This window comes from Helianthus annuus, chromosome 8 (genome assembly GCF_002127325.2).
Source record: "Helianthus annuus cultivar XRQ/B chromosome 8, HanXRQr2.0-SUNRISE, whole genome shotgun sequence".
Lineage (NCBI taxonomy): Eukaryota > Viridiplantae > Streptophyta > Magnoliopsida > Asterales > Asteraceae > Helianthus > Helianthus annuus.
Genome location: NC_035440.2, coordinates 153,139,678 through 153,211,766, shown reverse-complemented (window position 1 = coordinate 153,211,766; position 72,089 = coordinate 153,139,678). Strand labels below are relative to the sequence as shown.

The 72,089-nt window shown below is 40.0% G+C and overlaps 1 pseudogene; it reads right to left on the bottom strand.

Moving 5' to 3' along the window:
• Nucleotides 1–25,835: 25,835 nt before the first annotated feature.
• LOC110870523 lies at nt 25,836–47,068 on the bottom strand (annotated as a pseudogene).
• Between the last annotated feature and the right edge of the window lie 25,021 nt (nt 47,069–72,089).

The window sequence follows — 72,089 nt, the reverse complement described above, 5'->3', positions numbered from 1 at the left end:
AATATCCATTGGAGAAATGAAATGCAAATCCTTACAAGATCTTTCTGTTTTAATAGTTAGATTCTTAGAGGATACTCACAGAACTACTGGTTAGTTTGATCTTTATCATTAATCAAATTTCTCGTTCCCACTTCCTACTTTATCTAAGGAAGCACCCACTAGGGAACGATAAAGTTATGACTTACATGGAAATCCTTGATGGGTTACTCTATGCAAATAGATAACGCCCTAGATTCCCTGCAAGACGATTGTTTAACACAACTATACAGACAGACTCCTTCGAATAAATTTCAGGACGAAATTTCCTAAAGTAGGGGAGACTGTGACATCTGTGCCTCTATGACCATCATATAAATACAAAACCAATGAAATCTTGTGTTTCATTCTTGGGATTTGTATAAATACGTGAGACATTTGCACATGTCAATTCTTGTTCGATTTCAAGCTTTAAATCGCTTTCTGGAAAGTTATACGCAAACTGATGTGTAAACGTAATCAGTTTAACGCGACAAACACTCCAGAATAGTGACATAGGCTTTACATACCTTAAATAACCTTCACACAACTTAGAAATAATTTTTTAAAGGTTTGGTGTGTCGAAAACAAGTTTATTCGACTGTAGGGACTATTTGCGACAAACTGCGAAAGTATGCCGATTCGTATAGTAACGAACATTCCGGAACATGATCATAAGCTAAACATACCATAAATATCCTTTACATAGCTTAGAAATAGGCTTTGAGGTGTTCGGTATGCGAAAATATGCTTATTTGATCAATAGGGACTAAAAGCGTCAAAAAGTGCATAAGTTTGCATTTACGCGCATATCTTATGTTCTGAACATATCCGGACATCTAAAAATTTTTGTAATCATTAAAATATTTTATTTTAGTGATTGGAATGCAAAAATACCATTCGTCATGTAATTTGGATCGTTTTCGCGTCCGTTCGAGTTTTCGTCATAATTAACCGAATAACGCAACCACACGACCAAACGAACCGACATCTGAGATGTTTTCAAGCATATTTTAAGTTCCCTATACTTTAACTTCATTGTAGATCCTTGAAATGGGATTAACGGGGCTTAAAAGCATAAAAAACTGAGTTATATGCATGCAGGGGCCAAAACTGCCAATTCTGCAAAGTTGGTCGCGGGGCGCGAAGGCCCAGACCTATTCCTACGCGAGGCGCGACAGACCTGCAGATCAGAAACATTGAACCTGGCTTCAGCAGCTGATTTCAGTGATTTCTAACATGGTTTTAGCATACCATTAGCTTGTTTTTGTGCTCCCATTGTATTAGAAACAATGTGCCACAAGTGTATGGTTGAGATCAAGCTTTGAATCTTGCAAAAACACATGTAATCATCCTAAGAACTCAAGACTTCCTATAAATACCCACCAAGTTTGCATTTGTTCCTTGATCAAATTGAATTAAATCTGCTCTAAGTTGAAGCTAAGGCTTCATACCTGAGTATTTTAGTTCAGTTCTTCCTAGCTTGGACCCTTTCTAAGCTTCTTTCATGCTTGTTTATGCTTTTCAAGCATGAAAGTCAAATAGTGTTTGACTTTCTGCTTTGACCATGAATTAGTCAAGTCAAAGTTCAATTAAACTTTGCAACATGAGCGTAATCACGATGGTTATAGTCCCTTGTGACTATACCTACTGATTACCACGTTGATTAGTCGAAGTGACGAGTCAAAGTTTCGGTCAAAATGCCGATTATGCGCATTTTGCGACGAAGCTATTTTTTTTGGGTATCAAAACACTTTGTTTTGATTTCAAACCTGTCTTCTAACTTAGTTAAACATGTTTTAACATGTTTAACTCGTCACTTTTAGTCTAGTGTTTGTTTAGGGTTGTAAGTCAAGCGGTCTTGACAATCGCTTAGACTTTCGAACCCGACCTGTTTGGTCGATCGTTCGGATCCGACCAAACATATATTGTGACCATAGTTGTATAGGGAATAACCTTCCGAGGTTATACCTTATGCTCACTTAGTTTAATTAGTTGTATGATAGGTAGTTTATATGCCTTAGGAAAATGACCAAAATGCCCTTTTCATGCATAATTTGTATTTAAGCATATGTAACCTAACTTTTGTCACTTAAACTGATTATGCAACATATTTAAACATGTTAGGGCATATAATACTTGTCAACGGACTAGTTAGGCTTCTCGAACGCGCATTCGCACGAACGACGCTTTAAAGTAGCGTTAACTACCTTAACAAGTCGTAACGAGTCGTAAGCACTTAGGATAGGTTCCGATTTAGAATGTAGGCTTTGTTAAACCATATCACATGAGTTCCAATACTCATTTGGTTTACGAGACCTCCTTCTATCCGATCTCCCGATTTAGGTGTCGATTTATTAACATAGCGATCCGATTACTAGGTGCTACTTGATTTCCTTGGTTTGCTCGATCTTTGTTAGTTCATTTAATCAAGGATACTTTGCACTACAATGTGAGTACATGGTTCCCCTCTTTTACCGCTTTTAATTGTTTTGGGGTGATTCATATATGCTAAATGATTTCGAGTTTTCTAAAACGAATGCTATGGTTTATATTAAACACAACGATTTCAATTATATGAACAAACTTGTTGGGGCGTTGGTCGAAAGACAATTGAATGACATTCATTAACTATTTTTAAGCCGACCAGTAGTACGTGATGGTACCATAGGATATTATGATACCATAGGATCTGACAAATCCTGTTATCGGACTTTCACCATGGTTATGGGGGTATTGTGGGTAACGACAGAACATGATGATTGTTAACTTACCCTTTGGTGGTTTGTTAATACGAGTTGAACGATTAGGACGAGTCACACAGGTTTGAATGTATTCAATGAAACGACCAAAAGTTAGTTTTCACAATTTAAACATGAACCACTGGAACTATTGAACTATGTGAACTATTTGAACTATTTGAACCACTGGAACTATTTGTCACACCCCGACCACGTAAAACAACAAAACATGGCGGAAACGTCGGGGAGTGTTGTAACAGAATCATTGTTTCACAACCATGGATTAAACAAATTTCATTTTATTGAATTAAATGAGTTACAATGTCTTAATAATAAAGAAACATCACAAAAAAATCAACTAGTCTTGCATCGTTTAATGTCACTAAGGCCTCGCCCAATCCTATGTGAGCATGCATCAATATCATCATCAAACATTATCAACTATTGTACCTGAAACACATGTGAAAGTACATCAGCATAAAAATGCCGGCGAGTACATAGGTCTTATGAAAAATAGGATTCATGACCTAGGTTTGAGAAAAATGTTTAACAAAAACTTGTCATGAATCCAGTTTAAGTGTTTGCTTTTATAAAATGTCTGAAAATCGATGATAGATAGGTATATTTAAAAAGAATGATGTAAGTTAAATGAATAACCAAGTAAAAATGAGTTTGTATAAAACAAACTGTTTTGTAAAACAATGTCTTGTGAAAAATATGTTATTTGTGTAAATATGTATAAATCCAAATGAATGATTCAAATAATGCTACGCCATGTAATATAATACAAGCACTTATATATAGGAAGTACCAGCGGCGTATCCACCATGCTTGTATCATATTACACACATCTCGTTACTTAAATCACTTACCCAAATAAACCACCAATGTAAATTGCCCATGTCTAAACCATTGTCAAATGTCAATCAAGTAATGTGTAAACAAAATGTCATGTATGGCAAGTGAAATATGTAATCACCAAACCATAGGTAAGAAAACAATGTACTAAGTATGCGACGGATGGTCATACATAGTATGATACAAAGCATAAAAGGTCTTGTAAAACGATGTACTAAATATGCACACAATGGGCATACTTAGTATGTGATGTAAAATGTACTAAGTATGATGAACATACATAGCATGAAATGTCATGTAAAACGATGTACTAAGTATGCTAAGTAAACATACATAGCAAAAACACAATGAAATCATGTACTCATAGTGTACTAATGAACATAGCAAGTATATGATATAAAAGCATGAAATCATGAAAGTAACAAGTAGGCACATGTGTTTCACCCCAAAATGTTTGGAAAACAGTAAAAGAGGGGACTATGTACTCACTTGAGATTGCTTAGAAGTCCTAGGATAACCACCAAGCAATGCTAGAAGATCACGGAATCAAACGGCACCTATATAGGTATCTACATTAATAAACGGACCTATCGGAGGATCGGGTAGTACGAGGGTTCATAAACCAAATAAGTATGGGAACTTATGTAATATGGTTTAACAAAGCCTATGTACTAAAACGAAACCTATCCTAAGTGCTTTTGACCCTTTATGACCCGCTTGATGGTCGTGGTGACACAGGTGTCACACTATTGAACTATGTGAACTATTTGAACTATTTGAACCACTGGAACTATCTGAACTATGTGAACGATTTGAACTATTTGAACCACTGGAACTATCTGATCTATGTGAACGATTTGAACTATTGAACCATTGGAACTATTTGATCTATGTGAACTATTTGAACTAATGAACCATTGGAGCTATTTGATCTAAGTGAACTATTTGAACTATTTGAACGATTGGAACTATTTGAACTATTGAACGATTGGGTTATGGTAAGTGATTAGGTAACGGGGCGGGTGTAATGTGATAAAAGCATGGTGGATACGCCGCTGGTACTTCCTATATATAAGTGTTTTTAACACATTACATGTCGTTGCGTTATCTAGATCACTTGGACGAATGTTTTCAAAACGAAGTTACACTAGAAGGTTTTCTTAACGATATAAACCATACAATGTTTACTTTCAACAACGATACTACTTGGTTTACAAAGACAAATGTTTTTCAATTAAGATTCATGGCTACAACGGTTTTGGTTTACACATATATCAACTTGTAAAGCTGATAAAAACGTATTGCAATATCGAACTCTTTTATTTCAAGGTACACACTCGTCAACTCTCGTAGTTGGACGAGGTATTGCAACATGTACTAAAAGCCATGAATCTGCCACACTCACAAAACCTATGTACTCGCCGGTATTTTTATGCTGACGTATTTTCACATATGTTTCAGGTACCGTTGTTTGATGATGTTTATGATGCATGCTCACATAGGAATGGACGAGGCCTTAGTGACTCAATAACAATGAAAGACGATTTGTTCGTGTTTTGCTTTTGATTTCAATACAATGTAATAAATTTAATTCAATAAAACGAAACTTCAATCCATGTGTTGTGAAACAATGATTCTGTTACGACACTCCCCGACGTTTCCGCCGCGGTTTGTTGTTTTAACGCGGTCGGGGTGTGACGCAAAAGGTGGCTTTATAACCTCTCCTGAAGTAAGCAAAATGTTTTCAATTAAATTTTGAAATGCTAAACTTCCCATTATTGTAGATCCTTGAGTTTCTTTGGCAAAGTGAAGATTAAAAATACATAATTATTTTCACATTAAAAGAAGCTAAATAGTTTTTTTTTTATAAACTATGAGTTGTACCATCTATCTAACTGTGACTAATGATGTCTTTTAGGTTCTTGAATTTCTTGAGTTGTGTAGATGTCATTATGAGGAGTACTTGGTCATTTATGATGTGAAAGCGGAAATGGGTGAGATGAGGAAGTTTGCTGGTCGGACCTCTTCTTTTTAGTATTGAAGTACTTATAAGATATTACAAGTGGCAATTTTGAACCTTTAACTTATGACTACACTGAGCAAATGATATTCCATGTAACTCAAGGATCAATGGAATGGCATCTGTAGCACCAACCTTCAGACTAATCACCAATGTACATAGGCACCATTATTATAACATAGAAGCTCATTATACGTTTATTTATAGTGGGCTTGGGCTACTCATTTATCTATAATTTTTTATTTCAATATCATTATACGTTTATATTGAAAAATTCATTCATTACAAAGTTTATCTCAATGCCAATAGATATTATATGTTTGTGTTAAGCAACCCGCGAAACTCGCGGGATCTTAAACTAGTAAATAAATAAATAAATAAATAAGAGGAAGGGATAGTGGAGGGTAGTGAACCACACCCGATCTTACCGAAAGGGAGATATTGTGTCACTTTGGTGGATAAGGCAAAGATAGATAAAGCCTAGCCTCCTTGCAGAGCTGTTAGACTCTATCCTGAGCCCATTCGGGTTTTCGTCCCACCGTGTGTTACGCCAGAGAGTTCTGCTCTTGTGGTGGCACAACGACTGTTAAGTGGCAGCCGACGGTATGGTTTCCCGGGGGAACACTGTCACACCCTGACTTTTGCATAAGCGTATGATGTGTGACTTGCTTAATATCATTGAATTCACTTATAAAAAACAACTATATGATTAAAACCATGATGTTCATCCATTAATACGATTCAAAATAATACAAACCAAATTGTTTAGTACCAACCATCAACTTCAAGTTTAACTTACAAACCATTTAAATGAACAAGTTCCATAAAGGACTTTAAACAAAAGATATAGATAAATCAAGGTTTTGATTCATGTATCTTATCAAGGATGACATCATTTCTTGTAAATACTTCTTGAAATCTTTGAAACGCCCGCCAGATCCATATCAGTTTCCTGAAATACATGTAGTTTGAAAACATCAACAAAAGTTGAGCGAGTTCATGTGTTTTGTATGTGTGCACGAATAACCTTGTAAACATTTGTAAGTATGCCTTTGTAAACCGGTAAGAAAGCGTCTATGAACAGATCAATTAATGATTTGCAAGGTCATTAATATGTGTGCAATGGTGCAGGAAGACTTAAACCTAGCGGATTTTGTACCGGTCCACCCGGTTGGAATGACATAGTCACCACCTTCGGCCACTCCCGACCCAGGGGTGGGGCTCGCAACACCCAGATAGATCTGTCACTCATGCCCCTCGGTCCTTATACAAGGATTAATGGTCTTAAGTGTGCGCCTACCCATTCACATGATCTAACAGTTCATTCCTTAGCTAACCATACCATTTGAAAATCTTTGTAACATGTATTTCACCCCCGAAGTTATAAAACTGGAAATAGTTAAAGAAAAGGGGGACATGAACTCACGGTTTTGCGTTCTTCTGACTAGTAACTCAAAGCCTCTATCCACTAGTCGTACGACTACCTACACACGTGTCATGTCTTATTAGACGGTTAAGTCGTGTAACGACTCTTAGTCTTAGGTATTATGACTTATCATTCTTTGAGTTACGTCTTTGATGTACTTTATATAATTCCAAAGTATATAATTATTAGTTAAAATAATAATATTTTAACTTAAATTATATTTATCAATTATTTGGAATATTTGTCAAGACATTATATTTTGATTTATTTCGTTTTGTAATTCCTTCACGAATATTTCCCAAGTATGGGTATAATCATACTTATGTATTTTTAGACTTGTGTATTTTGCCAAGTATTGGCGGCGTATTCCGGTGTCTATTTGTACGTACGAGAATACGTATTTTCTTGTATTTATTAATTATTTTTATACTTAATTTTGTATTTAATTTTCCGGAATATATTTTTAGACAACTAAAAATCACCAAACTTATATTCTCAATATATATATATATATATATTAAGAGAATTTTTATCGGCAAATAATTATAGCTTTACTTGGCAAAAATAATATACTTTCATATAAACCTCAAAAATAATATGTTTTCAAGATTAACTAAGAAAATATTTATATTTCTAATTTTCACCCAAAATAATATGTTCTTAATTTGTTTAAGAAAATATATATTTTTCTTCACCTAAAAATAATATATTTTCTATTTGACAAAAATGATATATTTTTTTTGTAATACTTGTAAAAATCCATATTTTCCGTTTCTTTGGTTTCCAAAATACCGTTTAATACATTTGTCGAAATATGAATTTATTTCCGGAGTATATACCGTTTCCAAAATACCGCTTAATACACAAACTTGTGGTGCTCAAAACTACACACACGACATTTTTTTTGAATTTTTTTTACAAAAGTGTTTATAATACACGCATCTACGTTTATGAAAAAAAATTTGGTCCAACTCGCCCCGGATCAAGTAGTTCTCACAGTTCTTACAACTGGAGGTGGTTCTTATTTTAGCACAATTATATATATATATATATATATATATATATATATATATATATATATATATATATATATAGTCCATAGTCCTTGTCCGGTGTGTCCAATATTCGGGTATAAATTATATATATTTGTTTTTTGGAATTGTGAGTAGTATTTTGTATTCCAAATTTTTGGTATTATTTTGTATTACAACTTTGGTATTTTTTTGTGAGTTATATTATTTTCAATTTCCTAAAATAATATAACTAATACACATAATATACAAGTAGCACACAATTTGTGACATCTAAATATATATTTTCCTAAATATATATTTAGTCATTTTTATTTATCAAAAACCAACCTCCAATATTTGAAATTTTGTAATAAAAATTATGGCAAATTTTTCTATGAAAACAATGATCAAAATTTACTTATAAACACTTGTTTAAAAATATTTTTCTAAGTGTTTAATTTCTACAAAAATTTTGCCATAGTTTCCCCTTAGAAATGGAGGTTTCCATGCTTTAAAAGCATATCATTTTCTTTTCAAATTCATCACCAATCATCAACAATTTAATCAAGACTTACCATGAGCCAAAAATATGCAATTTACACTATGTCATGAACTTGAAAGTTTGAAAAAAATTGTAGTCTTTTAACATGTTGTTTAGTAAGTTTAGTTACCCCTAAAAACATGGTTTATAGTTTATAAAGCTCATTCTTGAAGATTTTAGTTCTTTACAACTTACATGATGATTTTCTATGTCACACCCCAACCACGTAGGACAACAAACTGTGGCGGAAACGTCGGGGAGTGTTGCAACAGAAGCTATTGTTTCACAACCATGGATACAAAATAGTTTCGTTTTACTAATAAAAGTAAACATTACATTGTCTTAACACATAGAACAAACAAGTTTTATATCGTCTATCATAGTTATTATGTCACTAAGGCCTTGTCCAGATCCTACGTGACGCATGCATCCTAGAAATCAATCAAGCATCAACACCTGAAACATATGTAAAAACTTAGTCAGCAAAGAAATGCTGGCGAGTACATAGGTTTTATAAGAGTATCGGAATCATGGCTCGTTTATATGTTGCAGTACTTTATTAGACTACAAGAGTCAAAATACAAACCTTTTTTTTGAAAAGTGTATTGCAACATAATTAACCAACTCAAATCAAGTGGGTTATAGTTTGTAAAATCCCATAGCCATGCTTCTTAACCCAAAAACATTTGTTTTAGAAAACCAACTTGTAAAACATCTTGTAAAAACTTGTTAAAAACTCGTATGGTTTATATCTTTTGGAAAACATCGTTTGTGTGACATCGTTTCAAAATCGTTTACCCAAGTGAACTAAATAACGCCACGGTACGTAATATGATGAAAACACTTATATATAGGAAGTACCAGCGGCGTATCCACCATGCTTTCATCACATTACACCCGTCCCGTTATCTAATCACTAACCAAAAACCAATCGTTTATCCAATTTGTTTAACTTGTTCAAATCGTTTCAAAAATCGTTAACTCGTTTAAAATCGTTTAAATCATCCTCGTTTTAATTTGTGAAAAACTATTTATGGTCGTCTCGCTAACAATATTCAAACCTTCATGACTCGATCACCTCGCTTCTCGCTTCTCGAATTAACAAACCACCAAAGGGTAAGTTAACAAACATCAGATTCAGTCGCTACCCACAACCCCCACACATAACCATGGGTGTAGTAAAGTAACGGGATTTGTCAGATCCTATGGTACCATAACCTAATACTGGTCGGTTGGGCCAAAATTAATGAATGTCATTTGTTATGTAACTACAACCATCAAGTTTTGTTCACATTATTGAAATCGTTATTAGTTTAGTAAAAATTGTTTTAGTCGTTTTTGAAATCATCGTTTAAACCTTGAAAACATTTCGTACATATGAATCACCCCAAAACATTTAAAAACAGTAAAATAAGGGAACTATGTACTCACATGAAGTGCTAAGTATCCTCAATCAATAGAACTTCCAACAATCTCAAGCAAATCAAAGGAATCAAGTAGCACCTAGTAATCGAACCACTAGTCAAACAACAGACGCCTAAATCGGACGATCGGATAGAATGAAGTCTCATAAACCAAATGAGTGTTGGAACTCATGTGATATGGTTTAACAAAGCTTACATCCTAAATTGAAACCTAACCTAAGTGCTTTCGACCCATCGCGACCCATTAAAGTAGCTTACGCTACTTTAACGCGTCATGCGCGCAAAAGCGCGTTCGAGACGTCTAACTAGTCCTATGACAAGTGTTATATGCCAAAACATGTTTAAATATGTTACATAATCAGTTACGTGACAAAAGTTTAGGTTACATATGCTTAATTACCAATTATTTATGAAAAGGGCATTTTGGTAATTTACCAAAGGCATATAAACTACCTATCATGCGACTAATCAAACCTAAGTGACCATAAGGTATAACCTCGGAAGGTTATTCCCTACGCTACTATGGTCACTAAACATGTTTGGTCGCATCCTATTGATCGACCAAACGGGTCGTGTTCGAAAGTCTAAGCGGGTGTTTAGTCCGCTTGACTTACGACTCTACACAAGCACTAATCTAAAAAGTGACGAGCTAAACATGCTAGAACATGTTTAGTTAAGTTACAAAACAGGTTTTGATATCAAAACAAACGGTTTTGATATCCTAGAGTAGTTTTGTAACAAAATACGCGAGAAAACGCATTTTGGCCGAAACTATGACTCGTCACTAAGCCTAGATAACGTGGTAATCGTGATTACGCTCATGTTATGAAGTTCAAATGAACTTCGCGTTGACCATAAACTGGTCAAAGCAGAAAGTCAAATGCAGTTTGACTTTAACGATAAAAACGAATGAAAAGAACGAAAGAATACTTACAGAAGGTCCCCGCAAGCTCTTGATCCGATTTACTCTCAGGTATGAAGCATAAACTTCAACTTAGAGAGCCAAAATTAGATTCAAGTGTGCTTTGGGAGGAAGTGAGGGTGGGTATTTATAGGAATTCAAGAACCGTTAAGATCGTTCATCGAAAACTGAGCTTTGATCTGGACCTTACATGTGTGCCTATGGTTTTCTAAAACCATGGGAGCCCATAATATGAGTCATAATGGACTAGGTTCATTGAATACCAGCCCATGGTTGGGTTAAAACCATCAACACTTCAAAATGGACTAGGTTCATTGAATCTGGTCAGAAATTTCAAAAATGGTCCCTGCACTTGTAAAACTTGATTTTTTTTGCACTTTTAAGCCCCGTTAACCCCATTTCAAGGCTCTAAAATAAATTTAAAGTATAGGGAACTTAAAATATGCTCAAAAACATCTCGGATGTCAGTTCTTTTGGTTGTACGGTTGCGTTGTTCGGTTAATTACGATGGAAATCGTAATGAACGCAAAAACGATCCAAATTACGCGACGAATGGAATTTTATCATGCCAATCACTAAAATAAAATATTTTAATTATTACATAAATTTTTGGATATCCGGATATATTCAGAACGTAAGATATGCGCGAAAATGCAAACTTGTGCACTTTTTGACACTTTTAGTCCCTATTGATCAATAAAGTTTATTTTAGCATACCGAACCCCTCAAAGCCCATTTCTAAGCTATGTAAAGGTTATTTAGGGTACGTTTAACTTATGATCAAGTTCCGGGATGTTCGTTACTATACAAATCGGTATAGTTTCGCAGTTTGGCACAAATAGTCCATGCGATCGAACAAACTTGATTTCAACACACCAAACCATCCAAAACTTATTTCTAAGTTATGTGGAGGTTATTTAAGGTATGTTAAGCCTATGTCACTATTCCGGAGTGTTTGTTGCATTAAACTGGTTATAGTTACGCATCAGTGCGCGTATAACCTTCCAGAAAGCGATTTAAAGCTTGAAATTGGAATTGAATCAAATTGTAAAATCACCAAACATAAATACACATATAATAACACCAAAGCATATTGTTTTATTGATAATCAACATTGTTTTACATTGTATAACGATTATTAGAACACAGTTGTCACATTCTAAAAATGATTCTTCTTGTATTCTTCTTGTTAACAACACTTTTCTAACTTTGTTTTAACACTTAAAACATGTTTACTTCCTTTAAAAACCGTTATCATGTTAATCTTGTAATAAACTTTGTTTACTTGAAAATATTATCTTTGAAATCATTCATTTTCAAGACATATAACATGTACAAATAATCATCATGCTCCAAAACAACTTCATTTTCAAGTTCATGATTCACATAAAGGGTGATCATTACTAATTTCACAAGATTCATCCTCACACTTGCTAGATCATGTGTTTAATCATAATCTAGCAAGCTTCTTATGATGATCAACATCATAATCACAAGAAATCAACAAATAAGTATCACACATACACTAAAACAACTTAGATTTTTATGTTATTAAGCTTTATGTTAGTGATCATCTTCATGTTTCTTTGAGATTCTTAAGTTTAACATATTACATAATCTTTTAACCACCAAAATGAGAAGTAAAATCAAGTTGTGAGGAGCTTACTACTAGCTCTATGGCTAGGGAAGAATCAAAGATGAAGATGATGATGTAGGAGGTGGATAAAAGCTCTTGGTGATGGTCCTTCAATCTACAAAGCCTTCAAGCTTCTTAACTATGCTTCTTGCACCTCTAGATCACCTTGGATTGTATGAGAATGATTGAAAAATGGAAGTGTTGTGTGTGTGTGTGTTGTAGCCATGAGCAAGGAGAGGAGGAAGAGAAGGAGGTGAAGATGTGAAGGTGATGAAATGAGTATGATGATGATCTTGTGGTTATTTAAAAAGACTCTCCAACAAACAAATGTCTAATGGTTATTATGTTTCAAAAGTTATAAACAAATCTAATAAACAATTGAAGGAAAATCAAGGTGGTGGCCCACCTTGTGACCGTCAACATTAGGGGGGGGGGTATTGGTTGTGATTCAATGGTAAGTTAAGGATTTTAGTTAGATTGTAAGTATGTTAGTTAGTGTTATATGTGTTATGGTATTTTAGGATGTGTTATGATGTTCGGTGACCATAACTAGCTTCATAACACTAAAACAATGCTTCTAGTGAAAACTTGGTGTTTCGGGTAGTGTCCGGTTGTTCGGTTGGTTACCGGTTCGTTAAGGTGCTAAATTGCGCAATTTAGTGTGTTTTATGTTCCCTTTTATGACAGTTTTGATTCCCGACTCTTAGGAAGGTATTCTGGACCATTAAACCATAATTTTGCATTATATTTTGTAGTTGAAATGCTGATTTTTTGCTGAAATATGCTGAATTCTGCAGTTTTTGTGAGTTTTAGGCACTTTCCGGCACTTAAACTATCACTAGGAAGGCAGTTTTATGATCCTTACTTCCCTACATACTATTCTAGTGCAACTCTTGGTTTCGGGCTCATTCTGTGTCTTAACATCATGTCTGTCTGAGTATTGAACTCCCGTCAGTACTTCTAGTTTGTCTGATAACTGTGCTAACTTTGTTATGTGCACTAAGTGAACCATATTGTGTTGCATGCAATAATGATAAGGAATCATGCAATCATGTAATGCACTTGTATGTATGTGACACTAATCAGAAAATCATTCATGTCATTAATCCAAATCAGGCACAGTCATTAAGATACAAACTACTGTTTAATTATTGTACGGATACACGGAAAATTAACTGTTGTCACAAACGCCTAAGCCAAACTCTAAAACCAGCGTGGGCCCGGTTAAGACAACATAGTCTGGCCAGAATGAGGCAACAGGGCTCTCCAATTTGGGGAGTGCGATAGCCTAATACAAGAAAGTCGTTGTTCCAAAAAAAAAGTAAATGCACTACTGATGCTTGTTTAGTAAGGGGTCACACAGATGTGGATACGGTATGAGTGAACAAAACCTTTTGGTACCGAGAATTTATCCCATGTGACAAGTTGGTACCGAGTTAGGAACCATTCTTTGTGTAGTGGTATAGAATAGTTCTGGGAAAAGGGTGTTGAAATCACCGACATCCCGACTTCAACCCATTATTCACATCCGAATCACCTCTTGCCACTCAAGCGCATTATTGCAACTTAGGGGGTTCTTATATGATTCACCCAGTTATACGGTGATAACTGTCATGAAACAATAATAACTCACATTTTTCAAGTGTTACATTGCATTAAATTAAAGAATAACTAGAAGATTGACCCGCGCGCTTTGCGCCGCGACCAACGAAATTGACATGTTGTTGATCAGATTCACATTTACAATGTGTTAAGATGTTTTTGTCGGTTAAGTCTGTATTACTGTCTTATACAAATAAGTAATTCACCAAATAATCTCAATACAATTAATGGTATCATAATTACTACGTTACATGACTTATATCCATATAAATAACCAATCGTATTAAGCTCCCTGCGTTGCGGCGGGGGTGTAAAACCGTGACAAATAGCACCAATGTCACACTATAGCCGACGAGCACCAACATTGAAGTTGCAGCGTCTTAACGTGGAAAAATTAGACCGACATATAAAAATAGAAAATAATAACTAACTCGATTTAGGACTCGCACGTCGTGACGAACTTATTAAACAGGAAAAAAATAGACGACGTAAACACACTGAACCACACACGTACATTGCCCCACGTTAACTCGCAAAATTTAGAACGAAATGTATAACAAAACGTAAAATCGTTGAACCACACACACATTGTGCTGTGTTAAGTCGCAAAATTTATATCTAAATGTAAAACAAAATTTTTTGCAAAATATGAAAAACATAGGGGATCAAAGTTGAAAGTAAAAAGGTAGTGAGGTTGAATTGAAAAAACTAAAAACTTTTGGGTTAAAACTACAAAATCAAGTAGTTTTGGGTTTAAAGTGAAACATCAATTTAAAAAAAAAAAAAACCCAAAACATGGGGTACAACACCACTAAGCATCATGTACAACACAACTATGCATAAAAACCCATTAAGCATTATGTACAAACCCACTATGCACAAACATCTTTCAAATTAATAGTATATAAATAATAACTAGTTTTTTTACCCACGCGATGCGGCGGGAAACTTATCACTTAGGTTGGTGAGTTTAGAGCTATGTACGGGGCAGTTCGTTTTTGAGCCATAACCAAAACCAAATTCGCGATGCAATGGAAAACACAACACTTGTTAGAGCATGTTTGAGTATAAAATGGAGAGTGGAGAGAGGAGTTGACTTTAAATAAGATGATTGGCTAGGTGGAGAGTTTGTCATTCCCCATATGGGGAGTACCCCTTCCACCCTAAGATTCTTAAACCACAACCCGTCCAAACTCTTTTGTGCTTATAGTCACCCAAATGAGCAACACATCAATAGAATCTTTATGTACATAGCTCTATAAATTCTTATGACCCACTTGATCAAAATTCAAACAAATTTAAAGAAATGAAAAGCTTCCGGTGTAAGTTATTGGATAAACTTATTCTTGTTGCCTATAGGATCTTTTTTATAAACTTTTGAAGATATTTCTCAAATATTAAAAAAAAAAAGAAAACCAAAAACAATAAACCTGAAGCATCTTAAATTAGTAAGGCTTTTAACTTTAAAATTTTCAGCCCCTTATTCCTTAAATTCCCAATAAATAGTAATATAAACAACTGATGAAACACTGCTTAACACGTAGGCTAACCAGCTGGGTAGTCTCGTATGAGGGGTTCAATCTATTTCTCCACTCGCCGATAACTGGAATCCTGCAAAACAGAACACCAGTGACTCGCCACAAGGAGGAGAATAGGGGGGTTCTCCTTGTGACCACCATCTGGCGTGAGAATAAGTACTGCTTTGAGGATAAATAGTGTGTGTTGTAGGTGAAATGTAAGGAGAGCCGAATGTTCTACCTGAATGAGGAAGGGTCCTATTTATAGCCGAAGGATGAAGGAGGGAGGCGAGGCCTTGCCAGCTGCCACCGGGCGCCAGCTGTCCGACCAAGGGGAATATCCTCTTGGTCTCCTCTGCTGCACTCAGAGTAGTGGCTGATGTGGCACGCCATTATTTGTCCAGGTAGGAGAGCCGTACCAGCAGCTGTCGGCCTGTCCTAGGATCGTGCTACAGGTCCATATGGCGTCCGATCATTGGTGACACGTGTTGTCCTTTTTGTCTGGAGGAGCATCTTTGATGCCACCTTGATATCTTCCAGAAGCTTCTAGAAGCTTCTGGAAACGCTTGCTGATGTAGGCGCGATGTTGGATAAAAATTGGGGTGTGGTCCATGCCACGTGTATATGGAATTGGGACGATACCTCTTTAAGTCCCCCCAGTCCAGTGTGCCTTCTAATTGAGTTTATCGTCTAGGAGGGATTCTGGACTCATAAAGGTAGTGGTTTTGTTGTTTGATTTTGTTTGAATTTTGCATCTTGAACCATAATGGCGCAAGGCGCATGAAGGTAACTCTGCAAAGTTGAACCAAAATGGCGCTAGGCGCATGAAGGTAACTTTGCAAAGTTGAGCCAAAATGGCGCATGGCGCATGGAGGTAACTTTGCAAAGTTGAGCCAAAATGGCGCATGGCTCATGAAGGTAACTTTCCAAAAGTTGAGCCAAAATGGCGCATGGTGGTAACTTTGCAAGGTTGAGCCGAAATGGCGCATGGAGGTAACTTTGCAAAGTTCGGCCAAATGGCGCATGGCGCATGAAGGTAACTTTCCAAAACTTGAGCCAAAAAGGCGCATAGCGCATGACGCATGGAGGTAACTTTGCAAAGTTGAGCCAAAATGGCGCATGGTGCGTGAGGGTGACTTTGCAAAGTTGAGCCAAAATGGGGCATGGCGCGTGATGGTAACTTCACTTTTTTGGAGGTTTCTTCTAAGGGAAGTTTCTTTGTGGAGATTGGGACAACTGATGTGACTGACGTTCCGTCTGAGGTGGCTGTCTTGTCGGAGACGTGAACAGTTGCTTTTTCAGAAGTGTCAGGCAAATTTTCGCCGTTTGTCAGGCGCGTGGCGGCCACGCGCCTTGAAAGGACGGCGTTTATTTCTCTCTCTTCTGACGTGTCGACATCTGACTGGCCGACTCCCCGTCTTCCTGACGATCCACTACCCATCGCATTAAATGCGATGGGTATAAATATGAGGCAGTTATCGCCATATCAATAGTTTTCCTCTTCATTTTCAAAATTTGAACTCCGTTTCTCTCTGAAATCTTCTCTAAATCTTCTTCTTTTTTCATCTATCTATTAACATGACTCCTGCTCCAAAATCCACCACTGCTACTAAGAAGAGGAAGTACAAGCCGAAGAATCTTCCAGGGCCAGACCAGGTTGTTATAATTTGGAGAGAGGAGGAACTTCATAATCTGATTCAAAATTTTGGGTTATCTTCGGATTGGGGAATCCAGTTTCCGACACCCAACTCTACCGCCCTTGACGCTCCACTTGGGTACATGACTTTGTACGCTGATTTTTTCCGGGAAGGGAACTTCCGTCTCCCAATGTCAAAGTTTATTGGGGAGGTATTGACTGGCTACGATTTGCACATCTCTCAGATAAATGCTCTGGGGTTGCCTCGCCTCACGCATTTTGAGTTCATTTGTCGGGTTAATCATGTGGAGTCGTCGTTTGAGAAGTTCAACACTTTCTACTTTGTGACCTACACTGGTGGTTTCTATTCTTTTAGTTCACGTACCACTAGAGTTAACCCTTGTAGCCGGGATCCACCAAAGAGTCTACATGAGTGGAAACAAAAATTTTTCTACATTTGTCGTGGGGTCATTCCCATCGATATGCACTATAGGGTGAGAGTGAAGGCGTTCTCCGTGTGAATGTTTCGGTGGACTTTACTGAGCAAGATTGGTATACCACCTTAACTCGAAAAGTGACTCCCATTATTCAACTGTAAGAGAGGGCCTTGGTGGCGGCCGGGATGAGTATGCTATGGGCCCCTCAAAACCCTAGGGGCTTTCCGGTTTATGTGTGGCAACCGCGGAAAATCCACAGTCATCCTGATCTAACACCTTGCTGATTTGGATTACTTATCAAATTTCGGGATGAAATTTCTTTCAAGTTGGGGATGATGTGACAACCCGAGATTTCAAGGTCTTTCCTCTATGCATCCCTTGTTTCACAATCCTGTTTTTATAATTTGTTTTATATGGTGTCATGTGTAGTTTATTTGAATGATTAAAGTATTCTGATGCTTGGTTGTTAAATGTGTAATGTTTAATGTTTAATGTGTAATGGAAACCCAAGATGACGAAGAAGGTTCTCCGTCACAACTCTTCGCCACAACCTTTGTTGGACGAAGAATGATTCTTCGTCACCATCAATCTCGACGAAGAAGGTTCTTCGTCAAGCAGGTCCTTCGCCAAAAAAAAGGTCTCTCGGCCCGTAGCCCAGAATGGGCCCAACTGTTATTGTGTTTGTTTAAGACTTGCGTAACCTATGAAACATAATCAAACCCTAATCACTCTTCTGCTCCCATTCGAACATGGCGACGACGGCGGCAATCCTCTCACTCTCGAAGACCTTCTTGACTTTCATCTTATTCCATTCGGTTAGTTAATCGTTACCTTTGATGAATTGATAAACGTGGTTGTGTTGATATATGATGATTAAGTTTGGTCTTATCCTTGCTTGATGATAATGCTTAGGATCATATGTTAGAGAAACTAATGATGAACAAACTCGTGATAACTAACTGTTAGAAGGGAATTACGTGATGATGTTTGATCATGATCTAGGACTGTTTTATGTGAACCTTTGATAGTTTGCGGATATAAACAAGTTGTTACTGTTTTGATTCTACATAAGAAATTAGGGTTGCATGTTAAAGTCGTAATCATTGTGTTAATGATTCTGTCAGGATGTTTTAGATGATGAATGATCAGATTAATTGTTGTTTATGAAGTTGATTTCATGGATGAATGTAACTGTTATTAAAAGATGTTGATTGATCCGATAAGCATGCCAATAATTTGTTAACTGTTACAAGATTAAGGGAATGGTAACTGTCTAATAGGGCAGCGACGAAGGACTCCCCAAAGGATGCACTTCGACGAAGAACTTGGTTCTTCGTTTACCGGTTTTTGACGAACCATTAAGGTTCTTCGTCACCTTCATTCTCGACGAAGAATCATTCTTCACCGTGAGGATTCTTCGCCATGAAGAACAAGTGGACGGAACAGTGAAACAATTTGTGTTTATGAATTCGATATGTTGCAAGATAATAGTATTGACTAGGAATGAGAAATCTGAATTGATTTGTGTAAGTAGCAAACTCACGTGGTAATGTGATTATGCGTCATGCACATGGGATGTGGACTTGTATGCGATTGAATAATTGCTATGTGAGATGGTGATCCTTGTGGCTAATGTAAACTGTGAAAATACGTGACTTAGTTGATTATGAAACTGATTCATTGGGATCTGGAATGGGTAACTTAGTATACCGAGCAAATCTAAGGTGAGTTCACTGCTCTTTTTCAAGCATACGTCCCGGGGAGGGACATCTAGTAGGTATTCCGGGGAGGAATACTGGGTTAATGGGTTTAACTGGAATGTTAAACTTGGGGTGTTGGTTAATACACTCATATCTATCACTTAAGTCCCATCATATACCGAATTAGTTGCCGGGGAGGCAACGGGGTTATTAGTTGATAGTGCTATCAGGTTTAGCACCCTCACACCGTACCGGGGAGGACGAGCATGAACTAATTACCTTAACCACTCGACTAATGTTTGATAGAGCATTGGGGAAGGGCAAATAATCTGGAGCCATCTTGCGGTAATCGAGTTATTAACAACATTGTATTTCTGAAAAGCTTTAAACTTATACTTGGTAACTAAACGGGATAGCAAACTTTGAACTCACCAACGTCGTCTGACACACTTGTTTGCATGCTTGCAGGTCGTTAGATTCATGGACATGGAACTTGCTATCTGGGAGTGCTGGAGTGGTCACGGGTCGAGTCTCTTGGATACAACATGTTCATTGGTTTCATACATTAGTTTTTGAAACATTTGAATGACGATTTACATTATGCTTCTGCTGAACCTATTGGTTTTAAGTCATGATTTGAAATTACATTATGCAATAAATGGAACTTTTATTTAATATTTTTTTATAGTTCAATGTGATTGGTGGCTGGATCCTGGTACACCACATGTCCTGCGGTGTTTTCGCATGTGGTATTTTGGGGGTGTTACAGTTTGGTATCAGAGCCACTGGTTATAGTGAACTAGGTTTTAAAACGCTTTTATAAAACCAGACTAACCGAACAGTTCAGAAATCGACCATGACACTCAGCTCCAGATTGCAAGGTTCGTCTCTCATTTACTTATTGCACAGCATATCTTGTGTACACTTATGTATGACATTGCATGTGAATGCACACTTAGCACTACAATATGAATTCATGTGTTACTTGCCTACGTTATGTGATTGATAGTGTGACACTTCCTTAAAACTTCATGATCCATGTTGTGGTGTCTTCTGTCTTGTTACTCGAATTTGAGGAACCTTTTAGCAGGAGTTGAAAGGAGCTGAGATAAACATGAAAATCGCATTGTTATTATGGGTGCACACATAATAAAAATGTGGGGTGCATGTGAGTCCCAGTGAGGCTTAACGAGTGTGAAAAGGGTTCTACTCTGTTGTCTGACGTACGGGTAGAACTCAGTAATCTGTAGACTTCAAAACGATGCTTGACTCCTACTCAATTTCGACCCTTAATCTTTTCCCTTTTTCTTATATAGAATCATGAGTGGACGTGGTGGACGTAACGGGGAACGTGGTGTTGACCGCGACAGTGGACGTGGCAACATTGTTATGTCTCGGGACGAATTAACCGAACTGATCAATACTCGTGTGGCTGAAGCTTTAGCAGCTCAGCAAGCTGGTACGATATGTGCCAAATACTCTTTATCCTTGTGTTGCGAACTCGACTCTTACTTGTATGTTATATTTTCTTTCGTCCTTAGGTCAACAAGTGAAGCAGAATAAGAACAATCCGCCTGTATGCACGTTTAAGTCGTTCATGGATTGTAAGCCACAGACATTCAGTGGGACTGAAGGGGCAGTAGGACTACTTCGTTGATTTGAGAAAGCAGAGTCGGTTTTTGCTATGTGTAACTGTCCTATGGGGGACAGAGTAAAGTATGCTACAGGCACGCTGGAGGACGGTGCCTTGACTTGGTGGAATGCCCAAGTCCAAATGTTGGGTATGAAATGGCAAATGCGACTACTTGGGTCGACTTCAAGGAGTTAATGCGAGAGGAGTACTGTCCTCGTGACGAGATTCAGAAACTCGAGAACGAGTACTATAATCTAAAGATGGTGGGGTCTTAGATCGAGGCTTATACAAAACGGTCCCATGAGCTAGCAAACATGTGCCCTAACCTATCCCGACCACCACCCCGAAGAATTGAATTGTACATTAAAGGCTTAGCACCGCAAGTTAAGGGTTTGGTCACTGCTGCAAATCTTAACAACTTGCCTCAGATCATTCGTTTAGCACACAAGATTATAGACCAAGAGGTCGAGCGTGGTTCGCTACCGCCTCGTGTTTCTGCTACTCCAACTGCTACTACTACTCCTGCTAGTGATAACAAGCGCAAGTGGAATGATACGGACAAGGTGTCCAACTCGAGCCAGACAACAGCAACAATCGTAGTTTCAGTCAGTCCTCCTCTGTTAACCAAGGTCAGAGCAGCAATCCGAACCAAGGCTCCTATGCGGGAAGGCAGCCAAAGTGCAACAAGTGTAACTATCATCATCGTGGACCTTGTGTCCGAGCTTGCCATGGGTGTGATAAGGTGGGCCATATGGCAAAGGATTGCAGAGCTCCGTTCCCGAAGCAATAGCAGCAGCAGACTCAGCAGCAACAACAACATCATCAGCAACAGCAAAGGCAGCAGCCCCATCAGAACTAAGGTAATAGGAAAGGATGTTTCCAGTGTAGGGATGAGGGTCACATTAAACGGGATTGCCCTCAGCTAAATCAAAATGCCAATGATAACAAAAACCGTTAGAACAACAATAACAATGCTGGGAATAACAATAACGGCAACAACGGGGACAATGGAGTTCGCGGAAGGGTATTTACCATTGGCGCGGGGAAAGCTAGGAATGATGGCAATGTGGTGACCGGTACGTTTTCTGTGAACAACTTATTTGCTTCTGTTTTATTCGACTCTGGTGCCGACTGGAGTTATGTGTCTTTGGGGTTCAGTCGTCAGTTAGGGTTGACTCCTACACCTTTTGTAAACAAACACGTAGTAGAATTAGCTGATGGCAAATCAATTGAAGCTTCACATGTTCTTTTCGGGTGTAAACTCGTTCTCATGGGTCAAGTATTTGACATTGACCTACTCCCCATTACTCTTGGAAGCTTCGATGTAGTCATTGGTATGGACTGGTTGTCTAATCATCAAGCAGAAATTCTCTATAAGGAGAAAATTGTACGTATTCCTCTCCCCGGTGGAGAATCTCTGTCAGTTCAAGGTCATCGTAGTGGTGCGATGGTTGGCATTATCTCAGCCATGAAAGCCCAGAAGTGTCTACAAAAGGGCTACCCTGCTATTTTAGCACTTGTTACTGATACTCAGCCTGAAGAAGGGAAGATCGAAGACCTGCCAGTTGTTCGTGAGTTTTCTGATGTCTTTCCTGAAGAACTCCCTGGTTTACCTCCACACCGTCAGGTGGAATTTCAAATTGATCTCACACGGGGAGCGGCTCCGATTGCCCGTGCTCCTTATCGTCTTGCACCAGGATAGTTGCAGGAACTGTCTAATCAACTCCAAGAACTATTGGATAGAGGTTTTATCCGACCCAGTTCTTCGCCTTGGGGAGCCCCAGTTCTGTTTAAGAAGAAGAAAGACGGGTCCTTTCGTATGTGCATAAATTATCGAGAACTTAACAAAGTGTCAGTCAAGAACCGTTATCCTTTGCCACGCATCGACGATCTGGTTGACCAGTTGCAAGGGTCAAGTTTTTACTTGAAGATCGATTTAAGATCGGGCTATCATCAGATGAGAGTCCGAGAGGAGGATGTTCCTAAAACGGCTTTTCGAACGTGGTATGGCCATTATGAGTTTCTGGTTATGCCATTCGGGTTAACTAATGCACCAGCGGTTTTCATGGACCTCATGAACCGCGTGTGCAAACCATATCTCGACGATTTCGTCATCGTGTTTATCGATGACATTCTGATCTATTCAAAGAGCAAGGAGGATCACGAGCGACACTTGGGTCTTATCTTAGAACTTCTGAGGAAGGTACAACTTTACGTGAAATTCTCTAAGTGTGACTTCTGGATTCGAGAAGTACACTTCCTTGGCCACATTGTTAATGAAACGGGGATACACGTAGATCCTGCTAAGATTGATGCTATCAGAAATTGGGCGGCACCGAAGAATCCTTCGGAGGTGTGACAATTTCTTGGTCTCGCTGGGTACTATCGCAGATTTATTAAAGACTTCTCAAAGATCGCTCAACCTCTCACCGCACTAACATAGAAAGGCGTTGTATACTCATGGGGAATGAAACAAGAAGATGCTTTCCAGTTGTTGAAACAAAAACTCTGCAGTGCACCAATCTTGTCCTTGCCCGAGGGTACCGAAGACTTCATAGTGTACTGTGATGCTTCCATTCAGGGTCTCGGTTGCGTGCTGATGCAACATAAGAAGGTGATAGCTTACGCTTCTCGACAGTTAAAGGTTCATGAGAAGAATTACACGACTCACGACCTAGAGTTGGGGGCTGTAATTTTTGCATTAAAAATCTGGAGGCATTACCTGTACGGTACCAAATGCACTATTTATACCGACCACAGGAGTCTCCAGCACATATTCGACCAAAAAGAGTTAAACATGCGACAGCGTCGCTGGGTGGAACTCTTAAATGATTACGATTGTGACATCAAGTGTCATCCAGGCAAAGCTAATGTTGTAGCTGATGCCCTTAGTCGAAAGGAGGCAAAACCTAAGCGTGTACGAGCCTTACAGCTCAGTATTCACTCAAACCTCCCTGACCAGATTCGTTCGGTTCAAACTGAAGCACTGAAAGAGGAAAACATTAAAGCTGAGTATATGCGAGGCTTGGAGAAGAAACTGGTTGAAAGATCTGACGGTATTCGTTATTTTATGGAACGGATATGGGTTCCTTTGTATGGAAACCTTAGAGAGATTGTGATGGACGAAGCACACAAATCCCGCTACTCTGTTCACCCAGGTTCTGATAAGATGTATTAGGATCTAAAAGTTTTGTATTGGTGGCCGAAGATGAAAGCCCACATCGCGACGTATGTAAGCAAATGTTTGACTTGCGCGAAAGTTAAGGTGGAATATCAAAAACCTTCTGGTTTACTTCAGCAACTAGAGATACCCATGTGGAAGTGGGAACAGATTGCCATGGATTTTGTCACTGGTCTACCTAGAACTCAACATGGGAATGATACCATTTGGGTGATCGTCGACCGTCTTACGAAATCACCGCATTTCCTAGCAATCAAGGAAATGGATAAGTTCTCACAACTTGCTGTTGTCTATCTAAAGGAGGTGGTTTCTAGGCACGGGGTGCCAACCTCTATTATTTCTGATCGCGACCCGCGTTTCATTTTAGATTTGTGGCAGTCGATGCACAAATCATTCGGCTCACGTCTCGACATGAGTACTGCTTATCACCCACAGACGGATGGTCAAAGTGAACGAACCATCCAGACACTTGAAGACATGTTGCGAGCATGCGTGATCGATTTTGGCAAGGTTGGGATAAACACTTGCCTTTGATAGAGTTTTCTTATAACAACATCTACCATTCCAGCATCCAGGCAGCCCCGTTCGAAGCATTGTACGGACGGAAATGCCGTTCTCCTCTCTGTTGGGCTGAGGTGGGTGACAGCCAGATCACAGGTCCGGAACTTGTACTTGAAACTTCAGAGAAGATTGTCCAGATCAGAAATCGTATGGCGGCAGCGCGCGACCATCAGAAAAGCTACGCCAAGAAAGAACTTGCTGATGAGAGGGAAACATTTAACAATGAGAAGAAGGGCTTATTATGGAGGGTTGCTGATGCTGAAGACAAACTTGCAAAGGAAAAGCAATTCAATGCGGATAGGCAGAAAGAGTGGGAAACCGCTTGTGAGCAAACTAACAGGGAGATGAAGGCTGCCCGTGATGAGATAGTTAAATTGAAGGGAGAGAAGACAAAGTTGAGTGATGAACACGAACAGGCTGTTGCCTTGTATCAGAAGAGGGAGAATGATTACATCCAACGTATTGCAAAGTTGGAGAAGATTGTTTCTGACAGAACTGCGAAGAGCAAAGTCTCCGAGATTCTGGCAGAGGAGGATAACGCTGATTGCAAGTGGTTACTTGCGCCCGGCTTTCCCTTGGTATGTTTCCTTGTTGCTTTTGTTTTTTCTGTATGTATGTCCTTATGTCGTGCATCCTTTTTTCTTGCTTTTGTAGATTGTCGATCGAATAGTCAAATCTGATGAATTTGCAAACTATATGTTTGAGCTTGGAGGTGCTGCTTACAATAGCGGACGGAAGGAGGGACGTGATTAAGAAATCTAAATCAATAAAACCTTGCATCATTATGTATCGGTAATTCATTTTTGGTCTTGACACGCTGTATCATGTAATATAATGTAACGCGATTAAGAAACAACATACAGTTTATTCAAAACAACTTTAACCAATAAAAAGCTCAAATCTTTTTTCAGGTTACATCATTGGTGGTTCTAATCTAGCTTCAAAGAAATGTCTTTTTAAATTTCCAAGTGTTTAATGACGAACAGGAAAAACCTTAATATCATCCAAGACAGGACCACAAAAGTGACCATAGTCATTAAGATTTGTATGGTAAAAAGCACTATAGAATGTAAGTCTTGTTCTGTTTGAAATGGCTTAAAACTCAAAGCTTGCTATTTTAAACCCGCCTTTCCCGATAGACTCATATTTAACTTTCAAGTTTCCTTTGCTACGAAAGCCTCCACCATCATCAATGCATGACACCCGTTCTTGGTGTCACCAATGGTGAATGATAGTTTGTACAGTTTGTTTGGGATGGTGCGAATGATTTGCACGATAGCGGTTCTCTACCGCCAACCAACTCGATGGCAGCCAGGCCCTTGGGTACTTGAAAGTGCTTTGAGTCTATGTATTTTGCTGGTTTCAGTGACTCGATTATCCACCCAGGGAGCAGTGAAACTATGCTGTGTATTTTGGGAAGGAGGAGGAACCATGTTGAGAAGTTTTTGAACACGTGAGGCCCGATCTCAAATCCATAATTTTTCACCAAATTTCCTGCATTTTTCATATCATAGGTGATCAAATTACTTATTAATGGGACGGTCTGAGGCTTTTTGTTGTGTTTTATCTCAAAACGGGTAAAAAATATGTAGCTGAAAACGAAACAGGCCAAATGGGTTGGCTATTTTTAATGCATACAACCTCTTAAACGAACAGATTACCTTTGGTATATCTTAGCGGAACCATTTCTTTGATTGCAATGGCATCCAAAAGAGGTACAAGTCGGATCCTCTTGAACACCAGGATTATGAAAAACGACCTTCACTCTCCTATAAGTAGCCTTGAATGCAAAAGCATACGTATCTCCGCCATCAGTGCTATAATGGGAAGGAGTTTGAAACTGCGTCCACTGCTAGATCTAAACTCCGATCTTCATCCATATGGCGCCACCAGACATGGTTGTGTTGTGGCAGACCAACGCGATACCTCAGCTAACATTGCACCACCAAAATGTCTAGACACATATTTAACTGGCATAAAAGAGAGAAACATTTATAGTCAAAATTAATTGCTAAATTGTCACATTTGATGACGTATCAATATTTAGGCTGGAGGGTGTGGTTGGAGCCCCCTAGGGGCTTTATCAGGTCACGTCAGCGCCACCTAGGATCCACCTCAGCCATGGAGCCCCTTTTAATTTGCAAGGTGTGGATGGAGCCCCCTATTAAACAAAATTAAAAAAAAAAAAGATTTTATTTGTTTAAATCAAGTGGGCCCCACCTGATAAAGCCATTCTCCCTCGTTACCATGATGGAGCCCCTCCTATAGCGCCCCCCTTTAAATCCGAGGGTGTGGAGGTATAGCGCCCCGGGGCGCTATAGATGATGAGTTGGCGGGGGTGGCGCCCCCACACCCTCCGGCCTTATGATAACTTCATTAAAGCGTGTATAGAAGTAAAGTAAATTTGAGAATTTAGTTACCTGAAAAAGAACAAGCACTCTTTAACCACATCATTTAGTCTCTTGTGTTTATGCCTTGATCTTTCCTTCAACTATTTCTGTTGGGATTGAACCCTATTAGAGGAACAGATAATGAGAGCCAAAACCGGTTCACAACAGTCGATTCATCATAAGCAGCAGTTTGCATTAGACTTTCCCCTTGAAAGTGGTTATAACATCTGATGGCCCTCATCCACTGTTCGTATACTACAAATGCTGTCCATTAAGTACTACTTATGCACAACAACTGATGAAGACAAAAGTGTTGATCCTTAATCTACTGCCTCAAGTCAAGTGCTGCTAAAGACTAAAGCCCTGCTTGGAATGAAGCAGTGGAATAAAGAAACAGTTGTTTACTTTGTCTATTGTAATAGTGTCAGTGTTTAGCTAAGCAGTAGTTATATGTAACAGTGGATAAGGTTGTTAGGTTGTTAGATGTCACTTTCATGGTGACGTCAGCTGAGATGCTTCAGTGGTTTGGTTTGCCTATAAATGTAACAGTACCCTGTACTGTTACATTTGATTGACTGAGTGAGTTCTTCTCCTCCAATCCTTTCATCTAATCAACCATGGAGCATCAGGCTGATGGGGAGTTTAGTTTGTAAGCATGCTTTGTAATCTTTTGATTTGATCTGTAATCTTTTGACTAATGGAAAGCATGTGTTTATCAAAACTATTTTTCTCGTTGATTGTGTTTACAAAGTTTGTGTTCATTTCCGCTGCATAAATCATTGAATCATGTTCATTCATTATTCATCTATTATAAACAAACACAACCATGAGAGCCTCAGATCCTAACAATTGGTATCAGAGCCTGGACAGACAAATTCGATCTAACAATCAATTTGACATAACAGTTCAGCTCAAAATTCATTGATACTAAGGTTGATTATATTTAGTTGAAAAACAGAGTAACGAGTAATCATGTTCAAAATGACTATTCACGTGCTCTGTAAAACAACCAAGATGTCATAAGACACACAAACTTCACATAACATGTGATGTTATGCATAAATCACCTATGGTTTTCAGATCTGAAAATATATCTGATAACCATGGTATAATTATCTACAAAATTGATTTCAATTGTTGTTATGAAGCTTGTGATGTACCAACATGATTGCAGCTAAGGTATTTACCTCATGTCAACAAAAATCTATGTTTGGATGAAAACATTAGTGTTTTTGTTTACATAAAAAGAGGGAAATTAAAACTTTAGCCATTTAGATCTTATGTATTGAAAAACAGGTTAAGAATCCTCTAAAAGGACCAAAATCAATTTTGTTAAGAATACATTAAGAAAATCAGTAGTCCAAATATCCAGATCATGAGTAATGTGAAATTTGGCATGAGCATGCGCAGAAATGACCAAATCTCTCAAAACATTGCTATAAAATGATTTTGGAGTTGAATATTCTTTCCTTGGAACCTTCCAATAAATGTTTCAAAACTTATATATGGAAAGTGGAAAAGGGAAAAGAAGATAAAATCACAAAGACTCAAAAGTGTGTTTATCTCAAAACTTTTGAAATCGAAAGAAAAGGGTATAAATGTAAAACACTTAAGAGTCCAAAATTGGGTGAACAATGGTCATCTAGCAACTGTGTGCATTCATTGATTCAGGGAAGTTCAGATAACAATAGTATCACCAGTGATTAAACTTAAAAGAGGACTAGACAAGTTTTTCAGAATCATCACATGGTAACAAAGCCTATAACAGGACTTTTGAAACTTATGTGTACATGTTTCCTCTTTCTTTTTGCAATCAGCTCACAATGAAATGGTCTCAAACAATGGTTATTACAATGTATCTCAAATCACTGACCATTTTCATAAAACTTGAGTATGATATGATCATGAGTGTAATTGGAAAATATACCAGATTCTTTTTGATGCTGTTTTCAGAATAACCTTTAATTATTTTTCTTGAAAAGGTTTTTCTCGAATAAAACAGGATATATTATTCGTTATTTTTCTTTAGAATAATATATGTTGAACTTTTACTTGTTTTTGATAGTAAAAGTTTCATTTTCCTGTCAAGATATAGAACCCTTATTTTTCTTGGGTGATATTATCCTTGGAAAATAGATCAAAAGGAAATGGTGAAAGTGTCAAGGTCACATCAAACTCAAGTTTGCTTTAACACAGATAAATGGTTGATTGCTAAAAGACCTTAAAATACTTGGATACTCATGTTCTAATTTAAATATTATGACACAAAATGAGTAGCCATAGTAAAAAGGTTTTCATCATCTGGGATACTAAACTACTGTCAGGAATCTATAAAACATCAAAACTTGTAATAGACATGTGGCAAAACCATAAATGAAAATTCCTGTAAAACTGCTGACATATTAAACTTGACAATTGTCACACCCTGGCTTTGCGGAAGCGTGGTTAATTTGGTGTGACTTCTTAATACCATAGCTTAATCATAACAAGCTATATGAATTAAAATATGCAAGATCATCCATTGAAAATAAAATAGTAAAACATTGTCTTAACGGGTTAACACCCAACAACCATAACTTGTCTAAACATTACAAAGGCAAACTTAACATAAACATGATTCAAGGACTGTGACTTGTCCAGGAAAGAGTCACAAGCCTCGAACCCTGGATGACCTCGGGCCTAATGCAGCGGAAAACAAGCCATACCGCGCCAGATCGTTAATTTCCTGAAATACATGTAAGTTGAAAAATCAACAATAATGTTGAGCGAGTTCATGCGAAAGTGAGTAAATAAACCTTTATCTTTATCAAAAACCTGGTATGTAGCAAATAAGGAAAAAGAAAAGAGATCACCAATGGTTTGCAAGGCCATTGATATGTGTGAAGTGCAAGTAGGGATGACTCAAACCTAGCGGATTTATGCGTCGGGCACTAAGTCACCCCGAGGTCCGTTATGCTGGACCTGGGGCTGGGCTCGCTACACCCAGATAGATCTACCGCTCCTGTCCCTCGGTCCTACTACGAGGATTAATGGCCTCAAGTTGTGCCTACCCACTCACATGATCTGAGTAACAAACCTCCTTACGCTAACCATACCATGTATAAACATATTCATAATCATTGTAGCATGTATTTCACCCCCGCAGTTTATAAAACTGAAAACAGTTAAGAGAAAAGGGGGACATGAACTCACAGTGAGTGCGTCACAATACCAAGTAATCCAAATATCCAACTGCTGCGCAACGACCTACATGTGCTAATTCTATTAGGCGGATGGCCGTGCCTTAGCTTTATAGTTTAATTTTTCGGGAAACGGTTAGACAACCGTTCCGTGTATATACTTGGTAGAAAATCTCCTTCCCAAGGATGGGGGATTTAATACATGTGCATTTATAACATTAAGTCTCACTTAATATATTTTATTTCTCATTCCAAAATATAATTATTTTTCTCAAAAATAATATATTTTCTATTTATATAATACTTTCCAAAATAATACGTTGACAATATCCGCATTTGTGAATATTTCCGTATAAAGCGTAAGTTACGTTTTGGCGATTAAGCGGTAATAGTAATTACCGTTGTAACTTATATGTTTGTCGTATAAGCGTTTGTATTATTTTGGGTTCAACAAAGTTAGTAAATATTATTTTTTACTCTAAAAATAATATTTATACATTTTCACAAAATAATCATAAACAGTGTTGTGAAAAATATATTTATCGAATAAATATTTATCACGTTTATTTTTGTGAAAACCCCACCTCCGAATATTTGTAAATAAAGTCATGGCGAAATATATTTGAAAATATGTCAAAAGTAGTCTAACACTTGTAAATAATTCAAGTGTTAGATTTTAGAAAATTTCGCCAGAGTTTCCCCTGTAACTGGAGGTAGCCACGCTTTCAAGCGTATCATTTTCTTTTACAAAATCATTCCAACAATTCTTCAAATCAACCAAATCAATTTCCGATACTTCAAACTAGTTTCAACACATTAAACTCGTAGACTAGTATGTAAAATCACAATATTACATGAACTTGTAGTTTTTCTAAAACTATTGTGTAGATCTCGTTATATTTAGTGGATCTATATATATAATAGTTTAGTCTTGTAAAAACCCCGTTTTTAGAACAAATCATCCTTTACAACTTCCCGACAATTTTTATAAAAATTGTTATTTTGTCGGATCTTTTGTTTCACAAGTGTTCATACACTTGTAGTTTATAAAAATCACCTTTGTAAACATATTATCCAACTTATACAAAAACATGATTTTCTCGACACTTGGTTCTACGAATGTACCACTTGTACATACTTAGATCGGCTCGTTTTAAATACTATTTTTCATGTCAAAACACTTTTACACAAGTTCATGCTTCCCGTGTGGTGGAGTTTCACCTTTTAACCCTTGTACGAAAGAAACAAGTGTATGTCAAGATTCGGGATCTTAACAAAGTCGGGTTAAACGATGATAAGAGCCACCACATCGTAGATCGGGTCTCTACAATCAACATATTCAAATACTACGACATTTACACAAGACGTGACCTTTTATCCAACGATTTTCATGTTTTAGTAGACTTTTTAGATTCAAAAGGTGGGTTACCGACTTTTAACCGTTAAAAATACTTTTAACCACTTTAGATACGTTCAAGAACAAGTTTTAAATGTTATACCTCTAGCTCGGGGCTAGGGAAGATCTTTGGCGAAAACGGCGTGGATAAAAGCAAGTGAGCGAGGTCCTTCAACTTCCGTTTGCTTCCGGCTTCCTTATGCGTGATCCCCGACACTAGTATATGCTTGGAATGGCAAGACACGAACTCGAAAATGGATGGGTGACCCTAGGGGGGGTTCGGCCGAGATGTAGGGAGAGAGCAAGAGAAAGAGTGTTGGTGAAATGTGTGTGTGTGTGTGTGTTAAGTGGGGGTATTTATAAAGAAAATCTAGTGCTATCGTCCAACGGTTCCATATCGTCTAGATATCCACGAAATCAAATTAAATAATAAAAAGCTTGTACCCTCTAGTTCCAAAGGGACCAAACCGGCCCAAAGGGGGTGGGGTCACCCGGTTGGATCTTGATCGTCCAGTTAGTGTTCAGTTTGGTTAAGTCGGTTAACTTTAGGGATTAACCCCGTTAGTTGTTTAATGCGTTATAAAGCGGGTGTTAGGGTAATCAGGGACCCTAACTAGCTCAGAAAAATACCAATAATATTTCTGGCAATATTTTTATGTTCCGGGTATAGTCCGGTTGTTCGGTCGGATAGTAATCCGTTAAAGTGCTTAAGTAATCCTTTAAGCGTTGTAAATAATATTTTTAGCGACACAATTTATTCTGCAAGGTGTCAGGAATAATTCCTCATGTTTTGGCACTTTATTAATTAGCTAGAAGCTAGTATGTAGATAAAAGTGCTGTGTTTTGTGCTTAGAATACGTTTTAGGCACATCCAATCTCTATATCTTATTCCTAGAGACGCAATTATACAACCCTTGTATCCTACACACACTACGGGTGTAGTAAAATATTTCTGGCTCATTCAGGCCTTTAGAGGCAGTGTCTGCCTGATGCTGGCTATATCAGCATGTCAAATAGGTTATCCGTTCAAATGCTACTGTGCTTTTGTGCATCATGTTTGTCACTAATGTTCAGTAAATAAATAATGTAGTGACGGAAAAATCAAAGTATGATGCAGATATGTACAAGTATCAAAAATCAAGTAGCAGTTTATCATAAATCTCAGTTAAGCACAGTAATTAGGCAACAATTAATAGTTAATTAAGTCGTACGGATACCTGGTTTAGTGAGGGTTGTCACATTCTCCCCCCGTTAAATAAATTTCGTCCCGAAATTTTAAATTCTGCTTGTAGAAGCAGGATTCTCAGAAAATAAGTGGGGGTATTTCTCTTTCATTCGGTCTTCACGCTCCCAGGTGAACTCAGGACCATGTCTAGCATTCCAGCGAACTTTGACGAGCTTGACACTGCTCCGGCGGGTCTTGTTCACTTTCCAATCCGTGACCTCAACAGGTTCTTCAACGAAGTGGAGCGTGTCATCAATATGAATTTCGTCGGTAGGAATGGCAACATTAACTTGAGTTGGACTTCTCTTCAGATTGGATACATGAAATGTATCGTGAACATTATTCAGTTCGGCAGGTAGATCCAACTTGTATGCTACGGTCCCAATTCTTTCCAAAACTTTGAAAGGACCAATGTAGCGTGGATTCAACTTCCCACGTTTCCCAAAGCGTGCCACACCCTTCCAGGGTGATACCTTCAACAAAACCATATCCCCAACCTCAAACTCCTGAGGTTTCCTTTTCAGATCTGCGTAGGTCTTCTGACGGTCACGAGCCGCACTAATGCGATCTCGGATTTGCGCGATCTTATCTGTAGTTTCCTGAACTACATCGGGACCTACCAATTATCTATCGCCTGCGTCAGACCAGCAGAGCGGCGACCTGCACTTGCGCCCATATAACGCTTCAAATGGCGCGGCACCGATACTGGTGTGGTAGCTGTTGTTGTATGAAAATTCAACCAGGGGTAAATGCTTATCCCAGCTACCGCCTAAATCCATCACACATGCTCTCAGCATGTCCTCCAACGTCTGAATCGTCCGCTCACTTTGACCGTCGGTCTGCGGGTGAAAAGCAGTGCTCATATTCAGTTTTGAGCCAAAAGCTTCCTGGAAGGATTGCCATATCCTCGATACGAACCTCCCATCTCTATCAGAAATAATCGAGAGAGGTACTCCATGGCGTGTAACAATCTCTCTCATATAGATTTTAGCCAATTTGCTTGTATTATCCTTCTCGCGGATAGGTAAGAAGTGTGCTGACTTCGTTAAGCGATCCACTATCACCCAGATAGTGTCATGGCCTTTTGGCGTTCTTGGCAACTTCGTAATAAAATCCATGGAGATTTCTTCCCACTTCCACTGGGGAATTTTCGGTTGCTGCAGAAGTCCCGAAGGCTTCTGGTATTCCGCCTTAATTTTGGCGCAAGTTAAACATTTGCTCACGTAAATAGCAACATCGCCTTTCATCCTAGGCCACCAGTAATAATCTTTAAGATCCTGGTACATCTTATCCGCTCCAGGGTGGATAGAGTACCGCGACTTGTGAGCTTCATCAAAGATAATCTCTCTTAAACCACCAAACAGAGGAACCCAAATCCTTTTCTCAAAACACAACGTTCCTTCCCTATTTGGCACCAAAATCTTCTCCATCCCACGGAGATATTCTTCCTCAAGGTTTCCCTCCTTGAGAGCTTCCTTCTGTGCTGCACGAACGCGCGAGGAAAGGTCGGTTTGAATTATCATCTCCATAGCCCTAACCCTTATGGGCTTGATTCTCTCTTTACGACTTAGGGCATCAGCGACCACATTCGCCTTCCCTGGATGATACTTGATCTCGCAGTCGTAATCGTTCAACAACTCGACCCATCGTCTTTGCCTCATATTCAACTCCTTCTGGTTGAATATATGCTGGAGGCTCTTGTGATCTGTGAAAATCGTACACTTTGTACCGTAAAGGTAGTGTCTCCAGATCTTCAAGGCAAAAACCACTGCGCCTAGCTCCAAATCATGAGTGGTATAGTTCTTTTCGTGCACCTTCAGTTGGCGTGATGCGTAGGCGATAACCTTTTGTCGTTGCATCAACACACAACCCAATCCTTGACGCGATGCGTCACAGTATACCACAAAATCGTCGGTACCTTCCGGTAGAGCTAAGATCGGCGCGTTACAAAGCTTATCCTTCAATATCTGAAACGCTTCATCCTGTTTGATTCCCCAATCAAACCTCTTATCCTTCTGTGTGAGGAGCGTTAACGGTTGAGCGATCTTTGAAAAGTTCTCGATGAACCTTCGATAATAGCCAGCCAAACCCAAGAATTGTCGAATCTCAGTTGGCGTCTTTGGCGTTTCCCAATCTTTGATCGCCTCGATTTTGGTTGGATCCACGTGGATTCCATCTCCATTCACCACGTGCCCAAGGAATTGCACCTCACGTAGCCAAAACTCACACTTAGAGAACTTGGCGTACAATTGTTCCTTCTTTAGTAGCTCCAGAATGGCTCTAAGATGCTGCTCGTGCTCAGCCTTCGTCTTTGAATAAATCAAGATGTCGTCGATGAATACAATCACGAACTTATCCAAGTATGGCTTACAAACTCGGTTCATCAAATCCATGAACACTGCAGGTGCGTTTGTCAAACCAAACGGCATAACCAGAAACTCGTAGTGCCCATATCGAGTTCTGAAAGCTGTCTTCGGGATACTCTCCTCCTGTATCCGTAGCTGATGGTATCCAGATCGAAGATCGATCTTTGAATAGAAGCTTGAACCTTGAAGCTGGTCGAACAGATCATCGATTCTTGGCAGGGGATACCTATTCTTGATCGTCAGCTTGTTCAACTTTCTGTAGTCAATGCACATCCGAAAACTACCGTCCTTCTTCTTTACAAACAAAACTGGAGCTCCCCAAGGCGAGAAGCTTGGTCGGATAAAACCCTTGTCTAACAACTCTTGAAGTTGTGTCGACAGTTCTTGCATCTCAGATGGAGCAAGTCTGTAGGGTGCCTTAGCCACAGGCGCGGCGCCTGGAACTAAGTCGATGCGAAACTCCACTTGCCTTTGAGGTGGCAAGCCAGGCAAGTCTTCTGGAAAGACTTCTGGGTATTCCCTCACGACAGGGATGTCTTCGATCTTTGGCTCAGCAGCCTTCTTATCCACAATGTGTGCTAGAAAAGCAACACATCCTTTCTTCAAACACTTCCTTGCTTTCAGGCAGCTAATCATCCTTAACGGCGTCTCACGCTTCTCCCCATGAACAACAATGGTCTCACCATCATCGGTCGGGATACGAACAATCTTCTCGTGACAAACTATCTCTGCCTTGTTACTCGATAACCAATCCATCCCTACTACCACATCGAAGCTTCCCAACTGGACTGGTAGTAGATCGAGAGCAAACTCACGCTCTCCCAGTTCGATTACGCAACCTCGAATCACTTCGTTAGCTTCTACTAACTTCCCATTCGCTAATTCGATCGAGTATGGAATATCTAACTTACTAGCGGCTAAACCAAGCATGTTTCTAAATTCTAGTGATACGAAGCTATAATCGGCACCAGTATCAAACAAAACGGATGCATAGCGTTGGTTTACAGGGAACGTACCAGTGACAACATTGGGATCCTGGCGCGCTTCCCTAGCTTCCATGTTAAACACTCTTCCGCGTGCCTGGTTTAATTCTGGGCAATTCCTCTTGAAATGCCCTTGATCTCCACAATTAAAACATCCGGGCCTCTGCCCATTTCCACCATTGTTTCCAGCTTGATGGTTTCCCTGGTTCCGATTCATGGCGCCTGCTTGGTTAGCAAGATTGGCACGGTTTCCATCACCTCCCAGGTTTCCTTGTGGGCGGTTACCATTACCACCACGGTTGTTCCTATTCCCATTTCCTCCTTGGCCTCCCCGGCCAGCATTAGCCCAACAGAAATCCTTCGTATGACCAGTCTTCCCACATGATTCACAAACTCTCAGGCTGCAACGACCAGAGTGATGTTTTTGGCATGAGTTGCACTTGGGATGTGCACCCATGTATCCCTTCCCTTTCTTTCTACCACCAGCTGAATCTTGAGCTGGCGCATTCGATTCTCCCTTTTTAACCACCATCCCGGTGCTCTGCTTGAAACTCGAAAACTTTCGCTTATTACCACCAGATGACTCCACATGAGTCTCCTTTTTCTTGGGCTCAACCCCATCAAACTTGTTCAACCGAATCGCCTCTTCGGTGAGAGCCACACTCAGATCAATGGCTTCTGTGATGGTTGTAGGTTTGGAAGAAGTCACCATGCTGATTATCTGAGGAGCCAATCCCCAGATGAAGCGTTCAATCCTCTTAAACTCGGGTGTAACCATGTAGGGTACCACGTGCGACAAATCGTGGAACCTCTGGACATACTCAGCTATCTTGGAACCTTCCATCTTTAGGTGCCAGAATTCGGTCTCTAACCTCTGAATTTCAGCACGAGAACAGTACTTCTTGCGCATGAGTTCTTTCAACTCTGTCCAGGTCAGTGCGTAAGCTGCGACTTCGCCAAGGGTCTGGACCTGTAGATTCCACCAGGATAGGGCTCCATCCACAAATAGCCCTGAGATGTAAGTGACTTGCTGATCCACAGCGCACTTGCTCATGCGAAGTACGGACTCGGTCTTCTCTGCCCAGCGGACGAAAGCAACAGCACCACCTGTGCCGTCGAAGTTTATGGGCTTACAGTCCAGGAATTGTTTGTAGGTGCACCCTGCACATACATTACATCATAGGAACGGCATTAGCATCTGCTAAAGGAATCCATTTAGGCCATGGTATGTCTTAATGACTTAGGGTTACCATGAGGAGGATTTTGGTTGCCGTTGATGTTCGAGCTACTTTCGCTTGGTCCTCCTTGCGAGGCGGCATATTGAGCAATGGCGGCAGCAATAACTTGCTGTAGTTCTTCAGGAGTAGTGGGCATCGGCTGAGGTTGTCGTCTTGGTGCCATCTTCTAAAGATGCGTACGTCGATTAGGCCATAATAAACATACGTATATAGTAATAATAATATATAACATCTCATGTTATCAATACATCACACACAACATCCCATGTCCCAACATCCCATGTCACAAATTTCATACACACAACATCCCATGTCCCAACATCCCATGTTGCAAATATCATACATACAACATCCTATGTCCCAACATCCCATGTTGCAAATATCATACATACAACATCCTATGTCCCAACATCCCATGTTGCAAATATCATACATACAACATCCCATGTCCCAACATCCCATGTTGCAAATATCATACATACAACATCCCATGTCCCAACATCCCATGTTGCAAATATCATACAACATCCCATGTCCCAACATCCCATGTCACAAAACATAAATAAGAAATCAAGTGAATCAGATATGGTGAGAATACGGCGATTGTTATATATATCGAGACCATAATGTGGTAAGGGTATCAGTACGTCACTGTATCATATAATCACAAATCAAATAGGGGCTACATCACCCCTGTCAAAAACAATATCACATCAGTGTCACATACATCCAGTGCATCAACAAATATCAACAAAAATCAGTATCGTCAGATGGTCTCCAAAAGGCTGTGCAGTCACAATCGCGGTCGTCTCACCATCGCCTACCACTATGGTACCAATGAGCCCTATGCGGATGGGGGTGGAGGAGGGGGAAAGTGAGCGTAAAGTAAGCGGCGTAAATGAAGCCAATCCTCCTCCATCGCCTGCTGAGTGCGAATAACAGATGCAATCTGCTGCTCCATAGTCGTAAGTCGGGCAGCAAAGTCAGGAGGTAATGATCGAAAAGGCTGAAAAGATGAAGATGTCTGACCAAGATATGGACCAAAAGATAGCTGAGCTCTCTCGAGCTCCTGGAGTCGCTGTGTATGGGAATCATGCTGATGGACAAAGGACATCAAGACGTCCTCTATGGTATGTCCCATATGGAATGGATGACATGGATCAGTGGGTGGCATCGGTGAGGAAGATGACCAAAGCAGTGGCATGCTGGTGGGATCGAATGGTGCCACATGAACAGAAGATGGAACAGGTGTCATCTGAGGCATGAAAGGCATAGGCATCGGCATGTGCCCAAAGGGGTGGGCTGAAGAGCCCTCTCCAGGCCCTGCTGGAGGTACAAACGGTGGGATCTGAAATGAAAAATCAGTATGATGTGCCTCAGTGTGATGTGGTGGAAGCGGTGGAACATCCTCGTCAGCCGGTATCCAACCGTGCTGAGCCTCCTCATCGGGTGGATCCATATGCTCTGCAAATAGAGCGTGCTCAGGCTCAATGGGTACAGGATCAAAAGGAGCAATGACAGGACCAACATGATCAATATGATGGTCAACAGGGACGTCAGCAATCAAGGGTGGGTCAACAAAAGGATCAACAGCATGATCAGCAATCAAAGGGACATCATCAACAGGAAGATCGCCAACTGGCGGGTCAGCCAAAACGGGCTCAACAGGAACGTCAGCATGTACCAAGTCATGCTCATGCACAGGATCGAAAGCAGCTGCCTGCTCTGGGACTACGGCAGGCTCCGGGTCGTCAAAAGCCATGTCAAAATCGAACTCTGGATCAAAGGGATCGATAGGATCGACGGGATCAACAGGGTCCTCCATATGATGGTCCATAGGAATATACTCAATGTCGTGGTCAGGATCAAATCCTGGAGGAAAAACGGGATCGGAATCCTCAATATCGTCGTGCTCAAATACAAGGCTCGGAATGGGGCGGCAGAAGATGCCTGATCAGGGTCCGAGTCATGAACAAAATGCTGAATGCTCACCTCGTGAGACGGAGCAGAAGCCACAGACTCAAAAGAGTCTGGGACTGGTGAGTGAGCGGGCGAGTCTCCAGCTGGGGCATCAGCAATCATCAAGAGACCGCCAGCGGGTAAAGGGGCTGCATCAGGATCCTCGTCCTCAAAAGGCTCGTCCTCGTAGAGATCAATGTCGACGTCAGCCTCGGCGTCTAGTAATAGCTCGTGTGCTGGGTATGAAGCAAGAGGAATCGGAGCTGGAATCACAACAAGGGGAAGATACTCAGCAGGATCGCCATCAATAGGCTCATAGGCACCCTCGGGTAACGCGAAGGGCAAGGAGTCATCAGTATGCTCGTCAATGCCGTCGGGTAGAGCGAACGGCTGGAAGTCATCATCATCCGTGCTCGTGTAGTCTGAGGTATGCACCTCATGCTCCGATGACACAATGTCATCCGACACTATGGGTAGAGGTCCAGTGGTATCTGAGTCTCCGGTGCCTGATGTATCCATGTGTAGTAACACAATCACAAGTATGCACAAATAATCAGTAAATCAGGTAATCACATAAGCTACCAAATAATAATCACATAATCCACCTAGTCCCACTAGCCTCCCAGCCTCCCAGACTGTCCTTCCTAGTCCCACTAGCCAACTTTCCCAGCCTCCCAGACTGACTCCCTAGTCCCACTAGCAAATTCTCCCAGCCTCCCAGACTGACTCCCTAGTCTCACTAGCCAACTTTCCCAGCCTCCCAGACTGACTCCCTAGTCCCACTAGCCAACTACCTCGATCCATTAGATCGAGCCTCGGCCTCCCAGACCGAGCCTCAGTCTCCCAGACCGAGCCTCAGCCTCCCAGACTGAGCCTAAAAATAATAAATAAAATATGCTCAACATTTGTTTATAAAAACGTTTTGGATCTGGACTTAAGTGGTATGCAGTAAAAATGTTTTCGTGAGAGCCCTAGTGATCATAGTCTAGACTCGAGAAGGAATCCTAGTTCGCTATGATCAGAGCTCTGATACCAAGCTGTCACACCCTGGCTTTGCGGAAGCGTGGTTAATTTGGTGTGACTTCTTAATACCATAGCTTAATCATAACAAGCTATATGAATTAAAATATGCAAGATCATCCATTGAAAATAAAATAGTAAAACATTGTCTTAACGGGTTAACACCCAACAACCATAACTTGTCTAAACATTACAAAGGCAAACTTAACATAAACATGATTCAAGGACTGTGACTTGTCCAGGAAAGAGTCACAAGCCTCGAACCCTGGATGACCTCGGGCCTAATGCAGCGGAAAACAAGCCATACCGCGCCAGATCGTTAATTTCCTGAAATACATGTAAGTTGAAAAATCAACAATAATGTTGAGCGAGTTCATGCGAAAGTGAGTAAATAAACCTTTATCTTTATCAAAAACCTGGTATGTAGCAAATAAGGAAAAAGAAAAGAGATCACCAATGGTTTGCAAGGCCATTGATATGTGTGAAGTGCAAGTAGGGATGACTCAAACCTAGCGGATTTATGCGTCGGGCACTAAGTCACCCCGAGGTCCGTTATGCTGGACCTGGGGCTGGGCTCGCTACACCCAGATAGATCTACCGCTCCTGTCCCTCGGTCCTACTACGAGGATTAATGGCCTCAAGTTGTGCCTACCCACTCACATGATCTGAGTAACAAACCTCCTTACGCTAACCATACCATGTATAAACATATTCATAATCATTGTAGCATGTATTTCACCCCCGCAGTTTATAAAACTGAAAACAGTTAAGAGAAAAGGGGGACATGAACTCACAGTGAGTGCGTCACAATACCAAGTAATCCAAATATCCAACTGCTGCGCAACGACCTACATGTGTTAATTCTATTAGGCGGATGGCCGTGCCTTAGCTTTATAGTTTAATTTTTCGGGAAACGGTTAGACAACCGTTCCGTGTATATACTTGGTAGAAAATCTCCTTCCCAAGGATGGGGGATTTAATACATGTGCGTTTATAACATTAAGTCTCACTTAATATATTTTATTTCTCATTCCAAAATATAATTATTTTTCTCAAAAATAATATATTTTCTATTTATATAATACTTTCCAAAATAATACGTTGACAATATCCGCATTTGTGAATATTTCCGTATAAAGCGTAAGTTACGTTTTGGCGATTAAGCGGTAATAGTAATTACCGTTGTAACTTATATGTTTGTCGTATAAGCGTTTGTATTATTTTGGGTTCAACAAAGTTAGTAAATATTATTTTTTACTCTAAAAATAATATTTATACATTTTCACAAAATAATCATAAACAGTGTTGTGAAAAATATATTTATCGAATAAATATTTATCACGTTTATTTTTGTGAAAACCCCACCTCCGAATATTTGTAAATAAAGTCATGGCGAAATATATTTGAAAATATGTCAAAAGTAGTCTAACACTTGTAAATAATTCAAGTGTTAGATTTTAGAAAATTTCGCCAGAGTTTCCCCTGTAACTGGAGGTGGCCACGCTTTCAAGCGTATCATTTTCTTTTACAAAATCATTCCAACAATTCTTCAAATCAACCAAATCAATTTCCGATACTTCAAACTAGTTTCAACACATTAAACTCGTAGACTAGTATGTAAAATCACAATATTACATGAACTTGTAGTTTTTCTAAAACTATTGTGTAGATCTCGTTATATTTAGTGGATCTATATATATAATAGTTTAGTCTTGTAAAAACCCCGTTTTTAGAACAAATCATCCTTTACAACTTCCCGACAATTTTTATAAAAATTGTTATTTTGTCGGATCTTTTGTTTCACAAGTGTTCATACACTTGTAGTTTATAAAAATCACCTTTGTAAACATATTATCCAACTTATACAAAAACATGATTTTCTCGACACTTGGTTCTACGAATGTACCACTTGTACATACGTAGATCGGCTCGTTTTAAATACTATTTTTCATGTCAAAACACTTTTACACAAGTTCATGCTTCCCGTGTGGTGGAGTTTCACCTTTTAACCCTTGTACGAAAGAAACAAGTGTATGTCAAGATTCGGGATCTTAACAAAGTCGGGTTAAACGATGATAAGAGCCACCACATCGTAGATCGGGTCTCTACAATCAACATATTCAAATACTACGACATTTACACAAGACGTGACCTTTTATCCAACGATTTTCATGTTTTAGTAGACTTTTTAGATTCAAAAGGTGGGTTACCGACTTTTAACCGTTAAAAATCCTTTTAACCACTTTAGATACGTTCAAGAACAAGTTTTAAATGTTATACCTCTAGCTCGGGGCTAGGGAAGATCTTTGGCGAAAACGGCGTGGATAAAAGCAAGTGAGCGAGGTCCTTCAACTTCCGTTTGCTTCCGGCTTCCTTATGCGTGATCCCCGACACTAGTATATGCTTGGAATGGCAAGACACGAACTCGAAAATGGATGGGTGACCCTAGGGGGGGTTCGGCCGAGATGTAGGGAGAGAGCAAGAGAAAGAGTGTTGGTGAAATGTGTGTGTGTGTGTGTGTTAAGTGGGGGTATTTATAAAGAAAATCTAGTGCTATCGTCCAACGGTTCCATATCGTCTAGATATCCACGAAATCAAATTAAATAATTAAAAGCTTGTACCCTCTAGTTCCAAAGGGACCAAACCGGCCCAAAGGGGGTGGGGTCACCCGGTTGGATCTTGATCGTCCAGTTAGTGTTCAGTTTGGTTAAGTCGGTTAACTTTAGGGATTAACCCCGTTAGTTGTTTAATGCGTTATAAAGCGGGTGTTAGGGTAATCAGGGACCCTAACTAGCTCAGAAAAATACCAATAATATTTCTGGCAATATTTTTATGTTCCGGGTATAGTCCGGTTGTTCGGTCGGATAGTAATCCGTTAAAGTGCTTAAGTAATCCTTTAAGCGTTGTAAATAATATTTTTAGCGACACAATTTATTCTGCAAGGTGTCAGGAATAATTCCTCATGTTTTGGCACTTTATTAATTAGCTAGAAGCTAGTATGTAGATAAAAGTGCTGTGTTTTGTGCTTAGAATACGTTTTAGGCACATCCAATCTCTATATCTTATTCCTAGAGACGCAATTATACAACCCTTGTATCCTACACACACTACGGGTGTAGTAAAATATTTCTGGCTCATTCAGGCCTTTAGAGGCAGTGTCTGCCTGATGCTGGCTATATCAGCATGTCAAATAGGTTATCCGTTCAAATGCTACTGTGCTTTTGTGCATCATGTTTGTCACTAATGTTCAGTAAATAAATAATGTACTGACGGAAAAATCAAAGTATGATGCAGATATGTACAAGTATCAAAAATCAAGTAGCAGTTTATCATAAATCTCAGTTAAGCACAGTAATTAGGCAACAATTAATAGTTAATTAAGTCGTACGGATACCTGGTTTAGTGAGGGTTGTCACAACAATTTGCATCTAAAATGTATTTTGTTGAAGATAGCACTCTTGCAGATATTTGAACAACAGATGTTGGACATGATATTGTGATTTCACAAGATAAAATCATCCCTTTCATCTGAACAAGTAGATGCTCAAAACATTTGTCAAAAGTTTATTCACTGTTGCACAAACAGTTGCTGGCTTAATAACCTTTCAAATCCTTGTCATTTCCTTACCACTGTTGTGCTCAAACATCTGTTTCCTAAATACTGTCCACTGCTGAAAGTCAACCCCTGCTCCTTTATTTCCTTGGCAAGCACTGTTATTCAAAAAACAGTGTCCCTATCCACTGATATGCTATTCATTGATAGTAAAAATCACCTACTGCTTTCATATTGTTACCGTCGTAACCACTGATATTTGTTTCATCAGTGGTTCTCAAAAACAACTGTCCTCCATTATTCATCCTTTCATCAGAGGTTGGTACGTGGTCAGTTTTTAGCCATCAGATCTTTGTAACCGCTGCCACATCGGCACTCACCTTTTTGTCTATAAAACCCTGATCAAAAACCCCAAACAGGGTTTTTGCACTGTCGAATTGAATTCCAAAATTCATTTCTCAAAGTAGTTTCCATCCTTCCGTCTCAAATCATTCTTTGCTTTTCTTCACAATCTTCTTCAATTGTCTCCATCAAAATGACAAAATCAAAATCATCTTCATCCTCATCTTCCAAAAAGGCTTCTCAAAAGGCTGCTGTATCCACTGAAATCCCATACAAAGCCCCTCACAACTACTTGGGTTTACTCACAAAACCTATCACCACCAGAATCTTCGATTCCATCATTGACATTCTTTCAGCTTCAAAGTACAAAACTTTGTTAACGGCTGATGCTCCAATTTTCTTGACAACCCTAAGAGAGTTTTGGAAAAATGCTACCCTTGATAAACAAGGTGAGTCTGTTATAGCCATAAACTCCTCCATACAGGGTAAAACAATTCAAATTACTCCACAATCCATCTCGGAAGTCTTTAATCTCGATGATCAGCAAGGTAAAACCTTTTTCCCAAAAAACGAGTTAAAAACTGATTTCCTTGAAAGGGGGTATGCGGAACAAAGTAAAAACAAACCAAAAGGGATACCTTACAAAAAGGCTTCTTCCCTTCCGCAACTAGGTTTTTATTCCACACTCTTTTGATGTGTGTGTCAAACAAAACAACTGCTTTTAACGAAATACCATTGAAGATCCAGTGTTTGGGATTTGCTATTTTACATAATGAAAATTTTAACTATTCCTAGGAGATCTTTGATGACTTGGTAAAAATGTTGATAGCAAATCATTTTTACTCTTTCCAAGGTTTCTAAGCTACTATTTTAAACAAAAATTTGGAAAGGAAAATGAAAATTTACTCAAACAAGGTGCTTCTTTTCAAATAAATGGTTTAACACCTAAAACATTCACTAGAATGTTAGCACCTATAAAAACAAAAGCAGAGGTGCCTGAGCAGACTTTAGCAGATAACACTGCTCCTCAGGCATCTGCTGTTGAGCCCACTGCTCCAGGTGATCATAGTAGCACAACCACTGCTATGAAACCCACACCTGCCATCACCAAAAAGACCAAAAAGAAATCATACAAAAAGCCCCCCCAAACCCAAAGCAAAGGCAACTCTGGAAGATGAGATCCCAGAGCCACTGCCAGTGACAACACAAATGTCACCAACTACCACTGCTGCTACTTCCTCATAGCAGATGGAAGAAAGATCTCCACCATTGCCTCAAACTCCTCTTGCATCCTTACAAAAGGATCAGGTTGTAAGCACAGGGACCCCATATTAGGAAGCTCTTCCAATTGGATCCATCTTCCTCAGTCCTGATCCCAAGGACATGTCTCTTTCAACACCATTATCTTCACCCCTCACATTACCACAATCCATAATACCCTTGTTGCATGCAGTTGCTATAGCTCAGACGCAAACCAGTTCCTCTCAATCACCTGTCACTGAGAGTACACTCCCACAAGTGACTGGGTCTGATGCTTATACCCCTGCTATCCCAGCAACAATTGAGGAGGTTACACTACAGGAGTTACAAGTAACTCCTGTCAGTAGTTCAAGTGGAGCGGCAACTACAAGTGTTGGATCAACAGATCTACATATGGCCAGTTGTTTCATCAATCAGACTCCCTTGAAGGCAATCCTTTCTATAGCACCCCTGATAACCACCAGTGAGTATGTTATGACCACTGGTACCATCAAAAAGTTATCAAGTGTTGAAGGAAGAAGACCCTAGTACCAAGAACAAGGGGCATCAATGAATGATTTTTGGGACTCAGTTCCTAAGTCACACATTGATACAACCACTGCTGGTCAGATGATCCCATTAAATTGGGTGATGATTTACAATATCAGGAATTGACGGGGAGAATTGACAACCTTGAAACATCTGTTGTTGAAATAAAGGATATGGTGCAACAGCTGTTAAAAGCTCAAAATGCACAACTCACTGCTGTTCCAGCTCAAGCACCTGCAGAACCTGCACCTGCTGCAAATGAGCTATGGAATTTATTTCAACCCCTTCTCGAAAAACAAGGACAAATGGCAGATCAGCAACACGCAATATATGTGCAAGAACTGAGAAACATGATTGAGTCATGGTTTAGAAACACCAAAGCTGACATCAAGGCAATAAAGGCCCACATTTTGAATACCACTGGCACTACTCCTTCCAATGTTCTTTTCATTGATCAACTACCCCCAGATAATGCCAAAAAGGGGGAGAAAATTAAGGAATGGAAGAAAAAGGGAATAGATGATGGCCTTTATGTTGAACCAGAAAAAGAAAAACATGCTTCCAAATCATCTCCCAAAGATTCCAAGCACCAAACCTCTACCCAAACAGCTGATGTAACTCCTGCTGTCTCAACAACTGTTGGTACATCAGTAGTTTCAGCAGTTGTTAAAACCATCACTCCAACACACACTACAACCACTGCCCTACCTCCACTTAAAATCACCTCACCACCAAAATCCATCACTTCAACTACATCACCACCCATCAAATCACCACCTACTCAAAAACAGAAGACATCTGCTGACACATCAGTAGTTGTAATGACAACAGAGGTTGAAACACCAGTTGTTTCAACAGCTATTTACCAGCCATCCACAACTGCTCTCACCATTTCTACAATCACCATACAACTCAGTGTCACATCACAACCAAAACCTCCTTCACCCAAAAAGCTTTACACAAGAAAAAAGGAAATTTCAGAAGAATAATGATGATATACCAGCACCTACTCCATTATCCTCCACACCTTACAATGTTATCAAGCCACAACCATCCACTCCACCAACTCTGGCCAAACCAGTAAACCCTGCAAACATTGTATCTGTTGCTGAAAGTTATTCACTGGAATTGGAAGCTGTAAATGATGAGATGAAATAATTCTATACGGTGGATGATCCTTGGAAAAGAAGATTTCCTTCTCTCCTTGGCTTCAGGAATCCAGTAAACATGAATGAGTTTCTAAAACTCAAAGCCAGGCAAGCAGATATAAGAGCTAGAATTGAATGCAAAGATCACGGTGATAAAGCCATTTCTGAGAGAATGGAATTTTTACTCACTAAGGTCAAACAAATGGAAGATTATGCAAAAGACCTGAGCAAAGATATGTCAAATATGCCACCTGATGCTGCCCTACAAAAAGTAATGAGAAAGGAGTATCTTGAATTCATCATGAAAGAAAAGTTTTATCCAGCCAAAGAAGAACAATTCAGTGAATGGCCACTCATTGCACTAAAGCATGAGGTAAACAGAATCAAGAGAATCAAGAATGATCCAAGTAAGAAAAGGATAGCTCCAAACTGGAGCAAATACAAACAGGCCATTGATAAGCTTACTTCAGAATACAAAAGGAAGAAACAAGAGCTGGTGGATGCAAAGATTGGAACTACCAAAGCCATAGCAAAATGGACTAGGCAATACACAGATGAGGCTTATGAAAGGCTGAAGAAAAGAAGAATGACAGATTCTAGTTTACCACAAAAGCCTGAACACAAAGAGCCAAAACAGATCAGTGCTCCTAAACCACTGATCACATCAGCAGATGTCTCAGTCACTGGGTTAGATCAAAGAAAAAGGCAAGAGCAGATTGAAAAAGAAACTGCAGAAGACATAGCTGCAGCAAATGACATCATAAAAAGGGCCTTCAAACAAATGTCAGCTGAAAACTCTAAACTAGCAAAAGCTCAGAGTACTGATCAAGCTGAAAACTCTGAACCAGCAAAAGCTCAGAGTACTGATCAACAAATTCTCTCAAGCCACAATCTCCCAACTCATCAGTAAATAAAACTCTCCCAAGAAACCCATTGGGTTCAAAAATACTAAAATGGATGTCTGATCAAAAGACCCATGTATTGACATTGATCAGATCCAATGGAGAAGTAAAGCACATATCAAGGGAACAAGCACTAGGCCTGAGTGTTGAAGATCTACAAGATCTCCTTGAGCTTATACTGTGTAGGGATGAGGATGATACAAGTTCCACGGATTTTGAGCTTCAATTTAAAGAACAAGTTAGGGAACTTCTGATGAGACAATAAAAATCCAGAATAATGAAGGGTTTTGGCATTATCTGTTCCAGGGGGAGATTGTTAGGATTGAACCCTATCAGAGGAACAGATAATGAGAGCCAAAACCGGTTCACAACAGTGGATTCATCATAAGCAGCAGTTTGCATTAGACTTTCCCTTTGAAAGTGGTTATAACATCTGATGGCCCCCATCCACTGTTCGTATACTACAACTGCTGTCCATTAAGTACTGCTTATGCACAACAACTGATGAAGACAAAAGTGTTGATCCTTAATCTACTGCCTCAAGTCAAGTGCTGCTAAAGACTAAAGCCCTGCTTGGAATGAAGCAGTGGAATAAAGAAACAGTTGTTTACTTTGTCTATTGTAATAGTGTCAGTGTATAGCTAAGCAATGGTTATATGTAACAGTGGTTAAGGTTGTTAGGTTGTTAGATGTCACTTTCATGGTGACGTCAGCTGAGATGCTTCAGTGGTTTGGTTTGCCTATAAATGTAACAGTACCCTGTACTGTTACATTTGATTGACTGAGTGAGTTCTTCTCCTCCAATCCTTTCATCTTGTGTAATCAACCATGGAGCATCAGGTTGAGGGGGAGTTTAGTTTGTAAGCATGCTTTGTAATCTTTTGATTTGATCTGTAATCTTTTGACTAATGGAAAGCATGTGTTTATCAAAACTATTTTTCTCGTTGATTGTGTTTACAAAGTTTGTGTTCATTTCCGCTGCATAAATCATTGAATCATGTTCATTCATTATTCATCTATTACAAACAAACACAATCATGAGAGCCTCAGATCCTAACAATTTCATCTTCTCAACTGCATCATTATTCTAATTTTGTGCAGATCAACTCCTAATCTAACAATGATCATGATAAGCCTCGAAAGTACAGATTATCTAAACCATGACCATGAGATCTTAATGAGGAGTCATATGAGGAAGAGGTTGAGGTTGTCTATGATGAAACTACTGAGTTTATGACATTAGGTACACATCCTACGTCTTCCAGAACAGGGGTAAGCACATCTTCCACAAAGTTCTCCAATGGATAGGTTATTTTTGGTTCGTGCTAGGGGGCTGCCTCTTGGTGGCAACTTCATTTTTGATGATGACGGATGAAGACGTTGTTTGCTTTAGTTTTGTCTACTAGTTAGGTCATTATCATGATTTGTAGTAGGCTAGGTTGATGTGGTGTCATGGTTTTTTTTTATTTGCTTACATATGTGGGGCCTGTCCTGTATATGAACTAGTGAGGAATTCATCCTCGCTTTTTTTAAAGGAAAATTTCATTAACACCGGCTGGCCTCGCCAAAAAAATGCAGACCCACACCAAACCAACAACAACATATACAACGGATAATTACACCATTCTCTCCAAGTTATGTTTCTATGCTTGGATCTACATTTTAACCAAAGGAAACCTAAAGACTTAACCTCCCCGAAAATCTCATCGCTATTACCCCTACCATTTGAGAAAAATTTACCGTTCCTAGCTTTCCAAATACACCAACATGACACCAAAACGAGCCCACGAACAATTTCCTTAGCTTTCTTACCCACTCCGGCCCCTTTATGACAAACTAACACATCCTTGAAAGAAAAGGCAAAGATGGTGGGATCTTAGCCCACACACTTAACCTATGCCAAACCCTTAACGAAACTTCACACTCCGAAAAAATATGATCCACCGTTTCGGCAGCTTCTCCGTAGAGAATGCAATCTTCCGAATTAATCTGAATTTTCCTCCTTGCTAAAGCATTCCTAGTTGGGATACGGTCGATAACCAATCTCCAAATAAATATTTTACACTTCGAAGGAATCCAGCCAACTTTCCAATTCCCAACACTATTTCCGGAGATATCGGACACCTCCGACAAAGCTTTAACCGATGCTGTTTAGAAAATACCTGAAGAATCCGGTGTCCAGCTCCATTTATCCGCCCCGGCAGTAGAAAAAAACCCGCTCAGCAGGCTTTGGCAATCTTCCAGTTCAGCAGCTTCAACCAGATTTAAAGTAGACTTGGACTAGCTCTAACTCTACGAGCCAAAACCCTACCTCCGGTAACCGATCAAAAACCCGACAGTCTTTCTTCTCTTCAATCGCGAACAACCTGGGCCACTTGACCATCAACGGGACGTCGCTGAACCATATATCTAACTAGAAACGAATACTTTTACCGTTTCCCAACACCCCTTTTATGTAACAGTGGAATCTTTTACCACTGATTAAAACTTTTGATTCTAGATTTGTTATGTTCTTCTAGACGCCAGTCAATGCTGGGTTGGAGGGGAGAATTGACCACTTTCTTCTCCTACCATGACAAGCCGCAATAACTTTCCTCCAAAGACTCTCTTCTTCAACCCGAAATCTCCAAACCCATTTCAACAATAGAGCTTCGTTCACGGACTTGAGTTTACAAATACCTAAACCACCAAATTTTTTTGGGCGGGTAACCTTGTCCCACACAACCCAATGTATTTTCCTTACTTCGTCCGATCCGCCCCATAAGAAGTTTTTCATCAGAGACTCTAACCTGTCTACAACTTTAACCGGAACTTTAAAAATAGAAAAGTAGTAAACAGGGAGACTTTCTAATACCGATTTGATAAGGACAACCCGACCCCCAATGGATAGAGAATTCGCTTTCCAAGAGGAAAGGCGCTTCTGAAAAATCTTCACGATAGGGTCCCAATTTTTTATGCGATTCATGTTAGCGCCCAGATAGATTGCCAGGTATTTAAAAGGAAAATCCCCTTTTAAACAACCCACCACTGCCGCCAATTGAGATATCTCCTCATCTCCCACTCCTACCCTAAACAGGTTCGATTTATGAAAGTTAATTTTCAAACCCGAACACGCATAAAAAACCATAAGAATTCTAGCCACCACATTAACATTCTCCCTCTCCCATTCGCCAATGATCAACGCGTCGTCTGCATATAGGAGATGAGAAATGACCGGGTCCCCGTTAGGAAGACGAATCCCCTTTAGACTCCCCGATTCGCAAGCTTTATTAACTATACAAGAGAAAGCTTCCATAACAATTAGAAAAAGGAAAGGCGAAAGAGGATCACCTTGACGAATACCTTTATGACATTGAAACTCGAACGTCGGTGAACCATTGACCAGCACCGAAGATCTAGCTGAGACGAGCACCCCTTTCACCCATTTACACCACGAAGGGGATAAACCCATTTGCTCCATTATTTTTAACAGAAAACCCCAATTTACATTGTCGTACACCTTTTCAAAGTCAATCTTAAACACAAACGCTTTTCTACCCGTCTTCTTAATCCACGACAACACCTCGCTAAGGATAAGAGGGCTATCAAGGATGTACCTGTTTTTAATAAACGCCGATTGTGACTCCGACACCACCTTCCCAATCACCTTCTTTATCCGGTTCGCTAGAATTTTCGAGATCACTTTACTTATAACTCCCACCAGATTAATCGACCTGTAATCCTTTAGACCCGTCGGATCATTTATCTTGGGCACGAGCGTTATGAAGGATGAGTTGGAAACCTTATCAATCGAGCCCGTTTCGTGGAATTAGACCAGAATATCTCTAAAGTCATCCTCGAATAGCCTCCAAAAATTCTTCAAAAAATTAAAATTAAAACCATCAGGACCTGGAGCTTTGTCCCCCCCCACCACCACACACTCAAAATCCGCTTCTTTAATCTCACTGGCCGATAACTGACCCGAGATGCTATTAGCCTCTTCCACCGACAACTTTTTTAAACCGGGACAAATCAAAATGGGTCTATGGCTAACCTTTTCAGCAAAGTGATCTCTAAAAAAAGCAAAAAATCTCTTTTTTGATAGCCTTAGGCTTAATTTTCTTTCTATTATTGATCATTCTATGAAAGAAAGCCAAATCTCGTCCCCCTCCACTGCCCAACGACAACGCGATTTTTGTCTAAGATCCATGGACGCCAAAAAATCTCTTTCCTTAATGTTTTTAAGACATTCCTCCTTAATCCACAATTCTTCTTCGTTGAGGTCCCTAACATCACTCACATTATCCAGTTTTTCAAACTCCTCCTTATCCCTTAGCATATCTTCCTTACTTTTATTCAGCACTGTTTTTCTCCAGCTTTTAATGCTATTCCTTATGTGCCTAAGATTCAAAGAAAGGTTCACGTCCGGCTTCCCCCCCACTATAGACAAAAGAAGCCGCCGCGTTTTCCACCAAGCTTTCAAAACCGTCCGACTCAAGCCACGAGTTGAAGAACCTAAAATGCTTAGGCACGAAATTAAACCTATTGGTTTCCAAAATTAGCGGACAGTGATCGAAGTGAAGACGTGGTAAAGCTCTGAGACAAGCCTCCGGCCAAGACTTAAAAAAACCTTTACAAACCAACATACGATCGATTTTACTAAGTTTATTAGAGTTCAAAGTGAGGAACGTAAACATGCGACCTCTCATACAATACTCCACCATATCTACCGATTCTATGAATTCATTGAATTCTAACGCGCAAGCTCTGTTATACAAAGAATTCTTCCTTTCGTCTGGGCTTCTAACCGCATTGAAATCACCAAGTAATACGTCATCGATGTTTCGGGTAGAGGAACGGCGACTAACCAAAGTGATTCGAACCCCTTTCGAATTGAGGTTGCATGTCTTGACTTACTTAGACAAATACGTCATCGATGTTAGGCCTACGATATTTATCCTTTTAGTCATTTCACATACCCAATTGATCAGAAGTCACGAGACTTTGGCGAGACTTAAAAATCAAGGAGTGGGACTTAGTTACCAAAGTATGAGTTTCACCTCTGACTTTGACAACTTCGTACCCTAACAGCGTTGGTTCTTATCCGTAGACAAGACCGACTAGGATAATATGGAGATTTCCATCAAGGTTTGGATGTCACTCCTGACTTGAGGGCAAATCTCGTGCAAGAATACAAACACTGGATAACAGTGTTATAAGGTGTATATTATGTTAGCCTTAGCAAATGTATGTAAGTTTAATAGGAATGTCTGTGCTGCTAGGAAGCAGATACGGTAGAATGCATAAGTCTTAAACAACATATAAGAGTCAAGTTCCTAGAACCATAGACTAGGGCAAGTAGTTCTACTTATCCTAATTCCCTATAGTTATGGCTCTGATACCAATCTGTCACACCCCAACCGATGGCGGAAACATCGGGGTGCGAGCACTAAGCGTTCAGATTGCTCATGCGAATTCCATAACACTAAATATTTCGATAGACATTAATAAATTTCATAGTAATTGTCTAAAACAACCATCACAAATGTCAATCATCAAACATAACAACATTGTTTCAATTATTCCAAAATGTCTAAATTAACTAGGCCGTTTCTAAGTATCTCCTAGCTTGATTTCCATGCATTCCAAAGCAGCCTATTAGCCTGCAACATGTATTAAAATATCAATACAAAAGTATTGGCGAATATACAAGTTTGATAATAGAATAATAGATTTAAAACAACTCATATCCACAATGTAAGTAATAAAATAGTTTCAGCCGTGCTAGTGTCGCAGTCCACGCAGTGATAGCCCAAGTATCCCGATGCTTTGGTGTTTACCCAAGACTCAAGGTAAACTAGAATCCTCCTAACAATACCCCCCGAGAATAATGGGAGGGGTGCATCTCCTATAGCGCTACTATTGTTAAGGCGGAACTAAACACCCTGGATTAAACGTCACATAACACAAATAGAATACTAGAATGCACAAGTTTTCACAAACACATAGGATAGAGTTTAGATTGCCAAAAGTATGTAGTTTAATATAATACATGTTACACCCCAAAAGTTTAAGGTAAAAGGGGATCGAGTATACTCACAGTGATTGTTTAACAGTCGCAACTGTTATTGGATCAAAGGGAGCTCTTTTAGAATAAGCCTGATTAGATTACAACCGGATAAGAGTCGGCAGAATAACGAGATTACACAAGGTGTTGGAACAGTCACTGGTCGAATGGTTGTCCGATCGGATGGTTATCCGATCGGGTTGCCGGCCGGTTGTGTGACATATCCGGGTTAGAGGACAGGTGGCTGCCCGATCGGATGGTCATCCGATCGGGTTACCACTCGAGTGAACCTTATAACAACAGGAACTAGGTGGTTGTCCGCTCGGACGGTAATCCGATCGGATTGCCACTTGGTTCGAGTGCAGATAACCTGATCGTTCCAATCGGATGGCTGCTCAATCGGAAGATCGTCCGATCGGGTTGCCATTCGATCAGACTTCCAGTTTTGATAGTTTACCAATTTTGCAAGAACTCTAAGTTTCTAGTTTAACGGTGACGGCACGTTACGTACTGTGACAACAGTAATTCGTTAGCACAAGACTGTCCTGATCGGGTGGGAATCACCCCTATCCAATCAGTCGTCTGTCCTTAATGAACTTATGTCAGAATCCATCTCATGCTCGTCTTTTCCGGTAAAACTTAGATCCAAGCTGACTTTAGACTATGCATCAAGTCCACAGCCGGTTTAGATCCGGTTTCTACCAAAATGAGGCAAAAGTGGAAGAAAAGATGAAGAATGTCCCAAATTTTATATGAAAAGCATAGATTTAGGTTAAACTTTATGTAAAAACGCATGAAATACCTTAGATCAGAGCTAAATCTTGTTTAGAATGACATCACATGGCAGTTTGTAGAAACCACCATGATGACATCACCCTCAAGAAATCGGATCTGAGAGATTTCACAGTGAAAAGTGTGATTTCAAGTGAGAATCACGTAGAGAATGATGTGTAGATCAAGAAAGTACAAAGATCTAGCCTAAAACGTACCGAAATCGATGAGAGAATGAAGAAAAGGACGTGTGCGCGTGTCTTGGTCGAGCAGAGCTGTCACATCACTGAAAAGGTGATGTGACAGGTCTATTTATAGTTGTGAGAGAGGAGAGAAAAGGAAGGTGTGTTTGGTTCGGACGGCTGTCCGATCGGGTGGTCATCCGATAGGGTGACAATCCGATCGGATGGCAGTCCGATCGGATGGCCACTCCGGCCAACCCAACCTTTCCGTATTTCCAGTTTTGGCTTGTTTTGTGTCACACCCTGGCTTTGCGGAAGCGTGGTTAATTTGGTGTGACTTCTTAATACCATAGCTTAATCATAACAAGGCTATATGTATTAAAATATGCAAGATCATCCATTGATAATAAAAATATAAAACATTGTCTTAACGGGTGAAACACCCAACAATCATGACTTGTCTAAACATTACAACCATAAACATGACATAAACACGATTCAAGGTCTGTGACTCGTCCAGGAAGAAGTCACATTCCCCGAATCCTGGATGACCCTGATGTCTTATGCAGCGGGAAACCTGTTATACCGTGCCAGATCCTTAATTCCCTGAAATACATGTAAGTTGAAAAATCAACAATAATGTTGAGCGAGTTCATGCGAAAAATGAGTAAATAAACCTTTATCTTTATCAAAAACCCTGGTATGTAGCAAATAAGGAAAAAGAGATCACCAACGGTTTGCAAGGCCATTGATATGTGTAAATGCAAGTAGGAAGGCTCAAACCTAGCAAATTTATGCGTCGGGAACAAAGTCATCCCAAGGTCCGTTATGCTGGACCTGGGACTGGGCTCGCTACACCCAAATAGATCTACCGCTCCTGCCCCTCGGTCCCCACCCTGAGGATTAATGACCTCAAGTTTCCGCCTACCCATTCACATGATCTAAAAGTAACCCTCCTTACGCTAACCATACCATGTATAAAGTAATCATAATCATTGTGACATGTATTTCACCCCCGCAGTTTAGAAAACTGAAAACAGTTAAGAGAAAAGGGGGACATGAACTCACAGTGAATGCGTCACAATATCAAGTAATCCAAATATCCAAGTGCTGCGCAACGACCTACATGTGCTAATTCTATTAGACGGATGGCCGTGCTTTAGCTTCATAGTTTATATTTTTGGGAAACGGTTAGACAGCCGCTCCGTGTATATACTTGATAACGTATTTTCCTTCCCAAGGATGGGGGAATTAATACATGTGTAATTATATCATTTTATTAAGTCCCACTTAATACATTTTATTTCTTATTCCAAAATATAATTATTTTTCTCAAAAATAATATATTTTCTCTTTACATAATACTTTCCAAAATAATACGTCGACAAGATACGCATTCGTGAATATTTCCGTATAAAGCGTAAGTTACGTTTTGGCGATTAAGTGGTAATAGTAATTACCATTGTAACTTATATGTTTGTCGTATAAGCGTTGGTATTATTTTGGGTTCGACAAAGTTAGTAAATATTATTTTACTCTAAAAATAATATTTATACATTTTCACAAAATAATCATAAACAGTGTGGTGACAAAATATATTTACCGAATATATATTTATCACGTTTAGTTTTGTGAAAATCCCACCTCCGATTATTTAATAAATAAAGTCATGGCGAAATATGTTTTGTAAATATTTCCAAAAATAACTCTAACACTTGTGAATAATTCTAAGTGTTAAATTTTAGAAAAATTTCGCCAGAGTTTCCCCTGTAACTGGAGGTGGCCACGCTTTCAAGCGTATCATTTTCTTTTACAAAATCATTTCAACACTCCTTTTATTTCAATTAATCAATTTCCAACACATTAATCTTGTCGATAAGTATGTAAAATCGCATCATTTCATGAACTTGTAGTTTTTCTAAAAACCACGGTGTAGATCTCGTTATGATCAATGGATCTATGTATAAAATGATTTAGTCTCGTAAAAACCCAGTTTTTATCACAAATCCTCCTTTACAACTTCCCGACAACTTTTATAAAAATGGTTATTTTGTCGGATCTTTCGTTTCACAAGTGTTTTTACACTTGTAGTTTATAGAAATCATCTTTTATTAACATGTTATCCACTTTTATAAAACATGATTTTCTCAACACCCGGTTCTACGAATATACCACTTGTACATACGTAGATCGGCTCGTTTTAAATACTATTTCACGCGTCAAAACACTTTTACACAAGTTCATGTTTCCCGTGTGGTGGAGTTTCACCTTTTAACCCTCGTACCGCTAGAAACAAGTGTATGTCAAGATTCGGGATCTTAACAAAGTCGGGTTAAACGATGATAAGAGCCACCACATCGTAGATCGGGCCTTAACAATCAACATATTCAAATACTACGACATTTACACAAGACATGACCTTTTATCCAACGATTTTCATGTTTTAGTAGACTTTTTAGATTCAAGAGATGGGTTACCGACTTTTAACCGTCAAAAATCCTTTTAACCACTTTAGATACGATTAAAAACGAGTTTTAAATGTTATACCTCTAGCTCGGTGCTAGGGAAGAATCTAGTCGGAAAAGGCGTGGATAAAAGCAAATGCACGTGGTCCTCCAACTTCCGTTTGCTCCAAGCTTCGTTGTAGGTGATCCCGGACACTAGTGTATGCTTGGAATGGCAAGACACGAACTCGAAAATGGATGGAGGGTGGTGGGTATGTTCGGCCGAGAGGGAGAGGGAACAAGAGAGAGAGAGTTGTGTTGGTGTGTGTGTCTTGTGTGTGTGAGAGTGTGTTCTATTTATAGAAAATCCAAGCGTTATCGTCCATCGGTTCACAAGGCCTCTAGATATCCACAAAACTCAATAAAATAATAAAAGTTGTACTTGTCTAGTTCCAAAGGGACCAAACCGGCCCTAAGAGGGGTGGGGTCGCCCGGTTGGATCTTGATCGTACAGTTACAGTTTAGTTTGGTTAAGTCGGTTAGTTTTAGGGATTAACCCCGTTAGTTGTTTAATGCGTTATAAAGCGGGTGTTAGGGTAATCAGGGACCCTAACTGGCTCAGAAAAATACCAATAACATTTATGGCAATATTTTTATGCTCCGGGTATTGTCCGGTTGTTCGGTTGGATAGTAATCCGTTAAAGTGCTTAAGTAATCTTTTAAGCGTCATAAATAATATTTTTAGCGACACAATTTATTCCGCAAAGTGTCAGGAATAATTTCTCATGTTTTGGCACTTTATTAATTAGCTAGAAGCTAGTATGTAAATAAAAGTGCTGTGTTTCGTGCTTAGAATACGTTTTAGGCACATCCAATCTCTGTATCTTATTCCTAGAGACGCAATTATACAACCCTTGTATACCTACACACACTATGGGTGTAGTAAAATAATTCTGGCTCATACAGGCCTTTAGAGGCAGTGTTTGCCTGATGCTGGCTATATCAGCATGTTTAATAGATTATCTGTTCAAATGCTACTGTGCTTTTGTGCATCATGTTTGTCACTAAAGTTCGGTAATTAAGTAATGTAGTGACGGAAATCAAAGTATGATGCAGACATGTACAGTTATCAGAAATCAAGTAGCAGTTTATCAGCAAACTCAGTAAAGCACAGTAATTAAGCAATAATTAATAGTTAATTAGGTCGTACGGATACCTGGTTTTGTGAGGGTTGTCACATTTTGCGAGTTAGATTAAGCGTTGCGTTTTATTCGAGTAGTAGGATAACCAGGTTATAGCACACACATCAAAAGTTTACAAGATTAAATAGATCCCGCCAGTGACAAGGCTCCAGTCTCTCTTCAACCAAGAATCAAGTTTCACGAGTCTAAGGAGTCAAGCACCAAATAGATTTAGGCATTCCAACGTAGATTTAGACATTCCAATATAGGTTTAGACATTTCAAGCACATAGAGTTAGACATTCCAAGTATATAGACATTTAAGCATTCTAATCATATAGAATTTAGGCAATCCCACATATAGACATTCCTCATTTAGGCATTTCAACATTAGGCATTCCGAATAGACATTCAAATCATAGATTTAGGCATTCAAATCATATAGAATTAGGCATTCCCAAACGCATAGTTAGACATTCCAAGAAAATAGACAATCCAACATAGATTAGGACTAAAATAAGCAAAAAGTTAAACTTCAGGGACTATTCTTGACAAGAGCCTAAAGTTCAGGGACGCTGGGCGTTACACCTTCCCTGCTAATCATTTCCATTTGAGTTTCTTGGATGGCAACAAAACTCACCATGTGTTCCAATCTTAAATCTTTCACCCAACCAGCTTTCGAAACTCCCCCCATACCCCTAATGTTAATAGACATGAAATTCATGGCTTACCCGTTTGAAATCCTTCACCCCTGATTAAATCTTCCATCAACTCCATGTGGTTTTGCAGGTCAACTCCTACTTGTTTCCCAATGCAATCATTAGCTCGGTTTCCTTCGACACCGACATCCCATTCGAGACCGGTTCCTCGTTGTTAGTTGGTACCGTGGCCTCAACTTCGGCTTGATTCCCCTCCTCCTCGCCCTGAACGACGACAACCGGATGAGTATCAGAATCTTCTTGAACCCTAACATGAAGGTCAATATTCTTAGAACCCTCCCCAACTTTCCTGACCTCCATCTCCGAACCTCTATCTTCTGATACCCCTTGGTTCTCATGAAAAACAAAACCCAATGGGTCATCTATCCTTCTTCTTTTCTTAATAATGGGCTCCCTATTTTGCTTAAAAAATTACCTTGGGCCTGAGATTTTTTAGCCCACAATTTTTGGGCCCTAGCAAAACTAGAAACACCTTTGGCTTTATGCCTGGCAGGGACATTCCTAACAGCATTTAATGGAGGTGGGATCTCACCTTCTTCCATGTACTCGTGAACTTGCCCCTCCAATCGGGAAACGAAAACGGATTACAACTGCTAACTTTATCCCCCATGATCCTGACATAATTATGGTCCATCTCTTCACCGTCCGCACCGCCTAAGTCACCGCCACCCTTCTGACTACCTGACTTAACGACTTCCGGGGAAGTCGGAGGAAAAACCGATGGTCTGTCTATCTCCTCCGGTGACGACGAATGCTCGCCAACAACTTCTTCACCTAACTTAATCTCGGCCTCCGACATGCCCTCCCAGTCTTCATAGCTGGATATACAGTCCGGGATCCAGTCCCCTAATTCTTCTTGTCACACCCCCAAAATCCACCTGCGGAGTATCACCGCTTGGGAGCGTGACTGACCAGGATCAAGCCATCAATCATATCGAACATAGCATTTAATAATAATAGTAGATAACATAATTCAACAAGACATGATTGATGTTCAAAACCAAACGTTTGTTTAAGTAGCGGAAGCATGTAAGTAAACCCAACATAATTAATAATGTAATGTCATAAGTGTTTAAAAACAATCACGATCCAAGCCCACAACGACCTGCTCCTCCCTGTGCAAGCTCCATATACCTAACGACCTGCAAGGCATGTAACAGAGGATCAACAACTAGTTGAGCGAGTTCACAGAAAGTAAATGCGTAATAGTAAGCTCGTTTGTAACAGGTGGCTCTACTGGGCCGTTAGTACGTTCTATTGGTGGGGGCTTCCCATGTTGTATAACCACTAGACTATTCGTAACCATATGTGTTCTTCACAATCCGAGAACAGTAGTAAGTATAAGTTCACGTAGGTCTTACGTGAGTATCCTTCACAATCCGAGGATAGTAATTAAGTATAAGTATCCTTCACATCCGAGGATAGTAATATGTATAAGTATCCTTCACAACCGAGGATAGTAATATGTATAAGTATCCTTCACAACCGAGGATAGTAATATGTATAAGTATCCTTCACAACCGAGGATAGTAGTATGTACATGTGTGCGTAGATTGCACGTATGTGTCCTGCACAACCGAGGACGATGGTATGGTAGTCTAGTAATAGTGTAAGTACAGTTCTATTCAATCTCAATCCTTCAATCCCAATTCCCGTGCCCTGGGAATCCCATGCCTTAGTAAGAGTGTGAACTCACCTTGGTTTGCTCGGTATGCTAACTATGTGCTCACGAATAATCAATCACGTCCTATAGTTATGCATACACGATCAGTTAAACTCGCATTGATTTGCATGCAATATGTATCACGAAGTGTATTTAAGCAATTATCGTCAAGTAACACGTAACAGTTATCTCGCGTTCATCTAATTATGCATCGTATGACAGAATCCGTTTCTAATGTAACTACTCTGTAACACACCTTAAGGGTTATCAGATTCAACCAAGACCACGTACTTAACAACATTAGCAAGACTCTCCATGATTTATCATAATATTCAGACATGTTCAAGCATATGCATTCAGGAAGTCAGACATGTGAAAGCATTCAAAGTCGGACTCTATACTAGCAATAAAGGTCGGACATATGTCTAATGTAGAAGGTCGAACCTCATGACCTTATGAATACGGTCAGTCATATGAACAATGCACAAAGCTCAGACAAGTGCACAATGCGCAAAAACTCAGACTCAAGGCTTTTAAAGCCTAAACTCGGACCAAAGAGGGTCCCCCCTCTAAAAGTCGGACAAGGGTTGTCCTTTACAAACTCGGACAACATGATACTTGTGCAAAAACTCGGGATAAACAAGTTTAGCCTAAGAACATCACCACAAACTCGGACCTGGGAGTTTTTCCTTCACAAAAATCGGACAAGGGGGTGGGTAAAACTCGGTCAAGTGTGTGGGCATTAAACTCGGACCTTAGGTTTTGTTTTAAAAGTCTGACCACTAAACCCTTTACAGCTCGGACAAAGAGAGGGTAAAAGTCGGATAGGGTTTACCCATGGTGGCCGTCAACCACACATCACATATACTCAATTAATGGCAGACAATACAATATATGCTTTATAAAAGTCGATCATAGGGTTTACTCCAATCATCATCAATAAAATATATGCTTTATAATCAGATTAGATCGATCATATCATCATCATATTACGAGGATCCTTATCATACAAAATAAATCGAAATCATATGCTTATCATATTACTTTTATCAATTCCAACTTTAATGGCAGACAATTATTTATGTTCTCATGGTGTGATTGGACCAAAAATACATCACCAACTTCTCATTGGACCTCCATAATAAATTCCTACTAAATAGTCAATGTTTGAATGATATTGGTGCCAGTTCCATCATCGATTAACACAATAAGCAAAGATCAAGTTTGAAAACAAAAACCCCCCTCACATGCTTGACCGACTACCACTACCAATCAAATAAAATCACACGCAATTCAAGGCTGACACTTGTTTAAACTCACGTGCATTGTTTGTAGATTTTTGATATTATAACTAATTGTGCAATCTGCCATAACACTCAATTGGCCACACTTGTTCTAGCCGCAAATTGAACCAATGGTTCCTAACCATTCAACCGACTTGACCCTTCCTTATCTTCCATTCCTACGGCTTGATGTGATGATTATATAATGTGCCTATACATTTATATATTTCTTTTTGATTGGACCCCAATTAATCCGGCCGCTAATTCAACTAATAGGCACACAATACTTCAACCAAAAATTGCTACTGACAATACACATAAAATTACAACTACAATCATGATGACCGACAATCATAATATAAATCATCATCACAGTCGAATAATCGAATAACATTCAAATAAATGTTCTAAAAACATAAAATTGGATAACGATTAGCAACTAACCACGATGGTTCCTTGAGGGTTACGAAGTGCCGTCGATAGAGAAAAAAAAGGGCTCTAGGGTTTTTAGAATTTTTTAACCGCTCTCATGTACGCAACCTAAATTAATATAATTTCGTATAAGGGTTTGGGCCTACTGGGCTTTGGCGAATCGCGGGCCAGCGAATCACATATGTTTCGTCGAGAGGCTCTTGGCGAATCAACATTCATCTCGTCGAGAAACGTATGGCGAATCACATTTGATTCGTCGGGTCCTTAATGAGCTTTATTCGGTTCGGGTTTATAAATAAGCTTTTCACACTGTAACACACTATAACAACGAACCCTAACACATATTCAATAATCACAATACGTCTTGACATATCACATCGTGTACAATTACTAGTCAATCAAGTCACACACTGTAAACAGTCAAAGTCAACGGTCAAAGTCAACGTGCATTTAATGTGAAAGTGAAAGTCGAAAGGTCGAGTTGTCACATTATCCCCAACTTGAAAGAAATTTCGTCCCGAAATTTAGCATGCGGTTACTGAGGAAGCTAGGTAAGCTGTATCGTTTACTGGTTTTCCTGGGGTGTCACATCATCCCCCCGTTGATTTGGAATTTCGTCCCGAAATTCAGTAGTAGTAGCTTCGGCCTCAGTAGTGGTTGCATTGGTTTCGAATAACTGGGGGTACTTTTCTGTCATCTGGTCTTCGCGTTCCCAGGTGTACTCTGGGCCACGTTTGGAGTTCCAACGAACTCGAACAAGAGGGATTCTCTTGTGTTTGAGGACCTTAACATCCCGGTCCGTGATTTCAACTGGCTCCTCGACGAACTGCAACCGCTCGTCGATAGTGAGTTCCTTAAAAGGAACTATGAGGGTCTCATCTGACAGGCACTTCTTCATATTCGACACGCGAAATACGTTGTGAACTGCACCGAGTTCAGCTGGTAGGTTTAGTCTGTAGGCTACTTTGCCTATTTTCTCAATGATCTCGAACGGTCCAACATACCGTGGATTGAGTTTGCCTCTTTTACCAAAACTAACCACACCCTTCCAGGGTGAAACTTTGAGTAAAACCCGGTCCCCGACCTGAGATTCCAATGGCTTCCTACGCTTATCTGCGTAGCCTTTCTGGCGATCGCGAGCTGCCGCCATGCGTTGTCGTATCTGTGCAATTCGTTCAGTAGCGTCAACCGAGAGGTGACCGGCATTTACGTCCGTACAATGCCTCGAATGGAGCGGCTTGAATGCTGGTGTGGTAACTGTTATTGTACGAAAACTCCACTAAAGGGAGGTGCTTTTCCCAGCTGTTGCCGAAATCGATAACACACGCCCGAAGCATGTCTTCTAGAGCTTGAATCGTGCGCTCAGACTGCCCATCCGTCTGAGGATGATACGCTGTGCTCATGTCTAATCGTGAGCCGAAAGATTTGTGCATCGCTTGCCACAATTCTGACGTGAATCGTGCATCCCGATCCGAAATAATGGAGGTGGGCACCCCGTGCCTCGAAACAACTTCTTTAAGATAGATGTCTGCGAGAGTGGAGAACTTATCCGTTTCCTTTATAACCAGGAAGTGCGCAGACTTGGTGAGTCGGTCCACGATCACCCATATAGTATCATTCCCACGCTGGAATCTGGGTAGGCCTGTAAAAAAAAAAATCCATGGAAATTTCTTCCCCTTTCCATTGCGGTATCCTGGGTTGCTGAAGTAGGTCTGGGGGTTTCTAGTACTCTGTCTTGACTCTCGCACAAGTCAAACAATTGCCGACGTAAGTTGCAATGTGGGCCTTCATGCTAGGCCACCAATATGTAGTTCTAATGTCGTGGTACATTTTATCCGACCCTGGATGTACCGTGTAGCGAGACTTGTGTGCTTCGTCCATCACAAGCTCTCGTAAACCGCCATAAAATGGGACCCAAATACGCCCCGTTACATAGTAGGCGCCGTCTTCCTTTTGTTCCATTCGCTGCCTTGAGCCGCGTAAGGCTTCAGCTGTGACGTTTTCGGGCTTCAATGCTTCCACCTGAGCATCTCGTATCTGTGCAGGAAGACTAGACTGGATGGTGAGCTGTAAAGCTCGTACGCGTCTAGGTAGAGTGTCCTTTCGACTGAGAGCGTCAGCCACAACATTGGCTTTGCCTGGATGGTACTTGATGGCGCATTCATAATCGTTCAGAAGTTCGACCCATCTTCATTGACGCATGCTCAAACCCTTTTGCTTAAGGATATGCTCGAGACTCCTGTGATCGGTGTAAATTGTGCACTTGGTACCGTACAGGTAGTGTCGCAGTATCTTAAGCGCGAAAACAACAGTTCCCAGCTCTAAATCGTGCGTCGTATAATTTCGTTCATGAACTTTGAGTTGTCGCGAAGCGTAGGCAATAACTTTATCCCGTTGCATCAATACGTAACCAAGCCCTTGTATCGATGCGTCGCAATAGACCACAAAATCGTCTGTGCCCTCTGGCAATGAGAGAATAGGTGCGCTGCAAAGCCTATCCTTTAAGTACTGAAGGGCAGTTTCTTGTGTATTACCCCAACGATAGGTAACACCTTTATGTGTCAACATAGGGAGCGGCTGTGCGATCTTGGAGAAGTCTTTAATGAATCGCCTACAATACCCCGCCAAACCCAAGAATTGGAGTATTTCCGTTGGCATACGCGGTGCAGGCCAGTTCCTGATCGAATCTACCTTGGATGGATCGACATGAATCCCATCCCTGTTCACCACATGGCCTAAGAAGTGGACTTCACGAAACCAAAAGTCGCATTTTGAAAACTTGGCGTACATTTGCTCCTTTCAAAGAAGTTCCAAAATAAGTCATAAAGGTTGCTTGTGTTCCTTCTGACTCTCGGAGTAGATCAGAATGTCGTCGATAAAGACGATGACGAACTTGTCAAGATAGGGTTTGCACACCCTGTTCATAAGATCCATGAAAACTGCAGGCGCGTTTGTAGCCCAACTGGCATGACTAGGAACTCGTAATGGCCGTAGCGAGTTCTAAATGCTGTCTTGGAGACGTCCTCATCCCGGACTCTCAGCTGGTGATGACCAGACCTTAGATCAATCTTGGAGTAGTAACTCGACCCTTGCAACTGGTCGAATAAGTCGTCAATGCGTGGAAGAGGATAGCGGTTCTTCACTGTGACCTTGTTCAGTTCGCGGTAATCGATGCATATCCTGAAAGTGCCATCTTTCTTTTTCACGAATAATACTGGAGCTCCCCAAGGCGAAGAGCTTGGACGTATGAAACCCTTATCCAAGAGCTCTTGTAGTTGCTTTGACAGTTCTTCCAGTTCAGTTGGAGCTAAACGATACGGTGCGCGGGCTATTGGTGCCGCTCCAGGAGCTAGCTCAATCTAGAACTCGACTTGGCGATGAGGTGGTAAACCAGGTAAGTCTTCAGGAAACACCTGAGGAAAGTCGTGTACAACTGGATGGTCTTCCGACTTCTTTTCTTTCGCTGATGCGTCAGTAACGAGAGCCAAAATTGCGGTGTGGCCCTTCCGCGAACATTTCTGAGCCTCCAGGAGCTAGCTGAACCCTTGCTGGATCACCCATCCCATTTCCGCTTGTTGTCACTAGGAGTAGCGGGAGTAGCAGAAGTGATAGCGGTAGTTACAGTGCTGATACAACTAGGCAGCCTGTTCTGTTCCACTGCCTGATCCGTGAGGCGATGAGCAAGACGCTGAATGTCTTGGATATTGTCGAGGTTAGCCAATGCAGCATGGCTCTGAATCTCTGAGGCTAGACCCGTGAGGTACAATTCGATACGCTTGCTTGGAGGGCCCACCATGGTTGGACACAAGATGGCCAGTTCGCTCGACCGTTTCGTATAAGTTTCAATTTCTGACCCCGTCATTTTCGAATGGTAAAGCTCCACGTCCAACTTGTGGATGTCATCACGCGTGCAGTATTCCCTTTTTAACGAGTTCCTTAATATCGTTCCAAGGGGTGGCGTTAGCAGCTGCCAGCCCTAATATCTGAACTTGCGCGTTCCATCAGGTTAGCGCGATTTCTTTCAACGTAACAGTGGCGTACTTGACCCTGCGAGCTTCAGGGCATTCACACATCTCGAATACCGACTCGAGCTTCCCAAACCAATGGAGTAGTCCCACTGCTCCTTCTGTGCCACTGAATGTGCTTGGACGACGGTCCATGAAGTTCTTGAATGTGCAGACAGGTTGCTGTGCGTTCTGACCCGTTGCGCAAGAAAGATAGGTCAAGGTTAAGCGTGAGAGTTGGGTCACGAGAGTAGGATCTAACATCCTAGGATAGGTCTAGAATAGCAGGTTATACCTCCTGCTTGTGCGGCTGCAAGCGCCGCAGCAACTTGTTCGTTAATGGGAGCCGTCAACTGGGCTTGAGTCATGTTAGCACGTCCAGACATGATCGAACAGTAGAGGTAGCATAAGTATGAATGGTTCGCGATTAGTGCGATGACAGAAAAGTGTAAGCACATAGGCGTTCTTAAGTAAAAACAAGTAGTGAGCAAAGTAATGTACGCATACTACGAGCAAAGTTCTATGCAATTCTAGCATGTAGGCAATAAACATAAACCTTATTACCTAGATTGTTGAGTCTTGCACGTGGAGCGAAGCGTCGTTGTGGATCGTTGAGAGCACTGTTCTGGTTATAGTCTGGTTTTAATAAAAACGTTTTCCCATATTAAAACCAAGTTCTCTATAACCAATGGCTCTGATACCAATCTGTCACACCCCCAAAATCCACCTGCGGAGTATCACCGCTTGGGAGCGTGACTGACCAGGATCAAGCCATCAATCATATCGAACATAGCATTTAATAATAATAGTAGATAACATAATTCAACAAGACATGATTGATGTTCAAAACCAAACGTTTGTTTAAGTAGCGGAAGCATGTAAGTAAACCCAACATAATTAATAATGTAATGTCATAAGTGTTTAAAAACAATCACGATCCAAGCCCACAACGACCTGCTCCTCCCTGTGCAAGCTCCATATACCTAACGACCTGCAAGGCATGTAACAGAGGATCAACAACTAGTTGAGCGAGTTCACAGAAAGTAAATGCGTAATAGTAAGCTCGTTTGTAACAGGTGGCTCTACTGGGCCGTTAGTACGTTCTATTGGTGGGGGCTTCCCATGTTGTATAACCACTAGACTATTCGTAACCATATGTGTTCTTCACAATCCGAGAACAGTAGTAAGTATAAGTTCACGTAGGTCTTACGTGAGTATCCTTCACAATCCGAGGATAGTAATTAAGTATAAGTATCCTTCACATCCGAGGATAGTAATATGTATAAGTATCCTTCACAACCGAGGATAGTAATATGTATAAGTATCCTTCACAACCGAGGATAGTAATATGTATAAGTATCCTTCACAACCGAGGATAGTAGTATGTACATGTGTGCGTAGATTGCACGTATGTGTCCTGCACAACCGAGGACGATGGTATGGTAGTCTAGTAATAGTGTAAGTACAGTTCTATTCAATCTCAATCCTTCAATCCCAATTCCCGTGCCCTGGGAATCCCATGCCTTAGTAAGAGTGTGAACTCACCTTGGTTTGCTCGGTATGCTAACTATGTGCTCACGAATAATCAATCACGTCCTATAGTTATGCATACACGATCAGTTAAACTCGCATTGATTTGCATGCAATATGTATCACGAAGTGTATTTAAGCAATTATCGTCAAGTAACACGTAACAGTTATCTCGCGTTCATCTAATTATGCATCGTATGACAGAATCCGTTTCTAATGTAACTACTCTGTAACACACCTTAAGGGTTATCAGATTCAACCAAGACCACGTACTTAACAACATTAGCAAGACTCTCCATGATTTATCATAATATTCAGACATGTTCAAGCATATGCATTCAGGAAGTCAGACATGTGAAAGCATTCAAAGTCGGACTCTATACTAGCAATAAAGGTCGGACATATGTCTAATGTAGAAGGTCGAACCTCATGACCTTATGAATACGGTCAGTCATATGAACAATGCACAAAGCTCAGACAAGTGCACAATGCGCAAAAACTCAGACTCAAGGCTTTTAAAGCCTAAACTCGGACCAAAGAGGGTCCCCCCTCTAAAAGTCGGACAAGGGTTGTCCTTTACAAACTCGGACAACATGATACTTGTGCAAAAACTCGGGATAAACAAGTTTAGCCTAAGAACATCACCACAAACTCGGACCTGGGAGTTTTTCCTTCACAAAAATCGGACAAGGGGGTGGGTAAAACTCGGTCAAGTGTGTGGGCATTAAACTCGGACCTTAGGTTTTGTTTTAAAAGTCTGACCACTAAACCCTTTACAGCTCGGACAAAGAGAGGGTAAAAGTCGGATAGGGTTTACCCATGGTGGCCGTCAACCACACATCACATATACTCAATTAATGGCAGACAATACAATATATGCTTTATAAAAGTCGATCATAGGGTTTACTCCAATCATCATCAATAAAATATATGCTTTATAATCAGATTAGATCGATCATATCATCATCATATTACGAGGATCCTTATCATACAAAATAAATCGAAATCATATGCTTATCATATTACTTTTATCAATTCCAACTTTAATGGCAGACAATTATTTATGTTCTCATGGTGTGATTGGACCAAAAATACATCACCAACTTCTCATTGGACCTCCATAATAAATTCCTACTAAATAGTCAATGTTTGAATGATATTGGTGCCAGTTCCATCATCGATTAACACAATAAGCAAAGATCAAGTTTGAAAACAAAAACCCCCCTCACATGCTTGACCGACTACCACTACCAATCAAATAAAATCACACGCAATTCAAGGCTGACACTTGTTTAAACTCACGTGCATTGTTTGTAGATTTTTGATATTATAACTAATTGTGCAATCTGCCATAACACTCAATTGGCCACACTTGTTCTAGCCGCAAATTGAACCAATGGTTCCTAACCATTCAACCGACTTGACCCTTCCTTATCTTCCATTCCTACGGCTTGATGTGATGATTATATAATGTGCCTATACATTTATATATTTCTTTTTGATTGGACCCCAATTAATCCGGCCGCTAATTCAACTAATAGGCACACAATACTTCAACCAAAAATTGCTACTGACAATACACATAAAATTACAACTACAATCATGATGACCGACAATCATAATATAAATCATCATCACAGTCGAATAATCGAATAACATTCAAATAAATGTTCTAAAAACATAAAATTGGATAACGATTAGCAACTAACCACGATGGTTCCTTGAGGGTTACGAAGTGCCGTCGATAGAGAAAAAAAAGGGCTCTAGGGTTTTTAGAATTTTTTAACCGCTCTCATGTACGCAACCTAAATTAATATAATTTCGTATAAGGGTTTGGGCCTACTGGGCTTTGGCGAATCGCGGGCCAGCGAATCACATATGTTTCGTCGAGAGGCTCTTGGCGAATCAACATTCATCTCGTCGAGAAACGTATGGCGAATCACATTTGATTCGTCGGGTCCTTAATGAGCTTTATTCGGTTCGGGTTTATAAATAAGCTTTTCACACTGTAACACACTATAACAACGAACCCTAACACATATTCAATAATCACAATACGTCTTGACATATCACATCGTGTACAATTACTAGTCAATCAAGTCACACACTGTAAACAGTCAAAGTCAACGGTCAAAGTCAACGTGCATTTAATGTGAAAGTGAAAGTCGAAAGGTCGAGTTGTCACACTTCTTCTATCCAAACTTTAAATCTTTTCTCTGTCCATTTCAAGGTAACAGAGTCCCGAATTCTAGTACCGTCCCCAACGAGAACGCCAATCAAATCGAACGAAAAGTCTTTATCTTCCTTTGACAGGATAGAAGCTTGCACTACCTTTCCAAAATATCTCCCAACGGAATCAAAAACTTCATTATCCAAGAGATGAAGCGGGACACCGGTTATTTTTAGCCATGTAAAACGTTCAAACGGGAGAGATTGACCTCTCCACACTTCTGTCCAAGAGAACCAAACCTTCACATTAGGATTGTGGTCTTTGAAGGTCTTTATCTCTTCCGTATACTTGAATACAAGAAGCATATACAAACCACCCACATATTTGAACGCCATGTTAGGGCCATCGGCTTCTTTCACTAATTTATCTAGTTTGACCAGTGTTGTGAGGTCCGTAGTCCTTACAATCCAACTTTTATCAACCCAATCCCCTAGCGGTTTAACGAACTGAGACACTTCGACCACCTTCTCATCCTGTTTATGTCACACCCCGATTTCCACGTGTCTCACCGGTGGGCCCGGTGGGGGATTACCGTGACGATGTTGGCAACAATATAGTCAAACCACACAATTATATAATGCACAGCGGAAGCATAAGATAAAATATAAATTTCAACCTCTGAATATTGTCAATGTATTACAGAGTTGAATATCCACAGTGGATCGTAAATACAGATAAAGTATTGTTCCATTAGATACTGCAATCAAGCTTGCGAGGCTTATCCCGACGCTAGGGAGCTAATACCAGCCAATTTATGTCACACCCCGATTTCCACGTGTCTCACCGGTGGGCCCGGTGGGGGATTACCGTGACGATGTTGGCAACAATATAGTCAAACCACACAATTATATAATGCACAGCGGAAGCATAAGATAAAATATAAATTTCAACCTCTGAATATTGTCAATGTATTACAGAGTTGAATATCCACAGTGGATCGTAAATACAGATAAAGTATTGTTCCATTAGATACTGCAATCAAGCTTGCGAGGCTTATCCCGACGCTAGGGAGCTAATACCAGCCAATTTACGTTTAGGTACCTGCACTTAATCTTTTTGGGGAAAATACGTCAGTTTACACTGGTAAATACATTCAACTGACACATTTGAAAATGTTTATTAAAATTGATTTGAATGCACAAGGCACAAACTCTTTTATAACTTGGGAAAATTCATAATGATCTTGTGAACGTTTTACATGTTCTTTTATGCGTTCAGTAGCCCGGGTCGTGCCGGGTTAAAGATTTATAGAC